The following is a 72,089-nucleotide window of genomic DNA, read 5'->3' on the forward strand; positions in this document are numbered from 1 at the left end:
GCTTTAGAAGGCTATGACAAGACAAGCCAATGAGATGAGAATTTTGCACACTTGGGAATTTCTTATATAATATTTTTATCTCTTGCCTATTTTCACTTAATGTACCATCTACATCAAAAGTTTAATGACATCAAAATACAAATATGACACCACTAAAGAAGAAATTCAAGATGAAGAGAGCCTTCCTAATACTCGTCAAATGTTTCAATCAATCTGTACAAATACTTCAATGGAATTCCAACAACAATAGTGGCAACATCCTTTGGTTGCACGCAGATAATAAACTTCTTGATCAAGCTAGCATCATTTAGAGAAAGAGAAAGAACTAAAACCCTCACATGTTGACCTTGGTTGAGTGCAACATGTACTAATTGAAACATATGTAAAAAATGAACATCTGGTTAGGTTCAATTTCATTTGCGAATGATTTGCTTTTCATTTTTTGAGAAGGAAGAAACTCCAAGCAATACTAAATAACTATGTAGGATAAACATTCTACCTATTGGGTTCTTAAAAAAATGTGACAAGATATAAATGAAAATGATTTTGACTAGCAGAATTCGTAAATTGTAATTGTAATTCAATGTTGATGTAATAAGGGCATGAAATATTCACTCTTGGCCTTTGGTTAGAAACAATCATATTGCAATTAAGACATGCCATTGCTCATCCTATTAGTATCTATAATTTCCTCCACCCAATTATCGTCATGTTGTATGGGAAGGTAGGAGGATGAAAGCAAGAACACTGAGTATGAGGATGTGGCATTTGCTTAATAAAGATAGTGCCAAACCATTTATCGGAATTACATCTATAAATGAGCTTGAATACTCTTGTAAGTGTTTGTAGTTCTATGCTAATGCAACATAACAATAAATATTCATCTCATTTCATTTAGGTCTTCATACCAGTTACCAAGCATATCATGACTTGAAGTAGAATATGCAAATAATTGACATCTAGTGGATACCACATAATACCTCTGGTGTGACATCCATATCAAGATCAATTGGATCAAAGACTAAGGAATCATCTATTGAGTTATTCCTTTTAGTTCTATTTATGCATTTTTTGAAATGAGAAAAATACATTTCATATGAATTCAAAAAATTGGTTGTGTGTTATGCTCAAGCATGATAATACTATTGGTTGTATATACATGGTTTTAGCACATAACACACATAATAATGGATGTATGGATTGCTTGATATTGGTAACTGATAAAAGGAAGTTCTTGATAAAACTTCATAGTGGATTTATATACAATATAAAAATGAAAGTTTGGTAAAGTTAGCACTACTCCTTGGCAGTTGGCTTTAAATGGTACATTGATCCTTTTATCGAGTTCATTTTCTTTTCCATCTCTTTTGTCAACTCCTACAGATCTACATTATCACTTTTAGTATGTTAGTTTTAGGAATGAATACATTTCTCTTTGTATCACTTTGTATGTGTGTATATATGAACAATACTTTGAAAATCAAGATCTATTTGGGGATCTGATGTGTTCTAGAATTGGCTTCCATGACTTCTTGTTCATGATGGTTATAAGGCTTCACTAATAATGATTGTTAGTTGTAGATCGATGACACATAAAACATTTTTAGTTCTCTCTCTAACTAGTTGCATATGTATATTTATTGTTACATGGTTTCAATTCATTTACAATGAATGAGTAAATTGTTTATCTAAAGCGATTAAAACTCTACAAGAATTTAGCTTGTGTATTTTTTTCCAAGTGGCAATAAATAATTTAGCTATAAATTATCGATATATCAAAAGATTCAAACTATATAAGAAGTCAACTTGTGTATTATTTTTGCTTAAACATTCCTTTTCTCTGACTATCAACAATTTCAGTTTTCTCATTTAACATTCTTTTTTTTACCATCAAAAATTCTTTATTTATTGATATAGGATCCATTCTTTATTGATACAAGATTCTATATTGCATGCCATTTTGATAAGTTTTCATGGTGCATTGTTTATTGATGCAGAATTCATGGCTTCGAGAGATGTGCTAATTCATAATTGTCCATGTGGTGCTAGGTTGTCCCTATTAAAAGTTTCACTGATGAAGAATAATCTTGGGTGCCATTTTTGGTATTGCCTCGATAAGCAAAAGGTTATTAGTGATGTGTTATATATTGTACATTCAAAATTAATGACATGTAACCTCTTTAGTATGATGTAGATTTTGTATTGTAGGGGAACAATAGTTGCAGACATTTTAGGTGGGCTGATGATGTATGTTCTACATCTACAAATGATGAAGGAAATGAGTGAACAATGTGTAAGGCATGAGAGGTGGCCAGGGCTAACATTGCTGCAATGGCCAAAGTTGAAATACATAATGAAGGAAACGAGTAAAAAATGTGTAAGTCACAAGAGGTTGAAATAATCTATTTACACTACCTTCTATGTGTAATTATTGGCCTTTTATTTGGCCTTGTATGTTGGAACCTTATGCGACAATGAGTCTAATAAAGATAGAACTTTATCAAATGTTTTATGAGTTACCTTAATATTTTCATCTTGTATACTAACATTTGGCAAAAAATTTGTAATGTCACAACAATTTATAAATTAATGTAGTAGTTTTTTGAGTTAGTAATTTATGTATGTAGCACAATTTTAATGATAATAAATAAAATGATTTTAAAATCATGTGTACATTTAAATCACATTTTAAATCATTCTAATATGATATATTAAAAACACATTTCATTCATGTTAAAAAAATGCTTATTATGGTTGGTATTCCAATTCCAAAAATGTGCAATCAAATGGGGGAATTTGTATTCTCATAATGAATTCTTTGTGAACCAAATGACCCCAAATCAAATTCCAAAAATCCTAATATGGATTTCAAGTTCCAAAATCCCAAATCTAGGATACCAAATGCCAATTCTCAAATCATATTCCTACAACCAAACAAGCCCTAAATTACGACATCGAAGGTGTACCCTTTCTCAACAATCCTGACTCATTTGATGCATCTATGACCTAGGTTTTTTTGTAGGCATGCAAGATGATGACCATTATCATGGATGTCCACTCCCTTCTAACACCTTTGTCCGCTTGTTGTGCGGGAGAATAACTCTCTAGCATGCTCTCTAGGCCTCCCACATACCAAAGATATAGATGCCACTGAGTTGTTCACTAGGGCATGGAGGAGTTTCTCAAGCTGTGATGAGAATAAGGGTTCTCATATTGTTATGCTAGGTAATGAGCTACATGCTGGTCCATGGAAGGGTTTAACATTTATCTATTTGTGATGAGAAGAGAGGTTTTACCCTTGTCACATCATTATGGTTGCAATTGATGATGACTGACTCAAAATGTCATTTAAATGCAGTTCTTGTGCTCATTCTCCCACCCATTATCTAATAAATTTTCTTTATGTTTTCCCAATAATATTTCACCCATTCTCCACTTTGGCCTCGCGCACCTCTAGGTTGACCATTGGATTTACCTAGAACATCTTCATTGGATATTGACTTTTAGGTATACATAAATTAAATCTATAGATTCATTGAGGGGATTCTTTTTAGGCCATTTTCTAGATTTGGAATATTGAGTTATTTTCCTATGACTTAGTAATTCTGATTTGTACATGCTCTCATGGGCTTAGCAAGCTCTCTGTTGGAGGTGTCAATTTTCATTGACCAAGGAATGCCTTTTTGTCTTACTTTGTGGTCCCCTACTATGAAATCTTCACCAAATCAAATTTGTGGTCTTACATGGTAAGTTCAATTTCTTAAATTTTTATTTCTCTTGTTCCACTATTATTTCTTGATGTAAATCTATCGTGACATGCACTTTCTTTAGCTTGATTATTTTTGACACATACTACATATTTGATTGGGGTTAGCACTCAAATTTAGCATTTGTTCACATCTTATGAGATTTGAAAAAACCTTGTAGCATATTTCTTGTTGCATGTGAATAAATAATAAGTTATGGATTCACAAAGCTTGGAGAGATATATATCGAAAAATAAGCAATTTTCATGCCCACCAAAAAATAGAAGATGGGAGTAATAGATTTATCATTTTGGAGCTATGTACATCTAATCGGTAACAAGAATGAAATTCAAGATAATCTATTTTTTAGTTTTATAATTCTCAATTGAGGTTTCTTTACCCAAAGACGACCAAGCGGTGATATCATTTCTAAATGCACTTGAACATTGAGATAAAAATATGATTATACAAAAGTGAAGAAAATTGGTTGTTTTTATAGCTTGGGATTAGTAATTCATGCATTCTTCTTAGTTACAAAATGCAGTATCAAATGGCGCATAGCTCAAGACCTTCAGGCATTATCTACTTGATGGGTTTGAATTTTGTTACAAGTTTTAGGCTAAAATGTTCTGTCAAACAAAAATTACTTTTCTTTTCATTTATTTACATTGAGAAAAGCATATTATTTACATGCATAGGCATATTCATAAACCAACACTCACATTGGTAAGTGCAAACATAAATACATAGGAATCATTTTTGTCGCCATACCCAAAAATTTATAGTGATCAATGTGCTTGAACTTTTGAGGCCTATATAATACACTTGGCTAGATAATGTACCTTTAAGTTCACTTGAAGAATACATGTGGCTAGATGGAGCTCTAGCCATTGGATTTATGGTCTCAATACAACTATAATGGTGGTTGGGACTAAAGTTTAAAGAGAGTTTTCCAAATAGTTCACTGTTTTGCAATAAATCAATAACAATGGACATACCAAATTACCAAATCCATGTCCAAATTATTAGAGAAAATACAAATCAATGTAAGATCTTGTAGAATTGACATATGGATTTACAATTTTCTTCTAGGTTGAATTAGTGCTAGGCATAGATTTGTTTACAGTGAACTTGAAGTCAATGGGTTTGGGGATCTCAGGTGGAATTATGCTATGAATAAGGGCCTAATTGATGCCTTAAAAGAATGGATGTTGTTTGATTTCTATAGTGCCTCTCTTATTATCTAATGTTGTGGGTCTTTAACAAGTAAGCCTCTGACCAAGTCCCTAGCTACAGAACTAACATTGAGCATATTAGGGAATTTTAATGAATTTATGACTAGATTGTATAAAGTGGCCCTATTGCTTGATCCCTTGAAAGGTATCTTTTCATGAAGCAACTCATACAAGAATATACCAAATTTCCACCTATCTAAAAAACTCCCATGACCCTCTCTTCTAATAATCTCTATAGCTAGATATTCATGAGTACCAACAAATGATATTGACCAAGCACTAGTCGGTTCAACCATTAGTTCTGGTAAATAATATGCTGAAATGCCTATCTCATTCTTTGGCTTTCTATTTTTCTTGGACCTTTGGGATAAGAAACATGTGATAAAACATTTAGGTTTTATGCAATCAAGTATTACACATGATGACTCAATACAAGTTGGTTGAATACAGTAGGCAGGGAGCCTGTGTGAAGGGTCAAAGTCTATTGATGTCGACTTTACTAGAGTAGGACTCACAACACACCTCAAGGAAAGATAAAAGTTTGAAAGAATAATATGGCCTTCATGTCTTAGTAGAAAATCTTCTAGCTTCAAATATTTTTAAGCAACTCCAAACATATGCAAGTGTTCAAGAGAAAGGAGTACTTTAGATGCCTAGAACCTACAAGGAATAAAGATAGTGAGGCTCTTCGCACTTGAATAAGTTTTTTAAGAGAATATATCTAAAAAATGTGATAGATGTTGCTACCAATACTTATTATGCAATATAAATATAACCTTTAAAAAATTTTATTTAGTGATGCATCTGCAACTCACTACAACAAATTGCAAGCAAATCCTTCAAAATTTCTTCCGAGACACTTATCATTGAGTACTTTCTACAATCAGAATTATTGAGAGAGAGTGAATCAAAATTAAAATTCATAAGTTAAATATAAAATTTAGATATGAATCAGCAAGAGAACTCCTTGGCTCATGGTTTTGTGATAGTGCTATGCCCTATAGTTATCATCAAATCTCTATTAAGATATGATGAGAAGGGCTTTATCTTAGTCCTCATAACGAACAATGATCTAAAACCTTTCCTCACTACCCTCCAAATATCCTTATCTATGATTGTTTTAAAAGTTAGTGAGGTTCTTTATGTCACTGCCAATAGAAATAACAATTGGATGTATGGGATTCCCCCTCCTTAGGGATTATTCTTCTATAATATGATTGAATTTCTTTCTACCTTAAATTATTTTGAGATAATTATGTGAGCTTTGTACTGGTATTGGTCAGTGAGGGCATGTTCTTTTTTTCCTTGCTACTACCATATATGCTCCATATGAGTACATACCAACAAGGTCGCAAACAATACCATTTATTTTGATATATTAGATGAAGAAATCAATAGTAACCCTCACCTATGAAATAAATGATATGTGTCCTTATAACCACATAAGACAACAAAAGACTAACAAAGCTCCCACAATGCCAGCTAAACCAAGAAATTGTCCATAAAACTAAAGATGACACAACATAACGAAAGGAAAACCTTCATTATAACTGAAGTGATCCTTTATCAGCCAAGGAAAAGGCTTATCATCAAAAATACCATTTGAAAGTAAAGTAATTCTAGGATAGGTGATGCCCATTGACAATCTCTAATGCATGAAGTTCACTCTACAGTAATGGAATCAAAAGTAGAAGAGGGGCCAGTATTCTTTAGAAAGTTTATTTATTGTAGTGCAAATTGTTTTAAAATGGGGATCAGTTATTTTTGGGAAATACCTTATTTAGAACTATTGATTAAACCATTGTTTCATTGAGAATCTATCAATTATTGGTTATTCTTGCTAAGAACCCACAATGCCAACGTATACTTGATAATAAACAACCCACAATACTAGCGTATACTTGCTAACAAAGAACATAATATCCCTTTTTAGTGTTTGTGAAATCTGATTTTTTTCTCTTTTTTCTTTTTCTCAAATGTTATCTTCCAAGGAATTACCTTACAAGCTACACTATGTTTGTGTTGTCTTTGTCAGTATTTATGTTAGTCTTCACATTATTTTCAATGTAGAATATAATATTTCCTATGGATTTCTCAACCTGCCCTCTTATCGTGTGCTATTTAAAAATCCTAAATATGCTACTACTTTGTACTGACATCTTGACAAAATAACTTGCTCACAAATGCATTGCATAGAAATCCTTGGCAAAGGCTAGAAAAATTTTCTTACCTACAAGATAATACCAATATAGTGCCCTAGAATTCTTCTCAAAACTATATGGTTTTCTTTTCTACAACATTTTTTTCATCGTCCTTTATGCCATTGAAAATTAATGTATAATTCACTTCTTAGGAGACTGGAATTTACTTGGATGTCACTGGTGTGACTTAAACCTGTACCCAAGTACATGTAACTTTTTTTTTGGGTGAAATCAATGATTATAATTTCCTAGACAATGACAATATAGTATATATGAATGATCTCATGGGCTTCCACTAGAACTAACTGCAAGCTACATTGAATAAGGTACAAATGAAGATGGAGAAATTATCAAAAATTTAAAATTAGAGTCCATCATTTTGATCATTCATGTTCAAAGTTAAATTTGAATGAAAGTTTCTTTAAAGTATCTACAAACTCTTTTCACATTCCATTAATTTTAATCATTATAGTTGTAATTTTTTTTATCAAATATAATTATTCTTCTTACTATATTTTACACATCTACCTTGCATCATTCATGTATGCTAGAAATTTCTTCACACACACAATGATCAAGTGTTGCACATACTTTGTGTAGAATGCCCCATATATATTAGTCATTGCCATCCTCTGTTTGCTTATGATGAAGACTAGAAACATATGCACATGCAAACAAACCTCTTGCAAATGTTTCAAAACTTTGATAGTCAAATGATTGAATATGATAAATCACATTTGGTAGAGCAAGAAGGGCCTTAATTAGGATGCCATGCTCATTTGGGAGGTTTGTGCTACAGATCCTTTCATTGGAAAACACTGTAGATGCTCAAAGATGTTTCTCAAATGTTTTATGTTTTTTTCTTCAATGATTGGCATTATGATTTAGGTAAATATTAGGATCGAATCCTCCTTCAAAATAAAGTTAGGATGACATTATTGGGCATTTAGGAATAAAGTTAGGATGAAATTATTGGGCCTTTATGCAATTCAAGTTGTTGACGGATGGGCCTTCCCAAATTGGGAGGCAAATTCCTCTTCTAATTTGTTGTACTTTAGAGGTTGTTTGGATGAACCATTAAATATCTATTGGGGTGAGATTCGTAGATGGTTACTTTTTTCTTTGTAGGAACCCCTCTGATTTTGTGGAATTTGATGATCCCTCTCTTGATATGCCGAGTTTAGATAATTGAGCCATTGCACTTTGCATGGTTGAATATGATGTGAATTATTGGGAGTAATGCAAATGACTTGTGGCAGAATCAAGGCATATAACAAGGTTTCTATTATGTTTGGAGGGGTTGAGGTTGACATAAATTTAAATCTAGTTGATTATAAAGATGATATGAAGTAGATTGGATTTATTATTTATATCAAGTGTTTATTATATTGTATTGTGTTGGTTGAATCAGAAAGATTATCTGATTGCTTTTGTATGCTTATACAAATGAGCCATCATTCAAAAGAAGAACCAACACTAGAGAATATGCAAGCCCACAAGATGATAGCCCATATATGTTCTCATTTATCTTTTTATTATATTGTGCTTGTGCTTATGCATATGATTTGAGGAGTTTGATGATAGTTGCACAATTTTCTTCAAATAGCACTAGTGATAGGATCATATAATTTTTGGTAAAGTTGTATTATTAGTTATTTTAATCTTTACTTTTTATATGGACTATAACATTGTAAGGTTATATTTTTGAATAACCTAAAAATTGTCAAGCAGTAACAATAATATAAATTTTCCTTTTTTATGTGGACTATTTCTATTCTATGAAGCATCTAAAACCATAGATAACTTTTCTCATGTGGGGCTGCTTTGGTTCACTAGGTAAGATTGTTTTTGTGTTGAATTCAACTAATCAAGTTGAAACTTTTAATGGGTTCCTCTATTTGAATATATATATGGGAAACAAGATACTAAGAGGGGTGTGAATCAAGATCTCAAACTTTTGATACCAAAATCAATTCTTATTAAATCATATCCAATTCATCATTAAAATTGTAATGTTGAAACATAAAATAAGTTCATCATACCCATAATAGTTCAACACATAACATAATGATTTGGTTACCCAGAAACCCTTCAAGATGAAGGTAAAACTGGGGTGGGGATGAAACCAACAAATCTTCCCTATTGCAACAATAAAGTTAACCTGTTAAGGTTACTATGTTTGATCATAAAATATGATCTTGGTGAAAGGTATGTCCTGTTAAAGACTAAAAGACTATTAGGTCTCACCTTGTTAGAGGGCTTGACACTTACGATAAAGTAACGACTCTATTAGGAGATTTACATAGGTTTGTTAGGACCACTTTGTTAAGCGATTTTCCCTATCTTAATTACAAAATAACCAATTTAGTACTTGAACCTCAGTATGCTCTGTAAGTTAATCTTTGATCTCCTCTATCTTTTGACTCTAATCTAATTCTCCTAATCTGATAAATCTTTTCTTTCCTTTATTGCTCTGATTGCTCTCTTTGCTGGATCTGACTAGCGACTCCTTCACATGCATGTTCCTTTATTTATTTCATCCTCTATATGATTCTAGGGTTAGAATCCTTTTTAAATAGAATATATGTGAAGCTTCCAGATCTTAATCAACAGATTAAACTTCATCATCTTTTGTCATTTATATCCCTTTTTCTGATTGATTAAATTATTTATTTAGGGTTCATCACCTTCTTCTAATGATGTGTAAATAGAATATGATCTAGCTCTATAGATATTAAATCTCATTGAATGTTGGCCAAAATTATTTACATATGAGTTTGTACCATTACAAACTCATATAACAAAACTGTATTGCTTGACACTTAAGTACTTCTGACATTCAATCATGAATGTTGTTGCTCAACTTCTATAAGTTTGTGTATTTGAAACTTGATAATTTTTCAATATGCTCAGTCATCATTAAATTACTCAGCTCATACTATATTCCTCATCTTGCAAAATTGCTCGGTCTTTACTAAATGCTCGACAATCATTGTTCTGCTCAATCTAAGTGTAACTTTCTCAGCCTTTACTAGATAATTTAGTCGCAGTAATGACCTTGTAATCTTGCCTAGTAAATAACTTGCAAATGACTAAGTGTTTGGTCACTAATCAATAACATAGGCTTAGAGATCAACAATCTCCCCCTTTGACATTAGTGGCAAAAATACTTTGTCATGAAATCATTCCTTACAAAAATATTCTTCCTTGAGACCAAAAAAAAAGTGTATTGGCTGAGTGATATCTTCTTCTTTATAACTCTCTTACTTGTTACTTCCCCTTACTTGTTTCTTGTCCCTTCTTAGTACTTATCAATTATTATCCTTGACTTATTTAATATCCCCCTTATTTTTGTCATTGATGGTAGCTGGGGCTATTGGGGTGAATTGGAACTTCTCAAAAAAATTTGATGACTAGCTACAATATTAGCATAGGCTTGGCTCCATCTTTATTGTACCTTTTCCAAAATCTGAAACTGAATCTCTAGCTCGACAACTAGGTCAATAAATCCTGCAATGTGTGCAAAATATGTTTCTTTTTGCAAAATTTCCTTGGCAACAGAAATAACCTTCTGAATTGTCTCTATGTATGGCATTAACTGAAGTTGAATTAATGCTAACTTGGTCCTTATTTTTGCATCTTTAGCTGTGAGTTCAACTACTTGTCTGATTAAATATAAGTTCATCGAATGAAGATGAACTTGAACTTGTGTTCTTACTCAATGAGTGAACATTAGTCTTCATACTTGAATGTAATAACTCTAATGATCACTGAGTATCTATTGCAAATAAATCTACATCACACAATCTCAAATATAAAGAGTTTATTGTTCTCAAAATTGTTTCCAATTGTGTAATGGTTGTAGAAAGCTCGACTTGTCATTGTACAAGTTCAATGCAAACTTTTTGCAAAACTTTATGCTCCATTCTTCTTTCAAACCATTGTAACAACTTCTCATTTGTTTCTATGTCCTCTATCTGAACTCTATCAACTACATGTACTAGTTGATCCAAAATTGTATGTTGATGATTGACATCTATAATGCCAAAAGCATATGTGAAAATGTCTCAAACAGTATGCAATACCTATCTTCTCTTTTGTTCTCTCTTCAATTGTTCTTGTTTGGCCTTTCAACTCAACAAGATTTGTAGTTCATGCATTTTCTCTCATGTAAGATTATTGAAATCATATGTAGGTAATGTAATTACCTCAATAAGGTCTATTGAATCATCAACATCCTCTTTTTCATGAGTCATAACCTGAGATCTTAAGAGTGTATTGCTCAACAGTGATAGTTTTAATCATTTCCCTTTCTCACTTGATGTCTCTTTTGGTTGTTGCACTGTTGTAGATATCACTTGTTGTATAAGTGTCACTAGTGTAGGTTTTGTAATCTTTGCACTTGACATTTGAATGAGAGCTTGAGTAGCCTCTTTGTCTTTCTATGTAATTCCTTCATATATCATCTGTGTGCTTGAAACTTTCTCATAATTCTCTTCCTTCTTCAAAATTTGCATATAAGTCATTGATGGCGAATATACAATCAATGCCTTGCCAAGTTTCTCACACTTGTAGCCTCTATAAATTGTGTTACTATCACATCATTAGGCTTCTTAACTTCAAGCTTTGGATATTCAATTACCTGCATCAAAATTGGATTTGTATAGAGCTTGCTTGAGTCATTCATTAATCCTTGAATTTCTTCTTCCGTGAGTATATTTGGATTAGGTGGAGAGATGTTAGTGTCATCTTCAATTGTGACAGTATCCTTAAATTTAATTCCTTTGATAAGTTCTTCCATTTCTATTGTTATCTCAACTAATTCTTGCTTTTCTTCTTTAGTAAATTGTGTATTATCTTTACATTCTCTCACCTCTATAGTTTGAGTTTGTAGTCCAAATACTTCTTTCCAGAATTCAATACTTGCTTTTTCTACATTAGAAACTTTGTTCTTTAGAACTTTGTATGCCCTAACCCTTGGCATAATCTTCTTAACAAAATCTTTAAGGGCTATAGACATATGTGTCTTTTTCAAATCTGGCATGATATGTGCCAATGATGTTTCTCTGTGGTCAATGCCCATTTCCATTTGGCATCCACTCTATTATACAATCCCATAGGAATTCTAGTTTCCACTTCCATAGGTGTACATGTAAACTTGATCAACATATTAATTAAAACTTCTTCAAGTCTATCTTGATCTTCATTGCTCAAAGAATCATACTATAAGTCTTGAAGAGCTAAAATATTTTCTGATTCTATTAATTTTTCACATACTTGATCCATAATCATTGGAGAGAGTACCTTTACCATTTTTAGTTTTCTAGTCTCATTAGACTTTATCCTTTATTCATCTTCCTCCTCCTCTTGTGCAACTATCAATTTCTTTGGCTTCTCTTATACATCTTTCTACTTTCTCTTCTTTGATGGACTCCCTGGTAGTATCTTAGCAATAGGTTGTGTTGACCTCCTTCTTGTGATGAACACCTTGTCTTTTGGCCTTGATGGTGTTACTATTTCTTCCATATTCTTTTGAAGGTCTTACTTTACCTTAGGTGCAATAATCACAACCTTTATTTTTTTGGTGTCTTTTGTTCCACAACTACAAGTTCTTTTCCTTTACCTTCCTTGGCTTCTGAGAGTTGTTCTAACCCTTCTCCTTGTTCATTTTGACTAGCCTTGGCAACTTTTTTTTTTCTTTGCTTAGCTTTCTTACGTGTGCCAACTTCAGTAGTTAGCTTGCCAATAATTATTTCATATGTGTGAAACTGCTTGATAATTGTATATATGTCTTCTACCAATAATATTGTGATAACTGCTAATATGCCATCCACATTTACTTCATAGGGCATAGGTCTTAACCATGCTACCATAGGTATTAGTGCTTGAGCATACACAAAATATGTGTCCATAATGAAAAACAAATCATGATAATATTTATCTACAACTAATTTTGGAATCCTCATCCCGTTCTTCATTTTATTTTTGAATTCATCAAAATAGTTGTCCATAACTACTTCAAAGTTATATTCTAATCTCTATATTAGTTCATTTAGTTGATCTACAATAGTTCTATTTATATCCCATGAAGTCCTTCCAATAGTAGGGAAATAGTTTTGTACATAGAAAAATATACAAACTAATAGGAATCTAATTGCTTCTAGGTTCTCTTTAAGTTGTTGTAACTACATCTCGACAAGATCGTATTCATGATCTTTCTTCACAATTTTATATCCCAAATCAAATGCAACATAGAACATACTATTCAATTTGCTAGATTGATAAAACTTGTGTGTAATCACATGAACAATGAATTCAATTAGTGGATCCTTAATGTAGTCTATTGACATTCCACATCCATTCAATTTTGACTTACTTAGTTTTTCAATTTCTTTCCGTATACCACTCCTTATGTTCTTAGGTCGATCCAATGCCAGATACCCAATTACTCTTCGAATAATTACTCTATTGGTCTTGATTGGCCCACCTACCAACCATACTTTCATGTCGTGAACTTGACTTAGAACATTATTTATCCATTCATTCTTGAAAACTTTGGGAAAATCTAGGGCACAAGTCAACCCTTTGTTTACAATGATTTTGATTTCATCTTTCAGAAGTCCATCTACACACAACTTGTTATAAGATGTCCTGATTTTAAAATCTCCAATTTCTCCAAATTTACATTGATAACATGATCTGATGTCTTTCATAGTCAAGACTCTAGGTGGAATAGAAGACAATACTCCATCATTATCAATAGGGGTTTCAATATTAACTATGTTTCTAAAGTTTGGTGGAGTCTCATGATCATTCCTTGTGATTTGTGCATTGTTATCCTTTTTCACTCCACTTCCAGATACCATTGCAAACTAGGGTTTTCAATAAAATCTTTTCACAAAATATCTTACTCGACAATAAGAGTATTACTTCTTTTCACAAATTGATAATTTCTTGCCATGATTCCTTGCTCTGGTTGCTAAAATTGCTTTCAATCTTCTTTTGATTTTTTTTCATTAGGTAAGAAAAATAATCATTCAAATTTGATATATACCTTTGATCTTTCAATTTAGGTCTATAATAATTGTCCTCAGACTTAGATAGTGTATGATAGCTAGGCTCAACCTTAACTTTTGTTCAATTAATATCAAGCACTCGGTCATAACCAGCTCACTCGGTCAGTATGTGATCCTTCCTGATCACTTGGTTTATAATGTTGGACTTGGTCAATATAGACTGTACCACTAATGCTTAATACTTACTAAATTTTCATTTCTAATGCTCTCATGCATCTCTTTATTATGCAAATATATCTTTTCAAGACTTTAATGCTAGGAATTGATGTAAAATATAGCTTTCAATAGTATAGTTTATACATACTTCTAATCTTTTATTGAGATGTGGTGTGATCACCAGATCTATTAGATTGGGTAATCATAGTGTCTTCTACTCTACTGCTTCTAGCTCTTACCACTTCTATCCATGTCTTCTTCTTTTTTGATCTATCATTTACATTTTTTGATGTTGGTGCAGGTGTCCTGGTTTTGCAATTCTTACTAATGTGTCCCTTTCCAAGTCAACTAGAACATATTATCTCACCATTAACCATTTCTTGTTGTTTCCTCTGAAATGTTTCCTAAAGCAATTCTTTGGGATGTGTCCATATTCTCCACAATAGTGATAATTATACCATGTGTTAGAATCCCAATCATAGAAATTACCTTTCTTTGTTGTATGAGTTTATTTTTCAGGTGACCATTGTGATTTCTTCTTAAGTCTACACTCATAGGCATTTCTTCTTAAGTCTACACTCATAGGCCTTATGTCCATACTTTTGACAATTATAGTAGTGACCTTGGAATCTAGATACCTTTCTAGTTGAATCATTATTCTTTGTTTTGCATTCATGAGCTCAATGTCCTATTTTGTTGCATTTAGAACAATTACTACTTGGCTTAGGTTTAGGATTTTTCTTACCATTTTTGCTTTTGCAAATGTTTTTTGTATGTCAAATCTTTCCACAATAATAGCATGTACGTTTACCTTTTAATTTTGCATTCCTTTGTTCTCCACTTTTGGATGATTCTCCTTCTTTAGTAGTTGAAAATTGCTTGTATGCAAGTCCAGATGTGTCTAATGCTCTTGGTGACTTCATCATGTCTTCAAAATGTTTGATTGCTTCATTTGATTTCTGCATCCTGTCCGTGAGTTCCTTTTCATTCTTCAATTGCTCATTTTGTAACTTCATATTTGTGATCTCCAAATCCTTTCTGTTTGCTTCTTGATTTGCAATCACTATTTGATTTATCATATTGAGCTAATTATGTGTAAGCTTCTAAACTTAAAATGATGTTTCTTCAAGTCTATTAGCTATCTTCCTTTTTTCTTCTTCAACCATAAGCCAATATTCTATTTCCTTTTTCTTTTGTTCAATAGCTTCATGTAGTATGACATATTGGATTTCTTGTTATGCCTTCAGATGTTTTGCTTCCTTCAATAGGGCATTGTTTCTTTCTAGTAATTATGTCATTTCTTCATCTTTGTAACTAGTCTTTCCCTTATCCAAAAAACCTTATGTGTCAACTTACTTGTATTGAGTGTCATTAAGTTGTGTAGCCATCTCTCTTCTGCTTTGAAGGGATTTTCTCAATTCTTCTCTTGTTGTCTCTAATTGTTGCAACCCAATCTATATTTCAGTTATCTGATTTTCAATGATCTTTCCCATCTTGTATACTTCCAACTCCATGATCTTAGTCTCTTAAGCTATTAAGCTTCCTAACAAGAGAACTTAGCTCTAATACCAATTATTGGAATATGTGTGTGTGTGTGTGTGTGTGGGGGGGGGGGGGGGGTGGGGTGGAAACAAGATAGTGAGAGGGGGGTGAATCAAAGTCTCAAACTTTTGATACTAAAATCAATTCTTATTAAATCATTACCCAATTCATCATTAAAAATGGAATTCTGAAACATAAAATAAGTTCATCACATCCATAATAGTTCAACAAATAACACAATGATTTGGTTACTCAGAAATACTTCAAGATAAAGGTAAAACTGGCGCGGGGATGAAACCCACAAATCTTCACTGTTGCAACAATAAAGTTAACATGTTAAGGTTACAATGTTTGATCATAAGATATGATCTACCTGGTGAAAGGTCTATCCTGTTAAAGACTAAAAGACTATTAGGTCTTGCCTAGTTAGAGGGCTTAACACTTACAATATAGTAAGGACTATGTTAGGAGATCTACATAGGCCTATTAGGACCACTCTATTAAGAAATTTTCCCTGTTTCAATTAAAAAATAAATGATTCAATACTTGACCCTCAGTATGCTCTATAAGCTGATCTTGGGTCTCCTCTTTCCTTTGTCTTTGATTTGATTCTCCTAATCTGATAAATCTATTTAGTCCTTCACTGCTCTGATTGCTCTCTCTGCTAGATTTGACTAGCGACTCCTTCACATGTGTGTTCCTTTCTTTATTTCATCCCCTATATGATTCTAGCGTTAGAATCCTCTTTAAATAAACTTCATTTGAAGCTTCCAAATCTTAATCTTTGGTTTAAACTTCATCATCTTTTGTTGTTTATGTCCCTAATTCTAATTGGTTAAATCGTTTATCTAGGGATCATCACCTTTTGCTAGTGATGAGTAAATAGAATTTGATTTGGCTCTATAGATATTAAATCTCATATAAATGTCAGCCAAAATGATTCACATATGAGTTTGTGTCATTACAAACTCACATAACAAAACTTCATTACTTAGTACTTAAGTGCTTATGACACTCGGTCATGTATGTTGTTGCTCAACTTCTATAAGTCTATGTACTTGGCACTTGATAACTTTTCAATATGCTTGATCATCATTAAATTACTTGGCTCATACTATATTCCTCGGCTCACATAATTGCTTGATCTTTACTGAATGCTCAACAATCATTGTTCCACTCAGTCTAGGTGTAACTTGCTCGACCTTTACTAGATAACTTAGTCATAATGATGACCTTGTAATCTTTCCTAGTAAATAACTTGAAAATGAGTAAGTGTTTGGTCACTAATCGACAACATAGGCTTAGAGATCAACATCCTCTTGGGAGAATAAGAGAAAGAAATTGAGTGTTTTATAGTGAAAGAATATGTTGCATAACCAATTATAGAGTTTATTTCTCCACAAATGAATGAATGCATAGTTTCTTCTTGATATATTAGGGAATTGAATGCTGACCACTTCATGGAATGTTCCTATAGTCATTCACATAAAAGTTCAAGTTTAAAGATTTTGTATTAATAGAAGTAGGACATATCATAGAGTATGATGGAAATGTTCATGTCGTGATGACAAAAGATATCTGTAGTTGAATCTAAATGCTTTCCAAATGTATATATTTTTGAATTCAAAAAGCTTTAATCCATTACAAGAATCACTGATCTTCTCTCCCTCTAATAAAACTTGTAGTAAGCAACAATTGATAGAACTTTAAGTAAACAACATTTGAATATATTGTAAAATGTTGCTTGTCCAATTGTCTTAACAAGGAAATTAACCAAATTATCAGAGGTTGGGGTATTTTTTTCACAATCAAGCTATATTTCTTGAAAATAAAATTATTTAATGAAATATGGTAGATAATGTTTACATTGTCTCTTATGAGATTGTTTGGCATGCCCACATTTCTTCTATTTATTATGGACCTTGTGCAGTACTTGAATGAAAACATTTTTTCCTTTACTTTCCTAGCAAAGGGTAAACTTTTCGTTTCTTGTAATCTCATGAGGAGTTGAGGAGGGACACTGTGTAGAATATGCAAGGCTCTTTGGGAAACCAGAATGAAGGATTATCCAATAGGCAGAAGGAGGTCTTAGTAGAAGTTCCTTTAGAGTGGGAAATGAGAAACTTTCGAGGAGAGGATACAATTAAGGATTCTCCAATATACAAAAGAGGTAGTAGTAGAAGAAGTTCCTTCAGAGTGGGAAATGAGAAAATTTGGAGGTGAGGACACAATGATGAACTTCACAAGAGAAGACAAAACCTTCTCCACTATAACCACATAAAATGGTTTTAGCAATTTCACTACTAGTGCCCCATTATCAGATTTAGGAAGTCCCTTGTTGCATCCAACAACCCAAACTATGACTCATAGCATCTCATGTGCAAACATATTCAATAATTATTCATTAAATTTGCTAGTGCCACAATTTGGCATGGCCAAAATCAAGCGAGAATGCAATGTACTATATTAGTTTGGTACAACACTAATATCCTAAGGATTGGAATCATATACTTATACAAAACAAGATATGTCAGCCATCCTAGATCTCTCTGCAAGTAGACCCTTTTCTAAAAAGCTATGACAAATGTCAATTGATAAGCCACTTCTATGTAAGGGGAAGATTAGTAGCCTGGTCTCTGGCCATCTACTAATAGTTTTCCCATCCCTCTATAGAATTCTACCAACTTCTTCCCAATCAATTGGCCCCTTGAACATTAATAAGAACAATCTTTTACGAGATTTGATATTCTCCAAATTAGACATTAAGCAAAGAATCAATATACCTTCTTCTCATTCAACAAAAATAATTTACATGTACTAAACCTTCTTGTGCTACAACAAAAAATTATCATTCAAGGTTGGGATTATGATTGTAATTAAGGTTACAAGCTTATGATAAGGGCTAAGGTTAAATATTTTGGTAATGGGCTACAATTATTGTTGGAAACTACAATTGGAGCAATTGTTATGTTGTCACTGATGTCAAAACTATTGGTAAGACATAGTGTCAAACCTACTAGAGAGACATTTACTAACAATGTAGAGTGTCGTATCATTTGATTGATGAAGAGGGTTTGAAAAGAAGAGATTGTGAGATGACCTAGTGAAAGGTTGTGATGTAAGAACATCCTGAGTGTAAGAGAAATTTTGCATCATTTCCTTTTCGTTTCTTGAATAAGGGTTGTCTCAATGCAGAGTTGGTGTTTCTAGAGGCTTGTTACTTAGTAAGTCAGTCACACAAGCTCAGAATGTCCTAATTTCAGAGGTGGATGTTTATCTTGGATATATCAACCTCCCAGTTGAAAAGTGCCATATCATGAGTACTCATGAATTTATTGCAGATTTTTGGTGTACAATTTTACTATAAAAAATATAGGCTCACCATTGAAGGCCTGAATGTGTCCAGATGAGGCTCAAAAATTCAATGGATGGGTGCTTATACAAATCCAAGCCTATAAATAAGAAGTTGAGGATTTTGAAAAGTGGTTATAATAGCCAATCAGAGCAATAGTTTAAAAGTTATGGCCTTCTGAAGTTGGGTCGACCAAAATTTTCAAAATAAATGTCAAAAATGTATTTGGTTGACTTTATATGTATTGTTACGGTCTGTTGGCCCTAGGTATTGAGTTTGAGTGTCTAAAACCTTCCCAAGTGGGATAAAATTGCTTATTTAAGAAATTCTCATACATTGTCTAGTATAGCTCTGGGTGATAGCTCATAGCTTTGGCTTGCAAATTACTATAATGAAGGCACCCATGTGGGTTAGCATATTGTTATTCTAAAATTTTTAATTCTGCATTTGCGGTAATAATAAGAAGCCCATATCTTGTTCTCGCAAATTATTGTTATTTCTTTTTTAATGTTATGTGTTAATGGTATTAAGGTGAATATCCTTCATCGAGTGGTATAAGAAGAGGCATTCTTGAGTGTGTAAACAAATCATTGACTGTGAGATAGTTGCACTAGGACCATGGTTTGGGTTGTGCATGTAGATAAATCATTGACTATGAGGTAGTTTGCACTAGGTTTTCAACAGAAGCGCGAAGATGCCTCCATGAAGAGAGCGTGGTGAGAGAGTCATAGGTGTTAAACCTAAGAGTTTTAGAGCCCTCTAGAGGAAAATGAAAGCATTGCAAGAAAAAATGCAGAGAGGAATGAATCTTATCATAGGAGATGATGAAAGTGAGGATGAAAGAGAAGAAGAAGGAAATGTTGATCAAGTGTTAGTAGATGAAGTTCTTAACCTAGAGGAGGAAAAGCTTTTTAAGGCCATTTCTAAGATTAGAAAAAGACCTATTCCCATATTTTTAGGAAATCTTAACCTAGAGGAATTGATTGATTAGATCAATGAATTGGAGGAATACTTTGAGTATGAAGATATCGAGGATCCTAATAGGGTAAAGTTTGTGAAGGAAAAATAGAAGGGACATGTAAAGATCTAGTGGCAAGAGATTCAATTGGAGCAAAATAGAAGAGGAAAGGAAAAAAATCACCAGATCAGACCATATGAGAGCTAAATTGAAGAGACAATTTATTCCCATGGACTATGAGTTAGATCTTCTAAAGAAAATGCAAGTGTTGAAGTAAGTAGGAAGATCTATTCGAGAGTACTCAAGAGTTCTACTAAGTTCTCATTAGAACCAACCATGTAGAAGAAGACAAAGAGAAAGTTACTTGTTATCTTAATGGGTTAAGGCTAAACATTTATGAGGACCTGATTTTGGTTTGAATGACCATTATTAAGGAGGCATACTAGTTTTCCCTAAGAGTTGAGGAGCAGCTAAGAAAAATGTTTGATAACAAGAATGATGGAAGAGGTCACGGTGGAAGATCCGACAGATGGTCTTATGGAGGCCAAAATGATGATTGAAAGAACAAGGATGAGGTGAGTAGTAGTAGTCAAAACTAGAGGGGAAAAAATTCCAATCATTTCCATGATCAAAACAATATAGACAAAAGGGGAAGAGGCAGAGGGCAAGAATCTGTAAGAGAAGGTTTATGTGGAAAATGCTTTCACTATAGAGAAGAAGGGCATATATCATTTGAATGTTTCCAGTGCCAAGGAAGGATAGATCGAAAAATAGAAGGCCATGCCAAAGTTTCACATGTTGATGAAGATTTTGAATTATTCCATTATGAAGATATTGAAAAGGAGAAGTCTTAGTTAATAGGAGAGTCTTGCTGAGTGGAGAGAATGAACCTGATCAAAGGAGGAGTTTGTTTGCACTAGGTACAAATGTGAAGATATGTGATGTAATGTCATCATTTATGGATGAAAGTAATAACAATATTGTGTCAAAAAATATGGTCACAAAGTTAAATCTCAAGAGGCAGAAGCACCAGTGTCCATACAATATTGCCTACGTGTGAGATGACCACAAGGTCATGGTTAATGAGTTGTGCCTAGTGAAGTTCAAGGTTGGAAGCTACCAGGATGATGTACTTTACAATATCATACTTATGGATATATGTCATATGTCATTGGGTAGGTCGTGGTAGTTTGACAAGCATGTTGTACATGATAGGCAAACAAATACCTACACTTTGACAAAGGATGGAGTGAAACATAAGTTGAAGCCATTGAAGGAGAAAGAAGAAAAGGTATGTAGTGCTGCCATAATATGTTTTGTTGATAGAAAGGAGTTTCTCAAAGGTATTAAGCATGAGCATATGTATTTTGTTATAATCCTAAAAGATGGCAAAGAAGAAGTAGAGAAGGTACCTACATAAGTTGTAGATTTGTTGGGAGAGTTTCATGATATTATGTCTGATAATGTACTTGATGGATTACCCCCAGTGAGGAAGATTAGTCACTAGATGGATTTGATTCTAGGATCCAGTTTTCCAAACAAGGTGGTGCATAGACTGGTACCAACATGAAGTGAAGAGTTGAATAGACAAGTTTATGAGTTGTTGCAGAAAGGGTTGATTTGAGAGTGTGAGTCCATGTGCTATACCAATAGTATTGGCACCAAAAAAGAATGGACAATGAAGGATGTGCATAGATTCATGAGCTATAAACAAGATCACAATCAAGTAAATATTTCTATTGCCAAGGATGGATGATATTATGGACTATTTGAGTGGAGTTGTGTCTTTCACAAAGATATATCTAAAGAGTGGGTACCATCAAATTCACATTAGAGAAGGAGATGAGTGGAAGACTACCTCCAAGACAAGGGAAAGATTGCACAATTGGTTAGCCATGCCTTTTGGGATAACCAATGTACTAAACACTTTCACGAGGCTTGTGAATGAGGTACAAAAGGAGTTTCTGGGTAAGTTTGTCATTATTTATCCAAAAGATATTTTGATCTTTAGCAAGACATTGGAGGACCATTTTATGCATATTTGAAAGGTGTTTGATAAGTTAAGGGAAGAAAAGTTGCTGATAAACCTGAAGAAGTGTAGTTTTGTGAAGAAGGAATTGGTGTACCTGGGCTTTGTAGTCTTAGCAGAAGGTCTAAAAATGGACCCAAAGAAAGTGAAGGCTATCCTTGAATGGCCTAATCTAAAGAGTACTACAAAGGTAAGATCTTTTCATGGATTGGCTAGTTTTTATAGAAAGTTCATAAGAGATTTTAGCAGTATTTGTGGACCCTTGACTGAAACAATGAGAAGTGATAGGAAAGAATATAAGTGGACAGTAGAAGTAGATAAGAGTTTTAATCTATTGAAATAGAAAGTTATAGAGCAACCTATTTTAGCACTTCCAAAGTTTAACCAGGTGTTTCAAGTAGATTGTGATGCTAGTGGTACTATAATAGGAATTATTTTGATCTGAGAAGGTAGACCTGATGCTTATTTTAGTGAGAAGTTGAATGATACCAAAAGAAAATATTTTGTTTATGATCAATAATTTTATGCTATAGTTTAGACATTGAAGAAGTGGAGACACTAGCTTCTTCCTAATGAGTTTGTTTTGTATATTTTTCATCAAGCTTTACAATATTTGAATAGTCAAGGAAAATTAAACCAAAGACATTTAAAGTGGGTTGAGTTTTTGCAGAGTTATACATTTGTTTTGAAACACAAGAGTGGAAATTCTAACAAAGTTGCAAATGCTATTAGCAGAAGACAATTTTTACTAACATAGATGCAGATTAAAGTGGTTGGGTTCAAGGAACTTGATAATTTATATCCAATGGATCCTAATTTTAGTGAAGCGTGGAAGGCTTGTACATAACCTATTACACTCAACAAGACAAAGTGGTTGGATTTCATAATCCAAGATGGTATGTTGTTAAAAAAAGTTAGTTGTGCATTCTGAGAAGTTCTATAAGAGATAATCTCATCAAGGAGAAGCATAGTGGAGGATTGGTTGGACATTTTAGGAGAGATAAGACCATTGCTTTGGTTATTGAGAATTATTACTAGCCACAATTGTTGCAAGATGTGAAGAAGTTTGTGAAGAGTATGTCAGATGGAAAAATGAGTTAAGTAGAATACGGGGTTGTATCAACCATTACCTGTACTAGAGAAGCCATGAGAGGATGTTAGCATGGAATTCATTTTTAGATTACCAAGGACACAATGAGAGTATGATTCCATATTTGTGGTAGTTGAAAGATTTTTTAAAATGACACGTTTTATTCCCTGCAAGAAGACTAGTGATGTTGTTCATGTGACATAGTTATTTTTCAAAGAAGTGGTGATACTACATGGTCGACCAAAGATTATAGTTTATGATCGTGATACCAAGTTTGTTGTGTTGAAAGAGGGAGATTGTTGAAAATAGATTGATACAAGTATGATAAATGTGTTTGAATCATTATTTTGTCACTGATGTCAAACCTACTTTTTGCTGGTAAGACAACTACTTATATGATTTAAGTACTATCACTTGTTTGATTGATGAAGAGGATTTGATCAAAAAGATGTAACAAAAGCACCTAGAGGAAAGGTTGAGTTATGATATATAAAGGAGTACAAGAATCAACTAAGATAGTGATATCATAGTGCATTGATAATCTACTTAAGGTTGCAAAGGTGGACTACACTAAACAAGTTTAGAAGAACAAGTTAAATTAAGTGATTCTGCAAAGGTTGATTGAAAGGATAGTAGGTGCTGAGAAAAGTCAGTGCAAGCCAAGTAGAAAATCAGTTGGAGTCAAGTAAAAGTTCATTTTAGTGTATACCAAGCAAAATAGTAGATGCCGAATAAAGTTTAGTCGATACCGAGCACCAGTAAACTTTAGTTCATGCCTTGTGATTTTTTAGTGGATGTCAAGAAATGCAGTATGTGCCAAGCATCAGAAGCAAGTTAATGCCTAGTGCTAGCATTATTAGAAAGATCTTGAATTCAATGGATCTGAGCCAACAAGTTTATTTTCTTGGGTTATGTGAACCAGGTGGAAGATAAGATTGATGAGTTGGTGGCACAGAATTCATGCTAAACCATTTTGAGGCGAATTCAAAGAGGATTCAAGGAGAAGTTTCAAGAAGTGATATAGAATTAGGAGTAGATTCATTGCATCCTACCTAATCTGTCCTAACCCTAAATTGGATGATGGAGAATGAATGACAAAAGATCTTGATTCTCTATTTATAGAGATGGCTGGTCAGAAGTAAGGGTTGTCATGTGCGAGAAACTAAGGAAGAAAAAGAGTCAAGGGATATTGCTCCATCAAGTGACCTAAGTGAAGAGTCTATATTGGCATGTTAAGCAAGAATTCTTAAGGGTATGCATGCTTGAAGGGTAAACAAGCTATCAAAACTGAAATGTGTGAAAGCCAAGCAAAATGGAAGATTGCAACAATGATCTGTAATTTGCAAATGAAGTTGTAAGTTGTTATTAGATCAAGCCTTATTGTTACTCTTTAATAATTGTATCAATCAAGAATAAATACTTTGGATTAAGGTTGACCTAACAATCATTTGTAAAATACTTTAACTGGGTGACATTCCAAGTGAATGATCTAAAGTCCTCTAACAAGGTTCACTCCTAACAGGGTGATTGAAATCTTTTAATAGGGTCACATTTAATAGTGTATTGTAACCTTTAATAGGGTTGGCCTTTCAAAGGGCATCACTTTAGAAGAGTGAAAAAGAGTAGCATGTTACTGGCGATTTTTCCCAAATTGGGTTTCTACGTAAATCATTGTGTCAAGTGTGTTGTTGAATCTATTATGTTTCATGTTTACATTTCTACAAATTGATTTGACAGTAGCCTACAATTTTCAAGTGATTGCATAATCTTATGGATGCATGCATAATGATAAATGTTTTATGGGTTCACTAAACTATGAAAAGTTTTATCTATACATATAGACCTTGGATAACTGATTCATCTCCCCCTCTTAGTTATTTTAAAGAATTCCAACAATTGGTATCAGAGCCATCTACTTAAGAGGTCTAGTTTGAAGGTAGTAGAAGCACAATGATCAAGATGTCAAAAAGAGAAGTACCCAAGCTTAATAGAGATAACTTTCTTGCATGGAAAAGTTTTATGAAGCTACACCTTGTAGGACTTGGAGATCATGCACAATCTACCATCACTACTGAGCATGTTGATCTCGCTGGAGCCCTTATTGCCAAGGATATGAAAAAGAAGCAAGAATACAACTAGACAATGCTGGAGATTGCCTCTGCCTTAAGCTACACTAAATTTTATGATATCAAAAATCTTGACAGTGTAGAGAAAATGTGGGATTCCTTAACCACTATCTATGGAGGAGACACTAATGTTTAAGAGCCAAAGATGAAAGTCTCAAAGGTAAGTTTGATGGTATGAGAATGCAAGAAGGTGAAAATATTGCTCAATATTGCTCAAGGATAAAAGATGATGTTAATGCAATAAGAGGAGCTAATGGTAAAATAGATGATGATATTGTATTAAGAAAATTTTTAAGAACACTACTTCCTATTTATGTTGTTAGATTTTCTACAATACAAGAACTGAGATGTATCCCAAGGAATAATCTATCTCTTGAAGGTCTGGTAGGTAGGCTCATTGCTTTTGACCTATCTAACTTGGATAATTACAAACCTAAAAATATTGAATCTACTTTCAAAGCTAAGTTTTCATTAAAGGAACCTGATGAGAAGAAGAAGAAGCAAAATATAAAGTATGTGTCTAGTGATAGTGATACAGACAAGGAGGATGTAGATCAACTTGAAGCACTACTAGCAAGAAGATTCCACAGAGGTAAAGGCAAGTTCAAAGGTAAATTACCTATCATTTGTTTCAATTGCAATGAGGTTGGTCATATTGCTGCTAGATGTCTAGAGAAGAAGAACTACAAGGCAGTGACAAGTACACAAATAGAAGGGATAAAGATAACAAGGATTTCAAAGACAAAGGTAAGAAGTCTTGCTGCATTGCTCAAGAGGAAACACGAGATGAATCTAATGAACATGATGATGAAGTGATGTATGTTGCAATAAAGGACAAATCTGATGAAGATGAGGCAACTGTACTTGTGACTTGTGTGAACAAGAATGACAAGTGGATCATTGATAGTGGGTGTTCACATCACATGACTGGAGACAAAAGTAAGTTCATTACCTTGAATTGTTATGATGGAAATAGTGTAAGATTTGGTAATGATGCACCATGCTTGATAAAAGGAAAAGGTTCCATCAAACTCATGGATAAGATTTTATGTGACAATGCATACTATGTTGAAGGACTTAACTATAATCTACTGAGTGTGTCACAATTGAATAATTCAGGATATAAGGTTGAGTTTGAAAACATGATTGCTAAAATATTTGACATTGATGGAAAATTGATTGGAAAGGGTGATCAAACTAGGAGTAATCTATTCTGCCTTGACGTAGAGGATGCTACTTGTCTAGTTGTAAAATTTGATGATGTGTGGCTATGGCACAAAAGGTTATGTCATGTTAATTTTGATAACTTGGTTAGTATCAGTAACATGAGAAAAGTTAGAGGTTTGTCTAAGTTGAAGAAGCCTGATAATATAATGTGAAAACAATGTTAGTTAGGTAAAATGACAGAGTCAAGTTTTGAGAGTAAAAATCATACCTCTAAAGAAATACTAGAGATTGTTCTAACTGACTTGTGTAGACCAATCGAAGTGCAAAGCTACAAAGGAGATAAGTGCATTATGATGTTTGTTGATGATTATTCTAGAATGATGATAGTTATGTTTCTGAAATATGAATCTGATGCTTTCCAAATGTTTAAGTGGTACTTAGCAAGAGTTGAGAAGGAAATAGGTAAATTTTTGAAATGTTTGAGTCTGATAGAGGAGGAGAATTTACATCAAATGAGTTTGAGATTTTTTGTAATGATAGAGGTATCAAAAGATAGACATCTACTTCTAGAACCCCTCCACAAAATCAAATTGCTAAAAGGAGAAATAGGTTTGTAATGGACTATGCTAGGACACTCATGATGGAGAAAAATGTTACTTTGAAATATTGGAGAGAAGCTATAAGTATAGTTGTCTATACCTTGAACTATGTACAAGTCAAGAAAGGTACTCATTCAACACCTTTTGAACTATGGTATGGATACTCACCTAATGCAAAATATTTTAAGGTATTTCGAATCAAATGGTATATTCTCAAAGACTTTAGGAATAGTAAATTAGATGCAAAAATTGAAGGAGGTATATTCTTAGGCTATTCCACAAGAAGTAAAGCTTACAAGTGTTTAAATACTAATACTAGCAAAGTTGTGGAAAGTGGAAATGTAAACTTTGATGAATATACAAAAGTATGCAAGGCTAAACCTATGAAAGAACTAGAAGAATACAAATCATTTGTATACTTTTATGAAGGTATGCTTGTTGAAGAAGATACTGCAAACCAAAAACAAGTTTCAGTGACTGTCGAGTCACATACTATGAATGTTGAGTTGCAATCAGGAACTAAGCCACCTTTAGATGCCGAGTTACAGAATGAAGTTGAGGTACATTTTGATTTTGAGATTAGTGTAAAAGAGAGAGATGCTGAGCTACTTGACAAAGATGTACATAGTGACTCTAAGGTTGAAAGACCAAATGAAGAAACTAGAGCTGAACCAAGATTGTCCAAATATGTCAAGAGACATCAGCCTGCTACACAAATTATTGGAGATAAAACTGCTAGACCAATGGCAAGGAAGAAATTGAGAAATTATACATGTTTGCTAAGCATGAAAGTACCTAGAATAGTGAAAGATGCCTTAGAAGATGTAGACTAGAGTAAGGCCATGGAAGAAGAGATTGAACAAATTGAGAAAAATAAAACATGGACTTTAGTTCCTAGATCAGAAGACAAAAATGTGATTGGCACCAAGTGGGTATTCAGAAACAAGCTAGATGAGAATGGTGAAGTCACAAGGAGCAAGGCAAAATTATTATGCAAAGGTTATGCACAAGAAGAAGGAATTGATCATGGAGAAACTTTTTCTCTTGTTGCTAGATTGGAAGGTGTAAGAACTCTGCTTGCTTATTCTGCATACAAATGTTTCAAAGTTTATCAAATGGATGTTAAATCTGCATTTTTGAATGGCATATTAGAGAAAGAAGTTTACATAGAGTAGCCAAAAGGATTTTTTGATGTCAACAATAGGAATATGGTATGTAGATTACACAAAGCTCTATATGACACTGATGCTAATTAGGCTAGAAACATTGATGATAGAAAAAGCACCAGTGGAGGAGCATTTTTCTTAGGCAATATATTGGTTACATGGACCAGCAAGAAACGAAACTACACTTCACAATCTACTATTGATGCTAAATATGTTGCTGCTATTGTAAATTTTACAAACATTGCATGGATCAAACAACTACTCAAAGGCATGAAGGAAGAAATCACAAAACTAGTGATACTTTATTGTGACAATACAAGTGCTATAAACATATCAAAGAATCTAGTGATGCACACAAAGACTAAGCATATTGCAATCAAGTATTATTACTTGAGAGAATTAGTTCAAGACAAAAGAGGTGAAGATGGAATATGTTAACACAAAAGAGAAAATTGCTGATATCTTCACAAAAACACTACCTAAGGATGCTCATGAGTATCTAAGAGGTAAACTAGGGGTGATACCCCTATCAAAGGCTATCTAAGTAGCAAAAGGAGTGCCCTGCATCAAACAAGATAATTGCCATATGTTACAAATTGATTCAGTGGATCTTACTTTAGGAGTTTCCTAAAGTAATCAAAGAACTGAACCTACAAATTAGTCACAAGCAAGGTGACATAGAAGAAACTTAAAAAGTTCATATTTGCATGTTAAGATGACAAGTCTTTGGCATTATTGTCAAAGAGGGAGATAATTACTGATCAGGAACACAGTATGAGGGAGAAATGATGATAGAAAGAAAGTGTATCTGCTGATAACATCTACCTAGAAAGAGGGAGATAATTGTAGAAGGGAGATATAAGAAGTAATTCAGAGGGAGTCATAAGGATGAATTGATTGTCTGATTGTTTGTTGATTAGAACATAACAAAATTTTGTAACCTATTTAGAAGATGAAAGTTATTGATAGAGGGAGAAATTTCAATACAAGGAATTATTTTCTTTTTTGGTATTTTGTTGGTCTTACTGTTTTAACCTAGTCTGTTTGGTTGATCAATTTGGTTTTCCATAAATACCAAAGAGGGAGATTGTTGAAAACAAATTGATACAAGTATGATAAGTGTGTTTCAATAATTGTTTTGTCACTAATGTCAAACCTAATTTTTGCTTGTAAGATAACTACATATATCATTTTACTATCACTTGTTTGATTGATGAAGAGGATTGGATAAAAAAGATGTAACAAAAGCACCTAAAGGAAAGGTTGAGTTATTATATACAAAGGAGTACAAGAATCAACTAAGACGGTGATATCATAGTGCATTGATAATCTACTTAAGGTTACAAAGGTTGGCCACACTAAGCAAATTCAGAAGACAAGTTAAACTAAGTGTGTCTGCAAAGCTTGATTGAAAGGATAGTAGGTCTCGAGCAAAGTTAGTGTAAGCCAAGCAGAAAATCAGTTGGAGCAGAGTAAAAGTTCATTTTAGTGGATGCCAAGTAAAGTTTAGTTGACGCCAAGCACTAGTAAACTTGAGTTTGTTCCAAGTGATTTTTTAGTGTAGTTGATGCCGAGCACCAATAAACTTTAGTTCATGCCAAGTGATTTTTTAGTGGATGCCGAGCAATACAATATGTGTCGAGCATCAAAAGCAAGTTAATGTTGAGTGTTAGCATTATTAGATAGATCGTGAATTTGATGGATTTGAGTCGACAAGTTTGTTTTCTTGGATTATGTGAACCAGGTGGAAGATAAGATTGATGAACTAGTGGCATAGAATTCATGGTAAACCATTTAGAGGTAAAATCAAAGAGGATTGAAGAAATTTTTTCTAGAAGTGATATAGAATTAGGGGTAGATTCATTTCATCCTACCTAATCTATCCTAGCCCTAAATTGGATGATGGAGAATGAATGGAAAAAAGATCTTAATTCTGTATTTATAGAGATGCCTAGTTAGAAGCAAGGGTTGTCATGTGTGAGAACCTAAGGAAGATAAGGAGTCAAGGGATTTCTTCATCAAGTGACCTAAGTGAAGAGTTTGCATTGGCATGTTAAGCAAGAAGACTTAAGGGTGTGAATTCTTGAAGGGTGAACAAGCTATCAGAATTTAAATGTGTGAAAGCTAAGCAAAATGAAGGACTAAAACAATGCTTTGTAATCTGCAAATGAATTTGTAAGTTATTATTAGATCAAGCCTTACTATTACTCTCTAATAATTGTATCAATCTGGGGTAAATCCTTTGGATTAAAGTTGATGTAACAGTCATTTGTAAAATCTTTTAACTGAGTGACATTCCAAGTGAATGGTCTAAATTCCTCTAACAAGGCTCACTCCTAACAGGATGATTGAAATCCTTTAAAAGGGTCACATTTAATAGTTTGTGTTGTAATTTTTAATAGGGTTGGCCTTTCATAGGGAATCACTTTAGAAGAGTGAAAAAGAGTAGCATGTTATCGGTGGTTTTTCCCAAATTGGGTTTCCACGTAAATCATTGTGTCAAGTGTGTTACTGAATCTGTTATGTTTCATGTTTACATTTTTGCAAATTGATTTGACAATAACCTACAAGTTTTAAGTGATTGCACAATCTTATGGATGCATGCATAATGATAAATGCTTTATGGGTTCACTAAGCTATGAAAAGATTTATCTATACATCTAGACCTTGGATAACTGATTCACCCCCCCTCTCAGTTATTCTAAAGAATTCCAACATGTTGGGTATTTTTTGCATACATTATGGAAGAAATTGAAGGTATATTTGAAGATCAGTTCATCACATCATCCACATACTAATGGACAAACAATGGTGGTGAATAGGAGTTTGGGTAGTTTGTTGAGATGCTTGGTTGGAGATAAACCAAAGGGATAGGATCTGATTTTACCACAAGCTGAATTTGAATATAATAATTTTGTTAATAGGATTACTAGTAAATCACCATTCCAAACTATATATGGGAGTAGTCCCAGAAATTCTTTTGAATTGAGGCAATTGGATGAAGGAGAAATAAGTAGTATTGAAGCAGAAGAATTTGTTGGACATCCATGAGGAGGTAAGGAGACACATTATAAAGATGACTATACAATACAAGGCTAAGGTAGATGTGGAAATGAGGTATAAGGAATTTCATATTGGAGATGAAGTTATGGTTCATTTGAGAAAGGAGCATTTTTCATTGGGTACATATAATAAGCTAAAAATGAAGAAGTTTGGACCACACAAGATAGTGAAAAGGTATGGTTCTAGAAATGCCTATGAAATGGAGTTGCCTATTGAATTGAATATTTCACTAGTATTTAACATTTTAGATTTGACAAAGTATTATGAAGGAGGTGATGGAAATGAAGTTACAGAAACATAGTAGAGTATTCCAGCAACTAGTTTGGCTACAAAGGAGATTGAGAAGATATTGGACAATCGTGTTTGAAAAAGTACTACCTCATCAAATGGAAATGGAGGCCAATAGAAGATTCATCATGGTTAGCAAGGGAGGAGGTTAACCATTTTGGTTTTCTTCTAAATACCTAAGACATGATGGGGTCACTTCTCAAATTAACCCGAGTGTCTCTTGTAGGAGCATCTTAACTGTAAGAGAAATCTTGCATCACCTCAAAGATATTTTCTTTTTGTTTCTTGAATAAGGGTTGTCTTAGTGTAGAGTTGTTGTTTTTGGAGGATTTCTACTTAATAAGTCAGTCAAACGAGCTCATAATGTCCTAATTTCAAAGGTGGATGTTCATCTTGGATATATCAGCCTCTCATTGGGATTTAGTGCCATATCATGAGTATTCATAGATTTATTTCAAAAATTTTGTGTGCAATTTTGGTATACAAACTTCAAGCTCACCATTGAAGCCTAAATGTGCCCGGATGAGGCCCACAAACTCAACAGATGAGCACTTTCACAAATTCAAGCCTGTAGATCGAAAGTTGAGGATTCCAAAAAGTGGTTATAATAGCCAATTAGAGCAACAATTTGAAAGTTATGGCCTTCCAAAGTTGGACAGATTGAAAATTCTAAAATAAATGTCAAAAATGTATTTGGATGACTCTATATGTATTGTTAGGGTCTGTCGGCCCTAGTTATTAATTTTGAGTGTCTAGAACCTTCCTAGGTGGCATAAAATTGCCTATTTAAGAAATGCTCACACACTGTCTAGGACAACTTTGGGTGATAGTTCATAACTTTGTCTTTCAGATTACTATAATGAAGGTACCCATGTGGGTTAACATATTGTAATTCTGAAATCTATAATTCTGCATTTGCAGTGATAATAAGAAGCCCATATTTTATTCTCACAAATTGTTGTTATTTCTTTATTTTTGTTTTGTGTTTATGGTACTAAGGGGAGAACCCTTCATCAAGTTGAGTTGAGGTGTGTTAAGTATCATGGAAATACAGTGGGAACTTGATAAGTTAGTCCTTGAGAAGATAATGTATTGTTCAATCAATACATTAAGTAAAAAAGACAATTGGATGAAGCTTAGAATTGAAACAAGTCAAATGGACAACTTGATTGAGAATCAGTATTACATGGTCGATGAAGAAGTTCAAGCAAAAGATTAAGGAACTTAAGTAGAATCCAAGAAAATTAGTTCACGTTGAGTGTTAGTTATTGTTGAGCAAATGTATGAAGAAATGTTGGTAGTGATCGAGCCTAATAATGGTTGAATGAGCCTATTGATGCTGAGTGAGGAAGTATAGGGTATGTGAAGTTACACAGTGATGGTCGAGTAGAAGAACACAATGATTGTTGAGTTACAACAAAAGTTATAGTTTGAGAAGGATTTGAATTTGAGGCTAACATAGTTGGAATTTTTAATTAGTCAAAGTGTGTGGAAGATAAGGATTGATGAGCTAACACATTTAATGCATGAGGAGAGTTTGTTTTTTAATCAATGGCAAGGATTTGATCAAAAAAAAATAGAAGAAGAAGGAGAACAAAAAGGTGGAAGGATTCAATGAATCTGACCCAACCCTAAGATCAATGACAATGTTTAAGTGGCAAAAGATCAAAATTACCTATTTAAGAAGGTATAAGAGATGTTTTCTAAGGTTGGTTCATGGTTGACTGACAATCTTAAGGAGAAATTGTGAAGAAAAAAACAATAGAGGTGAAGTGTGAAGAGTTTATGGAGAGTGATTGCTTTAGGAGATGCCAAGTAGATCAATGCTAGAGATGTAAATGGAGGACAATCAATTAACCAACATATGAGTGAATGGATATCTAAATTTGAAAAGTGAGTTGTAATTTACAAATCAAATCTATTGTTACATTCTAACCATTGTATCAGTCAAAATCCTTTAATCAAGGTTGACCTAAAATTCATTTTGTAAATCCTTTAATCAAGTTGACATTCTAATGGAATGTTCTAAAGTCCTCTAACAAGGTCACTCCTAATAGGGTGATTAAATCCTTTAACACTATGTTGTATAACCTTTAACAGGGTTGGTTCTTAACCAAGATCACTTCAGAAGAGTGAACAATTGGTAGCATGTTACTTGGTGGTTTTTCCCAAATTGGGTTTCCACGTTAAATCCTAGTGTCAACATGTTATTTTCATGTGTGGATGTTGTTGTTATGCATGCTATATTTTATAGTAGTTTATTTACTAGTAGTAGACACATATAGAGACATAGAGTTAAGTCTTTGCATAAAATATTAAATTACTAATGGTATGCTATATAGATTGAGCGGGTTTCTAAGATTGATTAATCTGTTTAAATTTAGTAAAAGTTGAATTGGTACATCTAGACCTAAGGATAATTGATTCAACCCCCTCTTAGTTATTCTAAATCATTATAACAATTGGTATTAGAGCATTGGTGCTTGTGAGGAAGTTTCAAGGACTCAAGCCAAAGATCAAGATGTACAAGAGAGGGATATCTAAGTTGGACAAGGAAAACTTCCCAGCATGGCAAAGATTGATGAGATTGCACTTTTTTGGTCTTGGATATTACACATCTTACTACTTGGACAATGAATACATTGAGGTGCCTAAACCTATGACAGTTGAGAAAATGAAAGAGAAGAAGGAGCACAACTAAATGATGATTCAACTTGCAAAAATCCTTAGTTATGTAGAATTTGATGATGTGAAGGATTGCACTACTGCTAAACAAATGTGGGACAAGTTGGAAAAAATCCATGGAGGAGACAATAATGTACTAAGAGCTAAGGCATAAATCTTAAGAGGAAAATTTGAAGACATGAGAATGAAAGAAGGTGAGAATGTTGCACACTATTGTGGCCAAATCAAAGAAGTGGTCAATGCTATCAGAGGAGCGAGAGGAAAAATAACTAATGAGAAGGTAATGTATTAGGGACTTTAGTTCCTATCTATTGAATTAGAGTATTACAATTCAAGAACTGGGATGCACACCTAGTAATGATTTGACCTTGGATAGTCTAATTGGTAGACTTACTACTTTTGACTTATCAAAATTTGATAATTATTCCCTTGCTAATGTTGAATTTTCTTTCAAAGCACATTTCACCCTTGATGGATCTAAGAAAAAGAAGAAGAACAATTATGTAGAAAGTGACAATACATCTAATGATGAACTTGATGAGCTTGAAGTAGTGTTGGCTAGAAGACTTCCTAGAGGAAAAGACAAATACAAAGGTAAACTTCCTATTATCTATTTTTCATGCAACAAAGTTGGTCATATTGTTGCTAGATGTCTTGATAGAGATGACAAGGATGAAAGGAAAAAGTTAACGTACAAAGGAAGGATAAATGATAGAGACAACATATGTAACAAAGATAGAAGAGACTACATGGATAAAGGTAAGAAATATTGCTATATTATTGAAGATGGTTATGACAGCGATTTTGATGATCACAATGAAGAATATTATGATGAAGATGAGAAAACTACAATGATATTACATATGATTAAGAATGATATATAGATAATTGATAGAGGTTTCCCACATCGTATGATTGGTGATACAAGTAATTTTGATAAGCTAGAGCATTATAATGGGAGTAGTGTTAAGTTTGGTATTGATGCACCATGTTATGTGAAAGATAAAGGATCAACTAAACTTAATGTAACGATCAAATGTGACAATGCATATTAGGTTGATGGTTTTGAAATATGAATTGTTGTGTGTGGCACAGTTGATAAGTTCAGGCTATAAAGTTGATTTACATAACAAGAAGGAAAAGATCTATGACGCTACTAGTGAACTAGTTGGGTGGAGAACAAATAAGAGGTAACTTGTTCTATCTAGACCCATCTAAAGATACTTGTCTATTTGCACAATGTGAAGATGTTTGGTTATGGCATAAGAGGATATGTCATGTGAACCTTGATAACCTGGTAAGAATAAGTAAGATGTGTTAGGATGAACCACAGAAAAAAATAATAATTACATGCAAATATAAGCAATAACAAAAAATAATAGATCATACAGAAGAAAACACAAGACACCAAGATTTAATGCGGTTCACCTAATCCTTGGGCTACATCCACCAAACAACAAGTCCAATATTATTACGATCCAGTGATTACAACCTGATTACAATCTATAATCTCTTACAACTCAATATGGCCACAAGTAGCAATTTTTGCATCATACCTTATGAAAAAATCCCTAACCCTAAGCCCTTTTATACAAGTATTTTGCCACTTTAGGGTTAAAATTAGTTACAACATGTCAGCCATAAAATGTCGATAAAATAGCCCCAACAAAAAATTCTCAAGGGATCCGCCCCCAAACCCTAGCTCAGGGCCTGGCCAAGCCCTGAACCTTGCCGAGGAATTATGGAGTATGTACAGTAATTCCCTAATTAGTCACCACAATCTAACAATCTCTTACTTGCAGATTGATTAGGCTACACACTAAACAACAAGATGAAAAGAGTTAGAGAGTTACCGAGATTAAGAAAACCCGATAAAGTGATGTGCAAACAATGTCAAATGGGTAAAATGACAAGTCGAGTTTCAAGAGAAAGACCTATTCTTCTAATGATATTTTGGAGTTGGTTTATATTGACTTATGTGGTCCTATTAGAATACAAAGCTATTATGGTGATAAATATTTCATTTTGTTTGTTGATTAATTTTCTAGAATGATGAGTGTGATGTTTCTTAAGGAAAAAATCTAATGCATTTTAAATGTTTAAGTGGTATTCGTCTAGAGTTGAGAAAGAAACAAGAAAGAGTTTGAAATTCTTGAGATCAGATAAAGGTGGTGAATTCATTTAAGATGAGTTCAACATATTTTTCAGTGAAAAAGGAATCAAAATGAAAATGAGTGCACCAAGGACACCACCACAGATTGATATAGATGAGAGAAGGAATAGATCAATTATGGATTGTGCAAGAAAACTAATGATGGAGAAGGGTATTTCAGAGAAGTACTGGAGAGAGGCTATAAACACTATAGTCTACACTCTGAATTGAATTCAATTGAAGAAAGGAACAAATAAAACACATTTTGAACTCTGGTATGGATATGCACCAAATGTGAATTATTTTAAGTTTTTGGAAGAAAATGTTACATATTGGAAGATGCAAGAAAAGGTAAACTTGATGAAAAAAGTAATGAAGGTATATTTAAAGGTTATTCCACTAAGATAAAAGCTTATAAATATTTGAATTCTAACACTAACAAAATTGTGGAAAGTGCAAATGTTAGAGTTGATGAATTTACAGAGAGAAATGAAGAATAATACAAGAAAGAACCTGAAGAATATAGAAATTTTGTCTATATCTATGAAGGTGAACCCAACACCTTACCTGAACTTGTAATGCCTACCCTTACTTGACTTTTCTGATTTGTTTTGACTGGATTCTTTTAGGCCTATTCTATTATTATATTTTATGATTAGCAGTGCTGGATTGTTGGAATTGATTAGTTGTATTTCATATTCAGTTGATATATATATATGTTGAGGTACTTAGTGCTAGTTATTTTAGTTATTGAATGATGTTAGTTAGATGAATGATTTTTATGTGGTTTCTATGGATACTTACCCCATACTTGCATGTGTATGGTGTGCGTGTATGTTTTCTTTATGTTTGACGTTTATGATGTGGTTGAGGAAGGGAGTCGTAGTCACCTACTAGTCGAGATCTACATGATGAATCACTTCCTACCATTGCCTGTTTAGTTTAGAATATAGTGTTTGTACATGCATAGATTTTATGCAGATTGCAGGTACCAGGTATCAACTTTCTTGAATTGTCAGGATAAGTCGTAGTATTTCAATGGTATAAGTGGGGAGATAATTCTTGAGTCCAAATCCTAAACTCTAAGCCAATTGTCCTAAAAAATAGGACAAGTGTTTGAGTTAGTTTACCCATCCAAATTTGTGAAGTGACGTGAATTCGTGATTTTGACCCTAGAGTTTGATTATGTTCTTTACCTTCAATTGAGTTGTCATTTTTGGTTTTGAGGGTATGTGGTGATTTTCTATTATAATTAAATAAAATTAAAATATAATTTAATGGAAATTTTATAAAGAAATTTGATATTTAATTATATTTAATTAATTGAGAAATTAATAAAATAAAATAATTAAATTTAAATATTTTATTAAAGTTCTATTTTTGACATATTTATATTTATTTAATTTGATGATAATTATTTAAGAGTTTTATTTTTATAATAAACTCTAAATAATGTTATCAATTAAGTTAATAAATATATTATTAAAAATGTCTCGTGAATTACTTAAATAAAAGAATAAAATTTAAAGATAAAGTTATAGTTCTAACTTTGGCATATTCATAATTATTTAATTTAATAATGATTTATTTAGATGTTTTATTTTAATAAATAAACTTTAAATAATATTATTAGTTAAATTAATCAATATGATATTAAAAATGTCTCATGATTAATTAATTCAATAAAGATATTTTAATTTAAATTGCTTAAAGTTGTTGCATGAAAATTGTATATAGAAAATTCAATATTTAATTATATTTAATTAATTGAAAAATTAATTAAATATAAGAATTAAATTTAACAGATTAAATTAGAGTTCTAATTTTAGCATATTTATATTCATTTAATTTAATAATAATTATTTAAGAGTTTTATTTTAATAATAAACTCTAAATAGTATTGTTAATTGAGTAATAAATATTATTTGATTAAAAAGAAAATATTAAAATATATGAATATTTGATTAATTAAAAATTAGTTAAATTTATGCTTTAAATAAAAAGAATAAATTTAGAAGTCTAAATTAGAGGTCTAAATTTAGAAAATTGGTTAAAGAAAGATTAGAATATGATGTTATTTAATTAATTAGAAATTAATTAAATATGTACTTTAGTTCAAAATATCTATTTTAAATGTCTAATTTAAGAAGTTGGATAAAAATAAAAATAAAATATTAAAAGATTAAATATTTAATATTTTTATTATGATTATTTAATTAATAATTATTAAATTAGAGTTGCATTCAAATAATGAGCTTTAATTATTCTTATTAATTTAAATAATAAACTATGCTTTAAACACTAATTAATAAGTGGAGGAAAAGAAAATATAAAAGAATATTTTAATTAAAAAGTCCTTTAAATGTGCACGAAAGGATTAAATTTAACCACTGGTACCACGGGGATGGGGGAGACTAGAACCTATGACCAACCCCCTGCAACAGGGAAGATTTAGCCAACCGAGCTAGGGCCCCCACCCGTATTTATATTTATTTAATTTAATAATAATTTATTTAATTTTTTTTAGTAAACTCTAAATAATATTATTAGTTAAATTAATAAATATTATGTTAAAAATGTCGCATGATTTAATAAGGGAGAGAAATCTTTAATTTAATAAAGTTTATTTTAATTAAATTTCATAAAGTGTATGCATGAAAATTAAAATATAGTAATTAAAGACAAAGGGTTTTTTTCACATGATTGCATGATCAAAGCCTTGATTTGGGGGAAAAACTCTTTATTAAGGAAATTAGAGCTCATTTCCACATACACAGGTTGGAGGAGCCAATTTCTAAAAATAGGGTTTTCAAAGGAAAATGAAGATTCTTGCGTGTTTGTGCATTCATTGTTTTAGCATTAGATCTAGGCAGGATCTTGTGGGTTTGTGTAGTAGTTGCTCATTCTTTGAATTCCTATCTTCTTTGTGTTTGTTGTGTTTCTATTTTCAAAATTTCTCTGGGTTGAAACCCTTGTTTGAGAAAATTGATTTCCATTATAGAATTGTTTATGATTTAATCTGAAAACTTTTAGTAAATCTTGAACTTTAGGGTTTTCAAAACCTAATGAATTAAGAATTTCACTTTTGTATGCACTTTATGTAATGTATGATTTACTGGTGTTGGGGTTTTTGGGTTTGACTTAGTTTTGGCCAGTCATGATGTTTACCAAAGGCTCGGGAGTTCTGTTTTGTGATGTCATGATGATGTTTTGATCTCAATCTTTTATACTCAACCATGGTAATGTGTTCGGTATGCTCTATGAGATGTTTTGATGCATTGATTATTCTTGCTTTCCATTGTTCTTGTGTGAAATTGAGGTGAAAGGTGTGACCTATTTGATATAACCATTGAGTTTTTGATCAGTTGTATTTGGATTGCTTTTCAGTTGCTTGTATAGGACTGAGGTGTTTGTATGATTTTTTCTTGGTGATGACATGTTATGGCATGGATTGGTTTATGTATACTTGATTTTGTGATCAGTCCTATTAGGATGATCTTATGGGTGGAATCTGTGATTATGATCAGTTTTCTTTCAATACTTATCAGTTGCTTGTTTAAGAACTGATGTATGGTATGTGGTCTTTTGTGATCTATTTATTTTATTGAGCTTAGGGTAGGTTATCTATATGTCATGTCGGAAAGTGGCTTGCAATGGAGGCTGGGGCCCAAAGTGGCTATCAGGATAACCCATTTTAAGTTGTTTAATAAGTGAAAACATTACACTAAATGGGCATAAAATGAACCTAATAAGAGTCTTTGTATTTCCTCTCCCATGCCTCGTGTGCTAGTATAGACTAGGATAGGAGTAGAGAGGACACTTGGTTATGACCATGCATTGTTAGTATGCCTTATCAGTATGAAAGGATACTAGTGTTGCATAGAGTTACTAGGGGCAGGGGTCAAGTTAGACTTCCAGGGTAACTCTAACATTGATTTGTGCGATGACACTTGCTCACTTGCATAGTAGATTTCCTACGTGTCTATGTTGCTTCTGCGATTAGTTGATACTTGTGTTTTGGTACCTTTGAGTTAAATTGCTTTTAGGTGATTCCTTGAACCCAAATGTTGGATTTGATTGTTGAGTTTGTTATCATGTTGGGACTTGAGACTATCTCCTCAATGTGGTGGGAGTGGACCTTTTTGGGTTCCACGAGGTCGGGTGGTAGTGATTTTTCTTATACCATTGAGATCTGATCATTAGATGCCACTATTGGATGTGTTTGTGTAGATGTTCCTTTCTATCTGTTCTTGTATTTCTATGATGGATGGTTGTACTATTGTATTGTATTTGATTTCATAAGATCTTAAGAGATGATGTAATTTTTTTCATGATGTATATTATTTCAGCCTTTCATACCCTGTGACCTGTACAGTGGATGATTGTGTATTTTGTTTATTTCCAAGTGGCATTATATATAATTGTATATTATTTAAATGGATTCATACTAGTATATTATTATTTGATGTGGATTTATTATATATTAGCTTTATTATTAATTAAACTTAAATGTGATTCAATGTCATGAGACTCTTAAGAACTGTAATATGTTTTATGGTATGTGTTTATATGAATGTTAATTGCTTCCACTATGTTATAACTGTTGTTGTTAAGTTATTATCTTTAACTTTAAAAAAAAATGTTTGACAAACTTAGTAAAACTTTAGGTTAACTTCTTTTGGGTCACATGGCAGGGCATTATAGAACTAGAGTAGGTGGTTGTTGAGCATCATCAACCAGGCACTATCGAGGTTCTACAATAGAGTTTTGTTGAGAATCAAGCTATAGGAGCTAAGTCATAGATAAACATTTTCGACTAGTAGATATAGGAAGTTGAGTTGCAACTAGAGACAATAGAAGATGTTGAACATGAATAATCTAGTGAACAAAAGAAATATGAACCAAGACATGAACTTGTATTGGAAAAGTATGTAAGAAGACATCATGCACTAGATCAATTCGTTGGAGTTAAAGATTCAGGAGTCATGACAAGAAGAAAATTGAAGAATGATGCATGTTTATTATGTGAGTTTGAGCCTAAATCTGTCAAAGATGCTTTAGAGAATGAAGATTGGATCAAGGAAATGAATAAAGAAATTGAAAAAATTGAAAAGATCACAACATAGACATTGGTATCCAGACCAAAAGATAAAAATGTGATTGGAATTAAATGGGTGTTCATAAACAAGTTGATGAGAAAGGTGAAGGCACAAGGAACAAGGACAGATTGGTTTGTAAGGGATATGCACAAGAGGAAGGGATCGATTATAGTGAAACTTTTGCCCCAGTTGCAAGGTTAGAAGGAGTGAGAAATTTTCTTGCATATGATGCTTACAAAGGATTCAAAGTGTACCAAATGGATGTAAAATTTGCATTTCTAAATGGAATTCTGGAGGAATAAGTTTATATTGAACAACTTGAAGGATTTTTCTAAGCAAAAAGAATATGGTATGTAAGTTGAAAACAAATATTTATATGGTTTGAAGTAAGCCCCTAGTGTTGGAAATATTCAAGACTATGCTAGGTTACTAAGAGGGGAGGGGTGAATCAGTAACCAATTTTTTTTTATCAATTACAGATCTTAATTGCAGTAATCCAATTACCATTTAGTTTATCATATCTGATCTAATTGCATGCATGACAAATTGGAAACATAAAACATCCATAACACTTGAACACAATGATTTGGTGACCTAGAAACCTTCCAAATAGAAAGTAAAACTGGGGTGGGGATGACACCCACAAAACTTCAATACTACAACATAAAGTTGGTCTGTTAAGGCTTACAATGATCACTTTTGATGATCTGCCCTATTAGGAGCAATTAGGACTAATAGCTCCACCTTGTTAGAGGTTTTACAAACACACAATGAAGTATGCACTCTATTAAGAGATTTTAAGAAAGATTGTTAAGTCTACCTTGTAAAAGGATTTTGACTGGTTCACCTATTAGGATGAAATAATAGATCTTTGAATTACAATTGGATTGCTGATAGAGATTCTTTGATTGTACTAATCACCTTTCTATGATGAATATGTTTTTGCTGCTCCTCTTTTGATATGGCCTTCACAATTCACTTTTTATTTGTTGCTTAGCTTCAACTATCCACATTCGTATTTTACATGCTCATTATCTTACATATGGATGTGATACAATACATTACATATATATACCGATCCAAATTATATAGTTACAAAGTTAGCCATCATATAGGTTAACACATATACCACAAAGTTAGCCCAAATGAAGACACTCGGGTTCTGAAGACTGACTTGGTGAAGTTCTGATACTCAGCGCCCACTGTCATTACTTGAAATTGTCATGCACTCGATAGACATAGAAGCTTGATCCATATTGATCACTTCAAAGTGGTCTTGAACTCGGTCTACACTAGTGACTCAGTAGATACTATGTAACTTGGCATAAACTAAATCACTCGGTAAACACATAAGCTCGGTTTACACTAGCTTTGCATTACATTAACTGTGAATTCAGTAGAAACTACAATGCTTGGTAACCACTGAAATGCTCGAGTTGAACTACTAGACTGAATTTTCTTGGTTTGAACTACTAGGCTTCACACCAAGTGAATACACTTGGTAACCACTAAAATGCTTGGTAGCTACTAGAATTAGTCTAGAAAACTTGGTAGCAACTGTAGAGCTCAGTGGCTACTGAATTACATGGAAAAAATTGTAGATTGTTCAATGAGCTCAGTAGCCATACAAAATCTGAATAAGTGTGTGTCACTAATAACAAACTTGACTGATATGTCAACAATCTCCCCCTTTGGCATTAGTGACAAAAACACTTATCAACCAAAATCTTATATACATCACCATGTGATACTAGCTCGGTAGAATATATTGTTTTGAGATTTTTCAAAATTTATCTTTGTAAGGTATACTATACATAATCTGTTAAATACATTCTCCTCATAACATGTTTCTCCCCCATACTATGTGTCTCTCCATATATAGTATACCATGTGTCTCAACAATAATCTCCACCTTTTTGACAATAATGCCAAAGATTTATTCAGAACTTATCTACATGGAGACACCAAAATGAGATAAAAAATCAAAATGTACCTTAAGAATAAGTGCCAAGGTTTTATCCCAATTATCTCGCAAAATCTTGCATGTATGTAGAGCAATTTGTACTTTTGCAGAGAGTTCTATCATGTGATTTGCAATAGAGAAGTTGATGTTACAGATCAAGGTTTTTGAGTAAACAATATGTTTCTGCATTGTATCCATGATAGGAAGGATCATATTCTGAATATCAATCAGTGTTGACTAGATCCTTGCTTCTTCTATTAACAATTCTACCTGCATGTCTGACAAAAATCTGATCTTCATGTAATGTGTAGAGCTTGAACTATGGTCAAGTTGTAACTGCTGAGCACTGGCTTTTAGATCCTCATCAATTTTTGGCAGTTTGCCCTTTATTTCCTTTGTGAACTTAGAAACATCATACAACTTCCCAAAAAGTGATGTCACATTGGTGTAGGAGGTCTCAAGATTGATCAAAATTGATGAAAGCTCAACTTGATGAATAGCAATTTGCTAAGCAATGTACTCCAGCACTTTACTCTCTAATGCAGGAGCATCCAGAGGTATAAGGGCAATCCTGTGTCAACCAAAAAAAATGTACTTAGACTTAATTTCTGTTTCATATGTTTTCATTTCTGGATACCCATTTGGGTCAAATAAAGGTTCTAACTCTCACAGTTCCACTATTAATGTTCTAGGATAGAGTATTTGAACACCTTGGGATATGTGTAAATGTCGAATAAATAGGAGTATGTAATTGAGCCATCATTTTGGTGAACTAGAAGGTGCAAATTGGCCAGATGATTGTCAATGTAATTTAGAGCATTCCAGAAAAAGAATCAGGTCAAAAGGCCCCACGGTTTGAAAGTTATCACAGTTTTTCAATTTTTGGAGACATCTTAAGAATGCTTTGAAGTTAGTTAGGGGCATTAAATGACCTCAAAAAGGGCTGAAAAATGGGGGACGAGAAAAGTTGGTCCACAAAGCTATAGAGCGCTTCGAGAGCTTTTCGTAAATGTAAACGGTTCGTCAATTAGAGCTACGGTTCAAAAGTTATGCCTCCCGAAAGTTCGGTTACCATTTCTGGATTCTTCTAGATTTGCGTCGACTTCTAACGTAGCTTTTGGAGCCTTCTATTTGGTCAGTGGATGCCAACTAGCACTTTCTAGAATGTACTCCTAATCCTTAACCCTCCGAGGTCTATTTAAGAACATTTCTGGCATTGTAAAAGGCAGTTCGGAGTGGAGTTTGAGAGGACGTACTAAAAGGAGAAATTATCTCCATTCTTATACTGTTGTAAGCCCTTAGGGCATGTTTTGAAGTCTATTTTCTTTTTACTAAATGTACTAGCATATTTTCACAGTTAATAAAATTTCCCCTTTCCTGTTGTGTCCATTCTGTGCTTGGGTTGTGTCCCCATCACTATAAAATTTCTTTTCATCTTTCTCAATTAGCTTGTCTTGTCCACTAGTGTCCTCATTGAACTTTTGGACTGCTTCTGCTAATTGTAAGAAAATAGGTTGAGAAGTATAAACCTCAATTCCTATAGCCTCAGACAACATATTTTTAGCATCATCTATAATCTTATACTCTCTATCTCTTTCTTCTCTTAATTTTTGCTACTTTGCCTTTTTTTGAAGAATTTCACCAAACTCATGCATTTTATTTGCAGAAAGATTATGAATATCCCATTTGGGGATTTCTATTTCCTCATCTAGGTCTATGTCATCCTCTATGTCCTTTCCTTTACTCAAAAATTTTGTACTTGATTGAGCCTTAGGTTCAACTATCCTTGTACTTAATGTTTTTGTGTCTCGAATGGAAACAATAGTTGATATACTAGGACTTGTAGTAAAAATTGATACAGTACTAACCAATGGAATACTAACAGGAATGCTTATTGAATCTAAAACTGAAGAAGTTATAACAGAAGTATCTAAAACTAAAGTAGACAAAATTGTAGTATCCAAAATTGAAATACTTACTATTGAAGAACTCAAAATTGTAGAGGACACTGTGACCGATGACATCAACTTGGTAGCTAAAGAAGAGAGAGGTTACAACTCAGTAGATGAAGTGGAAGTCACTTTTGTTAATGATACATTGAGCTAAGTGGGGGCAAAGAGTGATTGGACATTTGAAGTGTTTGTGGTTATCATAATCAAACTTGTTGAAGCTATCTCCATTCTTGATGTTGTCAAGGGTTTGCTTGGGGAGTGAGGAAGTGAGGTAATGATTGCATCTAATATATTCATTGGGTCAGTCTCCTCATCATCTTCCTTATCTTCCTTAGTAGCTTCTGCTTCTTGCTCCTCTTCTTCTTCCTTTTCTTTAGCTAATTGCTCCTAATATTCTTCATAATCAACAGTAACATAATGAGTTTTTCCTTCATCATCCTCTTCATCCTTACCTTCTTCTTCTTCATCACCCTTTACATCTACTAGGAGTCACTTGGTTTATGCAGATGATAAACATTCTTCCACATGTTTGTAGCATTCTTAACTACATGCTCTATATCTTTGATCAAAATTAAAAATGTATTAAACCTAAGAGTCATTTTATCTTCATTTTTCTTCAAAGACTCTTTTACCAGCATCTGTCATGCTCAATAGTACCTACCTCAGGGTTTGTGCATAAATGTCTTTTGCTATTTGCATTGCAAAGTCCCATCTTGGCTTTATTTTCTTTGACAATTCATTGGAGATTTGAGAGACGATTTGATCTAGTGAATACTTCCATTTGCCCATTTTGGTCAACACCAGTTCTTCCACCTATTTTTTCTCTTCCTCTGTCCCTATTTCATACTTCAAAGATTTGAAGTTTGTTATACCTACACCTTCTTCCATTTGTTTCAACTTTTCTTGGAAGGTGGGAGGAGGTTTACTAAGGACAATATCACTTCCTTTCTTCCTAGACCTCCTTGTGAAGACTGCAGTGGATGGCTTAGGTGGCTTGGTGATGATCACCTTGCCTTTCTTCTTCATAGGTTCTTCTTCCTTTTCCAATTTCTCTTCACCCTCTACTTCTTCTACATCTTCTCCTTTGCCTTTGGTTAAAATGAGAGGTGTGCTAGATTTCTGTTTAGCTATCCTCCTCTTTCCTTTGTTAACTGCCTGAGGGAGCTTAATTTTCAATTCTATCCTTGCCTTGGATTCATCATAGGTTCCAAAGTATGGTGCCTTTGGATCAGCAAGTTCATTAACTAGAGCTTCAATAATATCCTTTGCTTCATCAATATTTACTTTGTAAGGAAGAGGTTTTACCCACACAATTTTGGGCTTCACTGCCTGGATGTAAACTTTGTCACAATCTACCATAAAGCACACATTATCTTTGTAATCCTCAACTAACTTCTTAGGTATCCAGAACCTATTGTTCATTTTCTCTTTGAACACTTCGAAGTAGTTGTCCATAATGCTAACATAGTTCTCGCCCATTTCTGCAATGTATTCATTTATCTGGTATAATATAGGCACATCTTTTCTCCATACTACCATTCCTCTGGAAGGGAAGAAATTTTGAACATAAAAGAACAAAAAAGTCAAAAGTAAACCAAATTTACAAGGGTTGTTCTTGGATGTCATGATACTTTCCATGTTTTTGTTGGGTTGCTTCAACAATAGATCTACCAAGTCATAAGATAGATTGTTTTTCACCACTTTATAACAACTTCACATGATACACTATTAAGATGACTCAAACTATATATCTTATGTGTTATAACATGAATCCCAAATTTTATCTCTACATTTGTCACACTGCTAATTTTCATGCCTTTGCCATCCCACTCTACTAGGGTTTTCTTTTCCAGCTCAGCCTGACCTAGGGTTTTGGTGGTTTTAGCTTTGGTGAGCATGGGGAGGCCAATGATGCGATGAATCATTTTCTTTGTAATCACAATTGGTTGCTCAAGCCATAGTTGACCATTATGCACCCAACTTAGAATGTATCTAATTCATTTAATTTGAAAACCTTGGGGCATGTGGGGAATATGTGTTAAACCTTTGTCTTCCAAATGCTTATGCTCAGGTTTAAGAATTCCATTAACATACAATTCACCTAGGGCATCATCCATTTCTAGGGTACTAATTTCTTAAATAGAACACTTGAAATGAGTACAAATATCATTAATAAGGAGTACCTTGGGAGGGATTTGTGATTGAGCTCCATTGGGGTCTAGGGTTTCTGCAACCGCAGGCACAAGTTTGAAATTTGACGCTTTCCACTCGACTCCTCTAACCAACATCTTAGACCCTCTCTTCACTTTGCTATTGCTTGATGCCATTTTACTCAGTAAACTATGAGAACCTTGATAACTTGCTACAAATTTGCTTAAAGTCACTTGATCACATTGTAAATTGCTTCTTCGCAATAGCACTTAGATTTCACAGTGAGAAATGAGTTTGATTTCATGCTTTTTGTTAAAGCTTTTCCATTAATGCTCAGTATGAAGGTAGTTGAGTTGACATCATGCTTGACAGCCTGTCATCCAGTATCCAGTGATCACTCGGTGAAGACTTCATGACTCGGTGACCATGTGTGTCTTGTTACTCTCGACCTTGCTCGATAGAGTCCATGACCTGACCTTACTCGGTAGAGAAGATAACTCAGTGATAACTAATACTGATCTTCCTTAGTGATCCTTTTGTATCTTGAATACTAATTTGGATCTTTGTCACCTTTCAATTGGAACTGTTTGAATGTGATCTTGATAATGCAGTTCCAGTTCTCCTTTGGAAACCTAGCTGGAAATAGTGGAGTCACCCACTTCTTGAGTGACATGACCATCATTACTTGGACTAGCATCCTTAGTAGATTTAGGAATCCATTTCTGCCTCATCCACTTTTGAATGTTATCTTCTTTTGCCTTCTTTTCATCTTCAATTTTACTAGTATTCATGCAATTTTTGGCTAGATGACCAAGTTCAGTATAAGTGAAACATCTTATGGTGGTATCTCTTCTCCTCGTGTGATGTTTAACACAATTCATGCCAATGTGTCCAAATTCTCCATAGTAACGACATCTACACCAAGTGTTGTAGTCGTAACCGAATATTGCTTTCACAATTTGCTCTGCTAGATTGAATGACTTAGTTCTGCATTCTGATGCCTTGTGACCTTGTTTCTTGCACTTGTGACACTTGCCCTCAAATTTTGATTTCTCTTTGCATTCATTAGCCCTATGACCATGCTGATTGCAATTGTAGCATTTTCCATTAAATTTTTCTTTACCATTACTCCAACATTTGTTTGATGTATGACCTAACTTACCATAGTGATTGCAAGTAGGTATTTGATTCCTTTGAGCACCTTGTTCAGAGGATTCACCTTCTTCTTTTCATCCAATTCCTACTTTTCCTTTTTGCCTATAGAGGTTTTGCTCATTCAGTTGAACCATGTCTACTTGAGATTTCATCATTCTTTCATTGATTTGCTTTTTAGTGTTTAGGTCATTCCTCAATCTTTCACTTATTTTCTTTTCAGATCTAAGCTCATTTCTTATTCTTTCATTGAATTGTCTTTCTAAATTTAGATTATTCCTTAATCTTTCATTGATCTATCTTTGGCTCATGATTTCCTCATTTGCATTGGAGATTTGATCCATAAGATCTGCATGCTGAAGGGATTGGTTCTAGATTTCATTGTTTCTTCCATCCATTTATTCTTTTATCTTGTTCCTCTGTTCCAAGATTTCACATAGCTTTATTGACTGAATTTCTTGTTCTCTTTTCAGTTTCCTTACTTCTTCTTGCAGGGAACCATTCTTCTCTAGAAGTTCTTTGATTGCATCATTTGCTTCATCTGAACTGCTTGAAGGAAAAAGGTCTTCAATTCTTTCTTCAATGTACTAATGATCATGATTTGATTTGCAAGTTCCTTTCTTCTTTTTAGGGATTGGAAAAGTTGCTTCTTTGCTTTCTTGAGTTGGGTAATGGCCATTTCTAGATCCAACTTTTCATTGTCAATGGCTTTGTCAAGTTTGAATATCTCCATTATCCTTGATCTTTGCTCAAGCTGTCAAACTTTTTCTTGAGAGCCATGAAGCTCTGATACCAATTGTTGGAAATATTCAAGACTATGCTTGGTTACTAAGAGGGGAGGGGTGAATTAGTAACCAAAAAAACTTTATCAATTATAGATCTTAGTTGCAATAATTTAATTACCATATAGTTTATCATATCTGATCTAATTGCATGCATGACAAACTAGAAACATAAAACATCCATAACACTTGAACACAATGATTTGGTGACCCATAAACCTTCCAAATAGAAAGTAAAATTGGGGTGGGGATGATACCCACAAAACTTCAATATTGCAGCATAAAGTAGGCCTATTAAGGCTTATAATGATCACTTCTGATGATCTTCCCTGTTAGGAGCAATTAGAATTGATAGGTCTACCTTGTTAGAGGTTTTACAAACACACAATGAAGTATGCACTCTATTAAGAGATTTTAAGAAATATTGTTAAGTCTACCTTGTGAAAGGATTTTGATTGGTTCACCTATTAGGATGAAACAATAGATCTCTAACTTACAACTGGATTGCTGATAGAGATTCTTTGATTGTACTAATCATCTTTCAATGATAAATATGTTTTTTCTGCTCCTCTTTTGATATGGCCTTCACAATTCACTTTTTATCTGCTACTTAGCTTCAACTAAACACATTCACATTTTACATGCTCATTATCTTACATATGGATGTGATACAATACATTACATATATATACCAATCCAAATTACATAGTTACAAAGTTGACCATCATATAGGTTAACACATATATCACAAAGTCGGTCCAAATGAAGACACTTGGGTTCTAAAGACTAATTTGGCAAAGTTCTGATACTCGACACCCACTATCATTACTTGGCATCATCATGCACTCGGTAGACGTAGAATCTCGGTCTATACTGATCACTTCAAAGTAGTCTTGAACTCGGTCTGCATTGGTGACTTGGTAGATACTATATAACTTGGCATAAATTGAATCACTCGATAAGCACATAAGCTCAGTTTACGCTAGCTTCGCATTACATGAATTGTGAATTTGGTAGAAACTGTGATGCTTGGTAACCACTGAAATGCTTGGGTTGAACTACTAGATTGAATTTGCTCAGTTTGAATTTCTGGGCTTCACACCAACTAAATACACTTGGTAACCATTGAAATGTTTGGTAGCTATTGGAATTAGTCCAGAAAACTCGGTAGCAATTGTAGAGCTCAATGGCTACTGAATTACATGGAAAACATTGTAGACTATTCAATGAGCTCCGTAGCCATATAAAATCTAAATAAGTGTGTGCCACTAATAACAAACTTGATTGATATGTCAACACCTAGAGCACAATATGAAAGGTTACATAATTATTTGGTGAAAATTGGTTTTGCAAGAACTAATGACAATAACAATTTGTATTTGAAAAGTGAAGATGAAAATAAGATTATGCTAGCTGAAATGTTTGTTGATGAAATCATATTTGGAGCAAAGGATTCATTGAGCAAGCCATTTTTTGATCAAATGAAAAAATGAGTTTGAAATGTCAATGTTTGGAGAGATTAAGTTCTTTGTTGGATTGAAAGTGTATCAGATGAATAAAGGTATTTCCATCACTCAATCAAAGTATATCAAAGAAATTTTAAAGACTTTTGGTATGGAAGACTCAAGACCAGTTGGAACACCTATGGTGACTGGACACAAATTGTTAAAGAATGATGATTCATCTTAGGTGAATCAAACATTGTACATGTCAATGATCAGGAAACTATAATATGTTGTACATAGTAAATGAGACATTGCATTAGGAGTTGGAATTGTTGCTAGATTCTCTGCTAATCTTAGAGAAAATCATATGATGGCAGTGAAGAGGATATTGAGATACCTTAAAGGAACAAACAACTATGGCTTGTGGTACAAGAGAAGTGACAAATTTGATTTGAAAGTTTATACATATGTTGATTGGGAAGGAAATGTTGATGATAGAAAGAGCATAAGTGATGGAGCTATCTTTTTAGGGATAAGATTGATTTCTTGGACAAGCAAAAGCATAACTATATTTCACATTCTACAATAGAGGGTGAATATATTGTTGCAATAGTAAATTGTTCAAATCTTGTATAGATCAAGTAATTGTTTGAAAGGAATGAAGGAAAAAATAATTGAACCTGTACACAAGTGCTATAAACATATCAAATAATCATGTGATGCATACAAAGAATAAGCATATTGAGATCAAGTATCATTACTTGAGAGAGCTGGTACAAGACAAAGAAGTGAGATTGGAATATGTGAATGCAAAGGAATAATTAGTTGACATATTCACAAAGACACTACCTAAGGATGCTTATCAGTATCTAAAAGGTAAGTTAGGGGATATTCGCCTACTTGAAGCAAACTAAGAAAATATGTTGCATTGCATCAAATGCTTGAATCAGAATATCATAAACATTGATGCATGAGGTCACACTTTAGGAATTGCCTAAAGGAGCGAAAATTAAGACACTAACCTATGAGTAGATGAAGCTGCAAGGAGTTTATGTTGAGATGAAATTGCTATATCAGTCAAAGAAATTTCATGAATATGTGTGTGTATGGTATGTCTTTGGCATTGTTGTGAAAGAGGGAGAGATCAACATGGTTAAGTTACCTTACAAGTATACATAAAGAGGGATAGACTAGCATGATTGAGTTACCACTCATATACCAAGGGAGATAAATTATGCAGAGAGAATGATTGTTGTTAAAAGGAAGACACATGTTGCTATACATGTTACCATGAGTTGAGGTTTTGATACAAAGAAAGACTATGTACTGAATTGATAGAGGGAGCTTACTGAGATTGATTGGATGAAAATCATAATGAGATTAAGAAAGAGAGAATACAAACACAGAGGGAGCAACCAACATAGTATTAAATCTTTTTGGATGACATGGTAACTAGCAAAGTATGAGTGGTGTTGCCATCAATGCCAAAGAGGGAGATTGTTGGAAACTACAATTGGTGCAATTGTCATATAGTCATTGATGTCAAACCTATTGGTAAGACAAAGTGTCAAACCTACTGGAGAGACATTTACTAATAGTGTAGAGTGCCATATCATTTGATTGATGAAGAGGATATTATGAGATGACCTAGTCAAAGGTTGAGTTGAGATGTGTTAAGTATCATGGAACTACAGTGGGTACTTGATAAGTTAGTCCTTGACAAGATAATGTGTTGTTCAATCAATACATGAAGTAAAGAAGATAGTTGGATGAGGATTGGAATTGAAACAAGTCAAAAGGATAAACTTGACTAAGTATCAATATTGCACGATCAATGAAGAAGCTGGAGCAAAAGATAAAGGAATTTAAGTAGAAGTCGAGCAAAATAGTTCAAGTTGAGTGTTAGTTATTGTCAAGAAAATGTATGAAGTGTTGGTAGCGACCAAGCATAGTAATGGTCAAGAAAGCCTATTGATGCCAAGTGAGAAAATATAGTGTATGTTGAGCTACACAGTGATGACCAAGCATAAGAACATAGTGATTGCCGAGTGACAACAAAAGTTACAGTTTGAGAAAGATTTGAATTTGAGGCCGACAAAGTTGGAATTTTGAATTAGTCAAAGAGAATGGAAAATAAGGATTGATGAGATGGCATATATAATGTACAAGGAGAGTTTTTTTATGTGATCAAAGGAAATGATTTGATTAGAAGTTTCTAGAAGAAGAAAGAGAACAAAAAGATGGAAGGATTCAATGAATTTGACCTAACCTTAAGATCAACGGTGATGTTTAAGTGAAAAAGATCTAAATTACCTATTTAAGGAGGCATAAGAGATGTTTTCTAAGGTTGGTTCATGGTTTATTGGCAATCTTAAGGAGAATTTTTGAAGAACATAATAGAAAAGTTGAAGTGTGAAGAGCTTGTGGAGAGTGATTGCTTGAGGAGATGCCAAGTAGCAACGTTGGTGATGTAAATAGAGGCCAACCAATGCATCAGTAGATAAGAGAATGTAGATCTAAATTTGAAAAGTGAGTTGTACTTTATAGATCAAACCTACTTTTACATTCTAACCATTGAATCAGTCAAAATCCTTTAATCAAGGTTGACCTAACAATCATTTTGTTAATCCTTTAATCAAGGTGATATTCTAATGGAATGTTCTAAAGTCATCTAATGAGGCCACTCCTAACTGGGTGATTAAATCCTATAACAGGATCACATTTAATAGTGTGTTGTATAACCTTAATAGGTTTGGCTCTTAACCTAGCTCATTTCAAAAGAGTAAAAACTTGGTAGCATGTTACTTGGTGATTTTTTCCAAATTGGATTTCCACATCAAATCCTGGTGTCAAAGTGTTATCTTCATGCATGGATGCTATTGTTATGCATACTATATTTTACAATAGTTTATTTACTTGCAATCGACACATATAGAGACAGAGAGTTCATCATTTGCCTGAAATGTTAAATTCCTGATGATATGCTATATAGATCAAGTGGGTTTTTGAGATTGATTAATTTGTTTGAAGTTAGTAAATGTTGAATTGCTACATCTAGACCTAAGGATAAATGATTCAACCACCCCTGCCCTCTCCCCTCCCCCCCTCCCCCACCAACTTATTTATTCTAAATCATTATAAAAATTGGTATTAGACCATTGGTGCTTGCGAGGAAAGTTTGAAGGACTCAAGCCAAAGATCAAGATGTGCAAGAGAGAGATACCTAAGTTGGACAAGAAGAACTTGCCAACATTGAAAATATTAATGAGATTGCACTTATGTGGTATTGGAGATTCCACAGTTTACTACTTGGACAATGAATACATTGAGGTGCCTAGACCTATGGCAATTGAGAAAATGAAAGAGAAGCATGGGCACAACTAAATTATGATTGAACTTGCAACAACCCTCAATTATACAGAATTTGATTATGTGAAGGAATGCACTATTGCTAAGAAAATGTGGAACAAGTTGGTGCAAATCCATGGAGGAGACAAGAATGTATTGAGAGCTAAGGCAAAAAGATTAAGAGGACAATTTGAAGACATGAGAATGAAAGAAGGTGGGAATGTTGCACAATATTGTGGCCAGATCAAATAAGTGGTGAATGTTATTAGAGGAGATGGAGGACAAATAACTGCTGATACTGTGATAAGTAAGGTGTTGAGGACTTTACTTCCTATTTATGCAATTAGAGTATTTGCAATTCAAGAATAGAGATGTACATCTAGTAATGATTTGACCTTAGATAGTCTAATTGGTAGAATTACTACTTTTGAATTATCAAATTTTGATAATTAGTCCCCTACTAATGTTGAATCTACATTTAAAGCACAACAAACCCTTGATGGATCTAAGAAAAACAATAAGAGCAAGTATGTAGAAAGTGACAGTGTATCTGATGATGAACTTGATGAGCTTGAAGCATTGTACAACCATCTTGAGACTCTTAGTCCCCTACCAATATTGAATCAACATTCAAAGCACAACTAACCCTTGATGGATCTAAGGAAAACAATAAGAGCAAGTATGCATAAAGTGATAGTGGATCTGATGATGAACTTGATGAGCTTGAAGCATTGTACAACCATCTTTAGACTCTTTAGTGTACCCCATTGCACCCTAAGGTGCAATTTCCAGTGATTATTTTAATTAAGCAATATCAAATTTTCCTAAGCTTGCCTATAACCTAGTTAATGGCTAATGAATAAATGGATGAATATTTTTTTATAAAAAAATCAAATTATTTTGTATGTTGATAATAAATTAATAAATATACTCATTAAATATTATTTTTTCAAAAAGCTTATTAGATTGTTGGTCTTTAAGTATTTTTCATATTGAGTAATTTCATACTCTACACACTTTTTAATGAAAAGCTTTTTAGTTTTTACCATCATCTTTGTAAAAAAAATTGTAAGTAATTTCTTCATAGTCTTTTGATGGGCGCAGTCTTAAAGTTTTTTTTAAAATTTGGGAAATTTCTTACTACTAAAAAAAGTCCTTTCTTAAAAGTTTTTTTTTTATGGATAAGTTGGACTATTACCTAAAATTTTAGCTACGTATCTTCTTTGACTATGAAAAGAAGATCTTCTTTTTCTTTATTTTTCTTTATTTTCCTTTCTCTTTCCTTTTTCCCTTTTTCGAATTTTTTAATTATATATTATAGTATAGTTTAACAACATGGGTAAAAATGAGAGTTTGTGATTAAAAATCATCCAACACAATTTAAACTCTTAGACATTAAGATAATAATTTTTTTTTTTTTACAATATTTATAGTTGTGGACTTTGTTTTTCATATTTTGTTTCCAATTTTCATTATTAGCGATGAGTAGGATAATATAAGAAGGAATACTTTAGCGAAATTTATACATTTATATTCTAAAGTCATTTATTTTATTTGAGATCTTAGCTAACTTAAAATGGAAGCAATCAAAAATTATTTTTAAATTTAAATGAAATATTTTAATTTTAATTTTTTCCTTGGACTTAACAAGAAATTAAATTATTTGTTTACTTTATAAATAGGAAGAGAGTATTTAAGAAGAAGATTGTAATCAAATATAAAATACATATTTTTAAAAAAGTGTCACATAATAGCTAATACTTGTGGTTGATTTTTTTTTTTCGATTATTTATTAAAAATAGAAATAAACAAAAAAAAATACCAAGATGAAAATATTAGCACCTTCACTCTACATCTTTGATCAAAATTTATAGTTTCAAGTATGTTTCTTAACATTTGTTTGGCTTAATTAAAACTTTGTAAAGATTGGGAGCTCTCCATGGAGATGTCTTTTGTGTATTGACATATTTGAAGGGGGAGAACATAATAAAAAAGTGAAGATCATTTGGACATAGGCTACCAATCTCATCGTTAGTGTGTGAGATTGTCGTTGCATATTCATTCATTATTATTACTTCATGGAAGTTTAGTATTCATGTGTTGTGTTAGACATAGAGGAGGTCAATTATTCTTGTGTGGTTTCAGATATTGAGCAGGTCAAATATGGATTCTGTGGAATATTTATTTTATTTCGGTTGTAATGGTTTGAAACTAAAAGTTGTACTTTGTTTTTATGTTACAAATGTAACAAGAATTAGACATCTTTTTATTTAATATTTTTGTTCAAAACAATTGTTATTATTGTACTTTTCTTAGGCTAGTAAAATTAGTTTTGAACATATCAACCAATTCTATGGAAATATTTTTACCTCATTTCAATTTTTCTAAAGTTTTCATTTTTTTCTCAATTAAATATATTATTAAAAATGATTTATCTTTATAATAATTGGTTCAATTCATTTGATCTTATATGACCCTTTTTTTGAGCTCCCTTGCATACCACATTTTTAACAACAATATTTTTGAATTTTATTTTAAAATATAGATATATACACAGTTATTATGTTCACCTAAAAAATAAACTTTTGAATGGATTCCCATTAATAAACCAATACATATATGATTATTGAATAATTTATTACTTTAATGTTAATATTTATCAAGCACTACATAATTTAAAAATGTATAATTCATGGTCTTTATAAAAAATAAAATTCCCTTTTTCATATTTAAAAATATCATAATAGTAAAATGAAATATGTTTTGATATTATCATCATAGTTATAAACAATTTTAGTGAAAATTCAATTATACGACTATCGTAAATTTCACTGTTTATTTAACTGAGTTTAACTAAAATTATATCAAACAATTTATCAAACAAAGAATTACATTTTGTGTTATCATTTGAAATATGACATAATTAAGATTTAAAATTTAACTTTCAATCATTTTTCATTAGATTCCAATTAATTATTTTTTTCTTCTAACTTTATCTTTTAAGACTTATTTTCTTTTTAAAGAATTCGACATGTTTATTATTTCATTTTTTTCTTTCTAAAATTTTAATAGCTTTCAATGATTCTTCTAAAATATCTCTTTTACATTAAATTATTCATTCATTTATCAATATTTTCTTATACAATAAAGCTTTATTAAGCATGAAATGAAACAACTTAAATTACATTATTTTTGAAATTTTAGTTTCAACATTTTGTTCTATAAATTGTTATAGAAAATTATTTTTGTTTTAGCAAAAGTGAGCTAAACACTATATATTTTATTAATATATAAACCTAGTTCGAGGCCTCATCAAAGAAAAAACTAGGAAGAAAACTCTGAATCCTAGCCTAGTTACAATAAAGAAAAAGAGAAAGAAGAGAAGATAAGAATGGGGAGCCCTTATCTAACACAACTGAGTGACATTTGTGAATAAAAATATGTGCACACTAGTTTAAATGTTAATCTTCTCATTCTCAATAAGCTTCTATAGCTACTATCATTTAAAGAGCTGAGCATGAAGGTTGAAATAGTCAAAAGGAACTTCATCACAACCTAGATTAGCAATAAAATCGATGACTTCATTACCTTCTTAGCAGGTATGCAAGATACAATGATAGTCAAAAGAGCCTACAAGGTTCCAAATTTGATTCATGATATACATGATTTTCTAGTTCATGAGTGATCTCTTGATGATTGCATTAATATTATTGTTGAATTGTCTTCGATATGGATTTTTATTAAATCATCTTCACTTAGCCAACACTAGTCCAATGAGCAAAGCTTGAGCTTCAACAATGTTGTTAGTTCTTGGTGGAATTGTATCAACTTTAATTGCTTGCACTATACCACAATAATCCGTTATGCGAATGCCAATTCCAGATTTACCTAGATTACCCCTCGATGCACCATTGAAGTTAAGATTCACAAAATCAGTAGAAGGGGGAATCCATTTAATTAATGAATTATTTGGTGGTGATTTTAGGCTTCTGTTAGGAACAAAGCCAAAAGGTGTATGTAAGCCATTCCATTACCTAATAGTTTTTCCATCCCAAGATGAGAATAAATATTTGATTTTAACATTTAAGATGTTACTATTAACAACTTCAGTGAGTAATTTTTGAATGCCTTCTTGAACTCAAACTATTAAGTTAAAATCTTGGCAAAAAATGTGTTTCATTCCTCTCCCACTAGAATTCGCAAACCGCAACAACAAGGATACATCTCTAGATACAAGAAAAAATAGATTTGGAATAGAGCATAGGCCATGTTTGAAACAAGTCCCATAATTTGCATGGCAAAAGACATAGAGAAACTCAACTTGTTTAACACATGAGTCCATCATGCATGAGCATATGAACAGTTTAAAAATAGGTGGTCTATAGTTTCATCTTCAACCATGCATTGAATACATTTGAATGGTTGTGTAATTGGAGTTTTACTATTCAGTCACTAGTGAGAATTATGTTCCTCAAAGACAACCATGTAAAGCAACCATCTTTGGGGAGAAAAAACTTATTCAAACAAAATGAGAATGCATGGTTAGGGACTTTACTATGACTTAACTGTTGTAAGACTTTATATCCATCCTTTATTGTATATCCTTTATCTTTAATAGTAACCCAAAATAATGAATCCTTCTTATTTGAAAGGAATACTTCTCTTTCCAAGAAGACTTGTTGAAAAGCATCCGTATGTACTACATCGATTAGATGTTCTATAGTATCCCTCTATGTTACTTTTCCTGAGAATGTCTCAACATTAGACACATAATCTAAAAGTTTTGAACCCCATAAGTCAATGGTGAGAGCCATAATATCTTTGAATAATTAGAGTTAGCCAATGGTAGGAGGCCATTCCATGAGTCAGAAAAAAAATGAATACTATCACCATTGTGAACTATCCATGAGATATAGTTTACCACTGCCTTCCTTAAAGACATCATAAAATCCCATATGGTTGAACCCTTTGGTGGGTCAGACACAAAGAATTCTATATGGATCATTATTATCCAAATATTTTTGTTGCATTATTTGACACCACTTGTTATGCAATTTTGTATACATTTTCCATACTAATTTCCCCACAAAGGCCTTATTCCTGAGAGGTAGGTCATGGATGCCTACACCCCCAATAGCTTTTGTTGATGCCATCTCTTTCAAATAGATTAATGATATCTTTTTCTCTCCTAATAGATTTTCTTTCTAAAGAAATTCTCTTATTATCTTTTCAATTTGTTTCAAAATTGGGGAAGGGGACTTAAGGACAACAATATAGTAATTAGGAATGAATGACATGATTTTTTTAACAAGCAATATGCAACCAACAAAAGATAGCCATCTTGCTTTCCATGCTAAAATTCTAGACTTTAGTCTTTCAATAATTGTTATCCAGTAACATGTTTTGTTTGTCCACACAAAATGAGGACTATCAAGATAGAAGAAGGGGGATCGTCAATTTGAAAACCCAAAATATTGAAAATTTTATTAGAGATATCCAAACTTGTATTGAAGAAAAAGATCTTGTATTTTTGTGGATTTACCTTATATCTTGAAACTTAGGTGTACAAATCAAGGGTACTTCTTATAGTTTGACTTCCTAAATATTTGTTTCTCCAAATAAAAGTGTTTCATCTATAAAGAGGGAGTAAGTGACTATGACTGAAGTGTCTAGGATATGAACCCATGCCAAATATCCAAGCTATGTTTATGGGTGATAATCCTACTAAATGCCTCAACCATTAAGATGAAGAGGATAGGTGATAATGGGTCACCTTGTCTAATCCCCTGTGAAGAAGATAAGAATCCAACTAGAACACCATTAATAATAACCGAGAACCAAGCTCCCAAAATACATGCTCTTATCCATTTACACCATTTGGCAGAGAATCCAAAGTTTTGGAGGAATTTGAAAAAGAAATCCCAAGAAACTCTATCATACATCTTCATTATATCAAGTTTAATGAGTAAGTTGAATGATTGGGAAAAATTAATGGAGTAGATTACTTCATGAGCCACCAATGCACCTTCCATAGCTTCTCTACTTGAGACAAAGCCTTCTTATTCAATGAAAACAAGAAAAGGAATGAAACATTGTAGTGTAACGCTCTGCTTGGGAACCCAAGAGAAATAAACCTAACATGTAACAATATTTACTAAACTATTTAAAAAAAAAGTTAAAACAACATCAATATAGCATTAATGTGGAAGCAATATAAATATACCCTTCAAATACACATAAGAAATTACAAATACAATTTCAATTCCTCAAGGGTTCCTTCATGTTGAGAGAAGTTATACTAATTAGTTTAAGTCTCAAGTATAATTTCTCATGATCATAAAGAGGTAATAGATAGAAAATCTCATAAGAAAATGCATAAGTACAACTAATACAATTAAAGTACATTTGTTAAATAACACCCACTACACATGTGAAGTTTCAAATGATAATTGTGGTCGAATGATGGCGAATGGGAGTGGGAGAAGTGTTCAGGTGGGAATTTGAATTTGAATTCCTCTATACTGGGAGAGTGATCTACATTAGTTGGAGATTCCTCTGTTGAATCTGGGGATGTTGAATTTGGGGATGCTAATGATGGCAGGCTTTTTGAGGACTCGAGAGGGGGGCCCAAGCAGATTAAAAAATGGTCCTTCTTATTTGGTGTACACCCTATTAGGAAGTCTACTTTCCCACTGGCTAGGGATATATTTGCAAGGGATAAAGGTATGTACTCAATCGAAATCCCTAATCAGATTATTGATAAAAATGTTTCCTATATGGATTTGACTCTAGTTGGGAGGTTCATTGGGGCTAGACCCAATATTGAAGATGTGCGGGCCTTTCTTCATAAAAAATGGATTTTGAAAGGACAAGTTGACATTTTTCTGATGGCCAAAGGGTGTCTCTCCTTTTTTTTTTCCTAGGAGGAGGATAAGTAGGATATCCTCTGTAGTAGTCCTTGGGTTATGGGAAAGCATACCCTACTCTTATAAAAATGGACCCCCAACCTTTACTCTTTGGATGAAATTACTATTCAAGCCCCTGTTTGGGTTAGACTACCTAGTCTCCCTCTTGAGTTTTGGGTGGAAGATGTGTTCAAGAACATTGCTAATAATTTTGGGAGCTCCTCTCTTTAGATCCTATGACTGTTTCCAGATTTTGTGTTGGAGTTTCGAGAGGTATGGATTTTCCTGAATCTATCTCTTTAAAATCTAAACTTGGTATCTGGGACCAATGGATTGAGTTTGAGTCTATTCCTTTTGCCTACTTTCATTGCAAAAAAGCTGGTCACTGGGCTAAGAAATGTCCTTCTTTGAAAGGAAAGGCTAAAAAGGTCAAGAAAGTGTGGGTGAGAAAGGAACTCTTTAAGGGTGATGGGGCTGATTTAGGTGAGTTTTCCCCCCAAAGGAATAGTCTAAGTGTTCAGATGGTGGTGTGGTTAGGAGTGAGATTGGGGTTGTGGAGGTTCCCCTAGACCTTTGGGTGATGGTGCTCCTCTTCAAGAGTAGTTAGAAAGCTCAAACTGTGATGTGGGGGCTCCCCATCCTAGTTTGGATTCACCTATGGAGAAGAAGAGTGGCTTGGATGCATCTGCCTAGGTTATTTTAGAGATCCCTAATAGTGATAGTTTGAAAAGGAACCTAGAAGATCAGGTGATTATGACCAAGGTTGGGAGGGATATTGTCAAAGAGGGGACCCAAAAGGATATAGTTGTGTTTACAGAGCATAGGGCTCAAGAGACTATGATGGCTGGCAACTTTGTTAGAGGTGAAGTTGAGGACCTTCTAACTATTTCTCATGATGATGAAGTAGTGTGGGAAGAGGATAGTTCTGATGCCTATTAGATTTTGATGGGAAAATAGTCTAAATGCAGGAAGAAAGGTGGTAAAAAAGATGAGGAGACTACTCCATCCAAAAACAATAAGAAAGAGCCCAAAGTAGATTCAAAAAAAGGGGATTCTAAAACTTTTAAGGGCAGACATGGATGTTCTTCTTCTATGCCTGTTGAAACTCCCCTCATCGGTTGGAAGACCATCCAATTTGTAGAAAAGAACAACTAAGGGAAATGGAGGCATTGCTGATGGTAGTCAGATAACCATCCTTGAATCAATTTTTTTTCATAAATTATGAAGATAATCTCCTAGAATATTTGAGGGTTAAATAACCCTCACAAACATGATATTTTGAAAAATATGATTAGGGATAATAGGCCATACATTTTTATTATTCAAGAAACCAAGATGTTGAAGGATAAGGTGGAATGTCTTCCTATTTTCAAGGAAGGAAGGATTATTGGAAATGATTCTGAAGGAGTGTTAGGTGGGATGTTTGTTTTTTGGACTAATAGCTGGATTCAAGGGGAGCTTATCTCTCAAAACAGAAATATGATGAATGTTAGATTCTTTAACTCAAAACATGATTTTAGCTGGGTCCTTACTAATGTTTATGCCGCCAACTCCAAATGGGGAAGGAAGGCCTTTTGGGAAGAAATTTCTAATCAAAGAAAGCTTTTTGTTGAGGAGAATTGGATGGTGATGGGGGACTTCAATACCCCTTTAAAAGAATCTGAAAAATGGGGAGGTAGCTAGACCAATCTGGATAATAGACTAGATTTAATGAACTTTATTGATCACCATCTTCTTCATGATCTTGACTTGCATGGGATTGAGTACACCTAGACTAATAGAAGAACTAGAAAGGATCTTATTTAGTTCAGGTTGGATCGTGCTCTTATTAGTAATGATTGGTTCTTGAATTATCAATGTGCACTTAATGCTCAAGTTCGTGTGGGATTAGATCATTACCCTATTTTCCTAGTTGTTGATAAGCTCAACTTTCATAAGAATTTCCCCTTCAGATTTGAGAAAATGTGCACTCTTCATCCAGACTTGGAGACTCTCATTAAGGAGTGGTGGGGTATGAAAGTGGAAGGTACAAAAATGTTTAGAGTGGCAGCTAAATTGAAAAATGTCAAGAAGAATATTAAGAAATGGAATAAGCATACCTTTGGCAACATCTTTGAGAACAAAAAATAGATTCTGGAGGAACTTAAAGATAAAGAAGATAGGATTCAGACTGATGGTTATGAGGTGGTTTCAAGGGAGGAGGAAAGTAGCAAACTGGTTGAACTTCATGACCTTATTACCAAGGAGGAGATGTTCTGGAGACAACATTCTAGAAATGTCTTTTTGAAGGAAGGTGACTGAAATACTAAGTTCTTTCATTTGACTACTTTAAAGAATAGGATGGCTAATAGAATTTCTAGACTTAATACGGATGAAGGTTTGACTGATAATGAAGAGATTATCAAAAGGGAGGCTGTGGAGTTTTTTAGCAAACTACTTCAAGGTGACCCCAATTTGGATTTGGATAAGTAGAATATATTTCTGGAGTGCATTCCAACTTGTAATTCTGAGGTTCATAATCTATCCCTCACTTCTATTCCTTCCATAGATGAGATTTCTAAGGTTGTTTTCTCTTTCGAGGGTGACAAAGCCCTTGGTCCTGATGGGTTTCCTTTTTTGTTCTTTCATAAGTATTGGAATATAATTAGTGCTGATATTTGTAATGGTGTGAAGGAATTTTTTGGTACTAGAAACATCCTTAAAGAGTTAAATGGCACCTTCATTTCCCTTATTCCAAAGAAGTTGAGTGCAGATAGATTAGATCAGTTTAGGCCTATTAGTTTGTGTAATTCTTTTTATAAGATTATCTCTAAGGTTCTTACTCTCACAATTTTATCCCTTCTTTCGGATATCATCCCAAGGTAGCAAAATGGGTTTGTTCCTAGTAGACAGATCTTGGATTCCATTATTATAGTTCATGAAAATATTCATTCTCTTGCGATGTCTAGGAATGAAGGGTTTCTTTTTAAGCTTGATCTATCTAAAGCTTATGACAGAGTGGACTGGAATTTCCTTCTTTGTGGATTGGAAGTGTTTAGCTTTAATAAGAGATTTCAGGATCTTATCTTCATGTTAGTTTCATCAGCCTCATTCTCGATGCTTGTTAATGGTTCCCCTACCTCCTTCTTTAAGGCTTCTAGGGGTCTTAGACAAGGTGACCCAATCTCTCCTATTCTTTTTATTATTCTAGCTAAATGTTTGGCGAGATTTGTGGATAATATGGTGGTGAAAGGGGACTTTGTGGGCCTTAATCCCTCATCTTCTACTTTAGTTTTCTCTCATCAAAAATTTGTGGATGATTCTATTGTTATGGAGGAGGCTTCAGTGAGAAATGCTAGGAACATTAAGAAGGCTTTGGGTGACTATGGGATGGCCACTGGTCAAATCATTAACTGGAGCAAAAGTCTGATCTACTTTATTAATGTTAGCGAGGTAAGACAAAATAAGATAAAAAAGATAATTGGTTGTGAGATTGGTTCTCTATGTGGAACTTATCTAGGTTTACCTTTGGGTTTAGCCCCCTCTTGACAGCTTTTGGAACTCACCGATTGATAAAATCCACTCGAAACTTGCTAGTTGGAAAGGTTCTCTTCTTAGTTAGGCTAGTAAGGTTATTGTTTTGAAGTCTATCCTACAAAGTGTTCCGCTTTATGATTTGAGTGTTTTTAAAATTTTGAGAAAGTCTACTCTTGCTATTGAGAAAATTTAGAAGACTTTCTTGTGGACTGGAATAAAGATTAAAAAAAGACTCCCTCTAGTTGCTTGGGAAAATGTTTGTATGCCCCAGGGGAAGGGAGCGCATGGCTTGCGAAGGATTACTACAATGAATGAATTCTTATTGAATAAATTATTATGGAGATGGCATAAGGAAGAGGGGGAATGGAAGAATATTTGGGTTGATAAATATAATAGGGACCACTTTGATTTTTTTCATTTCCTTAATAGTGACTTAAAACAAGGGGGATCTTTGATCTGGAAGAATGCTAAAAAATTCAAATATATTTTAAGGAAAGGGGTTAAATGGAGGGTGGGTAATGGTAGAAGAGCTCTTTTTTGGGAAGACATTTGGATCTTGGACCACCCACTTCATGATGATCCAAGGTGGAATAGGTACATGGAGCAATGCAAGAATTAGTTTGGTACTTTTGTGGGTGATTATTGGAAGGATGATATGTGGGTGGATCTTAATAGTGTGGACAATAACTTGGTTGAGCTTGGTAAATGTCTAAATGCATTCTTTTTAAACCATGAAGAGGATGTTTTGATATGGAAAACTAACCCCAATGGTTCATACTCTATTGCCTTTGCCTATGCTAATTCTTTCGATGATCATGATGAACCCTACTGGGCCAAGGCTTGGGTGAAAGGCATGACACCCAAAGTTAATATTTTCTTTTGGATTCTTTTGCAGAATAACATTCTGACTCTTGATAATCTTAAGAAGAGAGGTTTCATCATTATAAATTGATGTGTTCTCTACAAGAATGATGGGGAATCAGTGGATCATATCATGCTGCATTGCCCCTTTACCAAGAAGCTTTGGGATAAAGTTTGTAGCTTATTGAAAGTGGATTGGGTTTTCCATGCTACTATTCAGTTGTTCTTTACTAGTTGGATGACTCCTTCCAGGAATGCTTTGATTGTCAAATTGTGGGACTTCATTCCTCCTTATCTTTGTTGGGGCATTTAGAAGGAGCATGATGATAGGATATTTAGAGGAGTGGAATATTGTCCTGATAAGGTGTTCTATAAAATTAAGGTCCCTATGATTGAAAATATTAAAATAAATGGTTTTGGACAACAACCTTGTAATGAGTGGGAAGAGTGGGTGTTTAATAGCTGGAATCTAAGGAGTTTGGGAATGGATATTAAGGATCCTAATCCAAGGGATAATGCTAGATGGGACTATCCTTCGGTGAATTGGTTCAAGATAAACTTTGATGGGGCCTTGAAAGGGAACCCAGGCAAAGTAGGATGTGGAGTTGTTATTAGAAACTCTAATGGTGACTATGTGGGATGTATGACTATTCCAATTAGGGATCAAACCAATCATGTCGTAGAAGCCTCTGCTACTCTTCATGGTTTTCTCTATGCTAAGAGTATGAATTTGAGGAAGATATGGGTGGAAGGTGACTCCCTCAACATTATTAATTGTTTAAAAAAAATTACTAAACCATCGTGGACAATTAGCAATATTACCTTCAAGGCTATTCACATTATAAATTCTTTTCAATCATACATTATAACTCATAATTTCAGAGAAGCCAACTGTACTACCGATTGGGCTGCGAATGTGGCTTGCTTCAGTGATCATAAAATTATTTGGGATTTTTATGAGTCCTTACCTCCAGATGGCCACCAATTTATCAATTATGATAAATGGAGATCTAGGAAACAATATTTTAATTATGATGGTGTTAGTAATTTTTAATTATGAGGTGAACTCTTTTGGAGTGTGGTTGGTTATGATTTTTAGAAAGTTGAGCATTTTGTACAGATTCTGGGTAGTTTTTGCCATTTCTCTTTTCGTTTGCGGTGTGGCCTTTTGCTACAGAGTGATTTGGGGATTTTAGGGAAAGAAAACCAATGAATTTGGTGAAGTGAATATGGGAGGAAAAAGGGAAAGGGTGGAGCCAGAAAGCTACTAAGAGTGGAAGAAAAAGATAGAGGTCTAGGATATTTTAAGATGCAAAAATTTCACAAGGTATATGGAAAGACTTAGAGGTGGCAATCCTACTATCATGCACCAATTTATTAAATCTTGGAAGGATGGCTCTATTATGGTTAGTAACCAATGAATGGATGTTACCAAAGAAGTAATTGCAAAGGCCACGAGGCTAGACATGGATGGGATTAATTTTTATCAAGAGAGGAAGCTCTCGGATAGGGTCATCAATGATTTTGTGGAGACAGAGTAGGAGAAAAGTTGCTTGGTAAAAATAGGTAATTCGTATTTCAACCCGACCTCTATTTTTCGACCATGGCAATTTGTGCTTTTTGTGATAATAGAATATCTAACTTTAGATGGGAGATTCACTAAGCTATATGGGTACCATTTCATGTTGGAAAATCACTTTAGGCATGATGTTAGGATCAATTTACCATTTTATTTAACGTAGTCTCTTAGTATTTCCACTCAAGCTATTCAGAAAGACTCAAATGGTGAGCATGTTTACCATGAGGGTCTTATGGTCCTGCTAATGAATGCATTAAAATCCAAGAATATTATGAAACACAGGGGCAATTTGAAAGGGGTAGACCAGGATATGGAAGGGAGTCTCCCGAATAAGGGATATGATTTAGATACCCAAGATGAAGCTGAAGGGGGTATGGGGAGTTTGAAAAAGGGCTCTAGGTGTAGTTCTAAAAAGAAGAAAAAGATAGTTGTTGAAGGTGATTTTGATCGAGAAAGCAATTTCATGGAGGAATTAGTGAGAGACCACTATAATAAGAGGAGTGGAGGTAAAGGAAAGGGTATTAAGGGTGTTCAAGATCACTAGGCCTCTCCCCCTTCTGATGATGAGCCTCTGGCTCATCAGTTGGAAAGGAAAAGAAAATCTTTAAGGTGGCAGGAGGAGATGTTACAAACTATGAATAATGGGGACTTAGATAATGAGGATGTTGGGGAATAGGGGCATCTTCTAGATTTGGGTGATAATACTGATGGTGGGCTTGGGTCATCCAAGGGTCTTTTTGGTAACCTTGGTCTAATCTTGAAGGAGATTGGATTCCTTAAGCAACAAATGCAGTTGCTGGGGAAGGAAATGGAGCAAGTCAACAAAATTGCTAGAGGTGAGCATACATTGGGCCAACACATAGACATACTTTTGGAGGTTATTGGGAATGCAAAAGAAGTTAAAAACCTCATGCATAAGATACCACTACTCAAGGCCAAACAAAGGGTGATGGATAAAGATATTAGTGGTATTGAAGGGAAGGTGTCTAAAATGGATGCTAAGCTGCGCAATTTAGAAAAGTTGTTTAAATAGATGGCTGATAATATGGGTAACCTCTTGAAGCGGATTGAGAATGACAAAGGGTAGGACTCCCCTCAAGTGGCTGAGATTCAGGGACCAAGCAAATGCACCTGAGCTCATTCTAAGAAGAATGAGGATGTGAGTAAAAAGGATGAGGTGAAGGCCAATTCTAAAAATATGTATATTCTGGTGAATTAGGCTGTTGACCTGATAAAAACTTCTTAGTTGGTCAGTTGTTGTTCTTTTACTGTACTTTTTCTATCTTTTCTAGCTTTTTCTTGGGTGACCTCATGGCTATTCTTTTTGGAGGTCTGTCTCATGTTGTCCTATGCTGCTTTTCTTTGATGTTTACTTCTCTCATTTATCTCTAGATTTTTGTTATTGTAAATGTTTTGGGTCCTTTAAAACCTATTTTTACTTAATCAAAACACCCACTGCACATGTCGTAGGGTATGTGAAAATAAATACAATACATCATAATGCTTTGTAACATATATATATCAATTGGAAAGAAATCTTTGAGATAAGAATAATAAAGGTACAACTACATCACCAAACATCCAACAATTGGCAATGTGAGGGGGACCCAAATGGTAAGAATACACTACCTCCTAACTACGTGGTCACCTAATCAGGCTTCCAGTCCCATTGTGTACGGAAGATAATGAACGATCCACATATGGCTATGTAATCATGAAACATTCCTAGGCAAGAAATTCCTAATAGTGTGTTAGTACTCGATATGGTCACAATTTCAAAGCTTCAAGTTTAGAGTTGTTGAACCACTTCGAACTGAAGTTTGAAGTAGTTCAAAGTAGTTTAGAATGGTTTAATGGTTCAAATAACCCATCCTGCAGGTTCAATAGAAACAAAGTTCAGACTCTTAGTTCAAGATGCATATTGGTTAGTTCAGAAAGATTCTGAATTCAGTTTGGGAGCTTGGTAGTCTCAATATTATAGATGACTTCTGTGGTCTCCAAAATGCAATAGTCAGCTTCATTCAATATTTTGAATTCAGTTGATACAACCTGGCTTACTGACTGACAATATCAATTTCAAGTGTTCAACCCTAGAGTTCATATGCTGGGAATTCAAAAGGCATATAATCTGTACAGGTTATAGAGAAGGAACCTGTAGATTGAGAATAGTTTCAAATTCATTTCCAAGGAGGAAGAATGAGGTTCCATGGTCCAAAATGATGAAATGTATGTAAATGCAGCCTATGCTCGAGCTTGATGTAAGGGATGTATCAAACATGACATGGATGCACTAAAGTATTGGCTTAGTCAAGAAGTGTTATTGGAACCCGCGGTCTCTCTTTCTCACAACAAAATATAGCAAGCCCGAGGAAACCACAAATGTAGCTATGATGGGATACCTGATGTCTTTTAAAACTTAGAACACTCGCTAGAGCCCCATGAAACATGAATAACAATTAAAATGGGGTGGCAAAGATATTAATGACAGGTTCACAAGCAATTGGCAATATCCAAAGGCGTAGTACCATGATATAAGCTTCCTATGATTAGGAAGTGAATTGCATGGCAGGGGCACTTAGAATCGGGTCAAGAGATAAGTCACCTTGCAATAAAGTAGATGAAATGGAGGATGTTGCACGCTCAACAATAAAATTGTGTGTTAATTATGAAGAAGCCGCGGGCTACACCAGTATTGCCAGAAGACTCACGATTTGTGCTGCCGTCAAATTCACTCTCTAAATGATTGTCACTACAGATAGGAATGAATCTAAACTTTAGACACAAGGTCATCACAATCCATGTGTAGTATCTAAAGTCGTGCTGGTGATTGAGACTGCGCCAACTTTGGTTTTGGTTCATCAGTCAATACAGCAGTGGGCGCAATGTATCTCTCTCGAGTCTAGGAGTATGTGGAGTTCAACAGAGAGACACTTATGTGACAAGAGCTTGTCATGGCAGTGTTATGACAATCTTTCCCTATGCCTCTATCATATCTAAGTGTTCTTGGAAGGCCATTACATGAAGGGAATGTTGCAATAACCATCCAAAGATGTAGCTCGGGTTGGGAAAAAGCTCTTCATTTTTTAATCTAATATGCCTTCACATACTATGCCCTCTTCTGATTGATGGGAATAGACCCACAAGCCAAATACATAAAAGCTCCAAGCACAGAAAGAAGATTGCTATGAAAACATGCATGTGTATCTTTGTGATCCCGAAGCACTGGGTATCTGTTCTTCGAAGTAAGCTAAGCCCACATCAAATTTGTGAAAATGCGATGGTAGAACTTGGAAGACTTCTTATTTATGTCACCAAGAGGAGGGTAGTGATTACTTTGGAATGCTAAAGCATTATAAAGACCAAATTTGAATAATGAATTGGTAAGATGAAGATAGGTACCCATGAATGGAAATAGACAGTGAGGAGCAAACTATACTATATTTTTTTATTCGACATGACATTGGTCTTTAATACATTACCTTTCCTTAATAAAAGGATATGTAACATTATTTAAATAATTAGGGGCATATCAAAGGAACAGTTTTGATAACTAAAAAGAAAACAGATCTTAAGAAGTCAAATAGATCATGGAAACAGAGAGAGGAGGGGAATGTAAATGAATTTGAAAGGTCAAATTTGCATCATGCCCTTTTTCTCTCCGAAAATCATTAACAGGTGTAGAGTCAGGTGCCAATCATCTCCCAAAGATTACTTGATGCTTCTTGTGCAGTGTCATTAATCAAAGGTGACCAAATATTAAGGAATGTGGACAGACTATATAGATGTATCTCATGTTATGATTCTAGGAGAAGGCTATCGGTTATGGGAAGATTGGAAGATAAAGGAGAGTGCAATATCAAAGGTCAACTTTTTACCAAGAATCAGTTATGAAACTGAAAGGTCACGGGAAGGAGAAAGATTAAATAAGGGAACAACAGAGTAATAAGGGTTCCATTTTTTCTTCTGAGAGCTAAAGACCTTGTGCTGTCAGCAAGGGGGAGTTTTTTAGTTCTAAGGGAAAAGAATGCAGACTTTGGAGCTGTAGCAGAACAAAGCTTTGTTTGCTAGACTTTGTGTTAGTGATTAAAGAGGAATTTGATTTTGAAATGTAATGTAGGGTAGATGGTTTTCATTTTCTGATGCATGTGTAATAGGATCTGTGTAGTCTTTTACATCTTAAAGAGGGGAGGTTTGAAAGACATCTGCATAGAACTTTGAGTCTATGTAGTTTTCTTTCCACTGATGGTTATGTTGCTGTAACTTTTTGTTTTCTTTAAGTGCATCAGATGTGCTATTTTCTGAATGCATTTGATATCAGGATCTTCTGCAAGCTTTGATTCATCTTTTCTCAGGAGAATGGAAATTGTTCTTTTGACCTTTATCCTTGTTACATGATACAGTATACAACAAATTAACTTTGTGTAATCTGCTGTATTCTGTTTCCTTTCTTTTCAATTCTTAGGTTTCGCGTCTACTCTATGTTTACAGATAGATGCTTGGTATCCTTTCGTGCTTTTTGATTAAAAGTACCTATGATTAATTCATAGTAAATCTTGCACGGGGAGCTATACCCGATAAAATTCAAAGGAAGGTTATTAATCTAATAATAACCTATCCAACTGTTGGTGTCGATTTTTCCTTTCACTTGGGCATTCAGGGTCAGATTTCCACACATTCTCTTGAAGGACAATCTGTTCACTAACAA

General features: G+C 33.6%; 1 pseudogene; it reads right to left on the reverse strand.

Moving 5' to 3' along the window:
- Window positions 1–4,834: 4,834 nt before the first annotated feature.
- Window positions 4,835–10,777, reverse strand: LOC149570135 (serine/threonine-protein kinase D6PKL2 pseudogene; annotated as a pseudogene).
- Between the last annotated feature and the right edge of the window lie 61,312 nt (window positions 10,778–72,089).

The sequence above is a fragment of the Cupressus sempervirens genome, chromosome 3, assembly GCF_028749045.1.
Source record: "Cupressus sempervirens isolate cs-2001-9-10 chromosome 3, ASM2874904v1, whole genome shotgun sequence".
In the NCBI taxonomy this organism is placed as follows: Eukaryota; Viridiplantae; Streptophyta; class Pinopsida; order Cupressales; family Cupressaceae; genus Cupressus; species Cupressus sempervirens.